Below are 72089 nucleotides of genomic sequence, written 5' to 3'. Positions count from 1 at the left end.
GTTCTAGGAATTAAAACAAAATTATCATTTCAGAAAAATAAATGTTAAATTATAATTTTATTATGATTAAGGAAAGATAAAGATATTATTTCAATATCCCATAACCACATTCAATACATTAGAAATTAATTGGATATAACTGTAAATGGAAAATGAATCACGATTTAAGGAAAATAAATGTTTGCAATACCATAATAATTAAGGAGAGAGTAAGATATTATTTTAATATCCTAATTCGGAACTTCTAATCTACTACTCAATTAAAAATAAAATGCATTTAATAACATTAAAAAGTTATTAGTTTAATATTTTTTCTCATTGTACTAATTCAATTCAATCAAACTTAATTTAAAAGATAAAATAGCTTTATTTTAATTGTTATCAATATATTTCAAAAAATTATCGTGAAAAGGCTTTTCTTGCACCTTATTTTAATTTTCATATACTATTATTAGTTTTTCTGTTTTAATGTTTATTCTTAAAACTCTGATGGTACAAATTAAGGTGGAGTAGAATATAATAAATGATGATTCTTTTACTAAATAAGAAGATATAACGAAATTGAAGGGGTGAAGGTTTTTTTTTTAAATGGATAGGAAATTCTATTAAGGTATCATTACGTCATTATTCAATATATTTTTAATATAAATTTCATTTGTTGATGCATTTGTTTAGTACTCCCTCTGTCCCTAATTACTTGTTCACTTTTCCTTTTATAGTTGTCTCTAATTACTTGTCCATTTTGACAAATCAAGAAAGAATATTTTTTTACCTATTATACCCTCAATTAAATGACTAATTACTTTGAAAATTGGAGAACTTTTCATCTACTTCATAATTAATAGGGGTAAAATGATAAACTCACTATGTCATTAGTTGATTTCTTAATAAATGTGTCAATTTAAAAGTGGACAAGTAATTAGGGACAGAGGGAGTATTACAGTGTTATTTGACATTATGAGATATTTCTTAGACATTTAAGGAGAATGGTAGACCGAAATATATATTATATATTAAAGGATCAACTTCATGCAATGGAAGAATTTGTTATTAGCGAATATATTTTAACTTATTTGATAAAAAATATATTCTTCCTCATTTAATAGATGTAAAATTTGTGAAGCTTTATTTTTTTCACAATCTTCATATTATTAAAACAAATAATAATATTACGATTAAACAACAGAGTAAATATAAAATTAATCAAAAATATTTAATTTAAATGATCGCGCGAAGTGCGGCCAAGTTCTCTAATTTAAAACAAAAAAGTAAAATTTAAATGGGTCTACTATAGAATTCCTAGAAATCCAACTTGAAAAATTATGTTAAAAATGGAAAATAAAAAGTGAAATAAATTTAATTGAGAGTTATCCTTCGTCTGTCCCATTTTATGTGACACTTTTTATTTCTCGAGAATCAAATAGTTTAAGTTTGACCATAAATTTGCGTATGATATCTTCAATTTTTTTAAAAAAATTGGAGAAATTAGATAAATAGTAATCTTAGCTTCTAAGAAATGTCACATCATCATTTACATATCCAACTTTTATATATATAAAAGAGTTAAAAAAGAAAAAATAAGTGATTTAAGAAAATTATATAAATAACATTAATGATGAGATGAAGATTAAGAAAAAACGTCAAATAAATTAGTAGTATTGATGATGATAAAAGTTAAATAAATCATTTTTTCTATTATTTAAATTTTTAACATAAAATTTCCAATCTTTTAAAATTAAAAATAAATGTTAAAAATAAAAATAAAAATCGAGGCAATAATTATTTTAAAGAAAAATATAACCAAAATTGTCAGAAAAACACGTGTACAGAAAGCAGTACACATTCCAATGTGTAGAAAAAGTAGAAGTAGATGAAGTTACTTTAGTTCATCTTTTTGGTGGGCCTCAATGTACAATTTCTATAGCTTTTAGTCCAACTCTTTAGTGCAATGTTGGTCCTCGAAACTCCCATTTCTAAATAAGAGTAATATATATTAAACAAAATGTTAGTTGAGACAAATTATTGTAAATAGGTATTGTTTTCAAAACCGATAAAAGAACAAATAAGTTAACACTTTAATTGAATTCTACTATATTAGAAGCATGGGTAGCAGCATGGTATCAACCTGTTTGCTTATGGTCATTTTTTAATTTACGAAAGGCATTTTCATCATTTCAGTCATACCCTTGCTTCCATCTTTACTCCACGTGGTAATATAGTCATAGCTTCACTGCACGTGGCATTCATGCCTGCTTCCACACAACTCCATCTTAATGCTCTCATCTATCCATTGATGAAGAGGAAGATAGAAGTTTCTGCCCTGCACAACCTTACGCTTCCCATCTCTCAGTGCAACTTCAATTTTCAGGTAATTTGTTGCTTCCCTCTTCAATTTTTGGCTACGATTTCTTAGTTCTTCGGATGCTTTCACCTCCATTGTGTTTTGGTTTGAATTTTTCATCAGATTTTTTTCGATCTAGTTTTATATATATTGTGATGGTTAATATATATTGTGATGATTTTAGTTTTATATATATTGTGATAATTTTCTATGGTTTCATCTAATCTCCCAATTAATAAAGTTTCCATGTTCAAGTTTTATGTGCTAATGATTCTATGGCTATAGAGATTTTTGTGGGCTACTATGCACGGGTACAATATTTTACATTGTTGTGATCAGATCTTCTCAATTATGCTTTTCTGTTTCTCGATATGTATCTCCTTCATTTTCTGATTATGTGTTCTATTTAGTGATTGTTGTGCTTTTGGGTCTGATTATTTGGGTTGGAGTTCTCTTTATGTGTTCACTAATATTTCTGCGTTTAAAGTGAAAAGTATACTTATCGTCCTTAAAATTTGTTGATTTTCTATGTGCAAAAAATGAAATCATGGGATTTCATTTTTACTTATATTTGCTAATTGATTGTTTGGAGTTCTGTGTGATTTAGGGGAAAATAAATTATGAGGTTATTTTTTTAATTCGTAATTTCCGTTATATTCTCTGTTGGTTTAGAGAAAACAAGCATGCTACTTTTGCATATTTCTTATTAAAGTCAACTATTGCTCTCTAGCTGTTTGTAAAAATTCTCCAAAGAAGCAACCTCTTTCGATTTCAATTCTCTAATGTAGGTTCTTAATTTTTTTTACTATCTGGAAAGCAAATAAATTGATGTCTTATCCGGTGTTTCCGATTCCATGAGAAAGATTCGGGAAGAAAGTTTGAAATTCTAAACATGTGCCTTAAACATAGCATAAAAATGAAGTTGTAATCTTGCCTTAAAACGTCATGAATAACAAATTAGCCTCTTGTTTCTGCTGAGAATTGGCATTTATCAGAAGTTAGGACCCTTCTGTGGGTAGAATTTGACATAAATCTATTGCGCCAATATCCTTACAAATGTTCTCTACCGTTATTTTTGTTTTTTGCTTCAATTTCCTCTTAATTTGCGAGTTGTTGTAGTGCATGCTCTGTTTGTTTCCATTGAATTATTGGGACTTATGGAGTGATTGTTTAGTCTCCTGCAATTTGTTGTTTCGTTAGCAGCTTTAGTTTTTATTATCGCCTAGCTTGAATCTCAACTTCAACATTTATTTACTATTTATTCACTCTTATACAATCCAATGCACTGTAATTCTTCCTCGGTTATTGATACGTCCAAACTTACACTCCAAATAAGAAGTGTAAATAGTCGTTGTCAATTTACATAACTCAATTAGAGTTGAGGTCGATCCCACAGATAAAGTTTCACTGTCGTGTTTACTCAATTGTTGTTACTATTTCCTAAACAAATAACACGGAAAGTAAATTGGGTTGATTGAAATGTATTTTACCACCAACACTTGTAGTCAAAACTTAGATACACAATTAACAGGCAATCTTGTTGTTAGTTGATTTAGTTAATTTAAAGAAACCAGGTTTTGTGTTCATTGTGACATCAATTATTATGCTCTCCCGAAATGTGAGTGTCAGATAAGTCAATATTTACAAAATCTTTGCGAGTTGAATTAATCTAACGCTTCTCAGCCTAATAAGATAATATTCACTCTAATTCACTCGAACTTAAAGTGTTATCAATATTGGACTTCCCTTAATTTGATATGGTGTTAAAGATCTCTTCTCTCGAACTCCAACTTTAACTCCAATGCATTAACTTAGTTTAGCTTTTTCCTAACAGGTGCTTTTCTCTCGAACAAACACCAGATACATGCCTGTCTAAAGTGTGTACTCAATAGACTGAAATGATAATGAAAGCTGTAAACTGCAGGTTGTAAACAAAGACTACCTTTAACTCGTTTTACGGAATCGCAACTAGAATATCCTCATAGATCTCACACATCCAGCCGTGATATTTAGCCACTCATGTTTTCAAGTAAAGAATCAGTACTGGTTAATGAAAACATGTTGAGAAATATTTACGAAAATAATTAGTAAATCAACAACCTCTTGATAATCTGATAATTAAAATCCAAACTTCAAACTGATCAGAATAATCTGAATCCAAAATCTAAAGCTAAGAATAATACTGTGTTCTTAGTCGTAAAATGTAAGATAATGAACAATCCTCCAAAAACGACCTAAAGTAGTTCAAAAATAGAATGTTAAAAGTGAGTCCTAATCGAACTAGGACTGAATTGTCAGGAACTTTCACGGTTACTACCACGACCCGTCAAAGGCTTCACAGTCCGTGAAGCCTTCCGTGGTCTTCCCTTGGACTTCTCAAAGTTTGGGTCTTCAATGATACTCACTGGAACAAGGACTACGAACTGCACCACGGTCCGTAGCGAGGGCCACGACCCGTGATGGTGTCCGTGGTCTTCACTTGGATTCCAACATTCTGCCAACTTCCTTTCTTTCACACTGGTTCAACTCCACGGTAGGTACCATGGTCTGTGGTAAGAGCTACGACCCGTGGGACCTTCCGTGGTTGTCACTTGTTATTACTCTCTTCATCTTCTCAAGGCCAGCACTACTTCACTTTCACGAGCTCAACCACAGACCGTAATGGAAGTCACGGTCCGTGAAGTTGACCGTTAACTTTACTTCAACCATCATCATTTTGTAGCTTCTTTTCCATTTTCTATACCAACCAGACTTTTGCCTACACATACAACAAACCTATCAAATCATACAAAATTTCACTTAATTCCAGTGTTTGTTCATAGTTCTTAAGCATCAAATGTGCCATGATTTCGCGACACATCAACACCCTCAACTTAGAACCATTACTTGTCCTCTAGTGATGAGCAAAACAAATACAATCAGTCCTCACATCATTTACATGCTTATGACCCTACGCAACAACTATTTCAAGCACAATTTGTATCCCAAACCTCTGAATCTAACATGTAAGGATCGATACATGAAATCTCATTACTTTCAGTCAATCATGCTTATACATGTGGATTATCAGCTCACACAATCTACTTTCAAATGCAACCACTGTGTCCTTACACCAAAGAAGTCCCTCACTCATAATGGTAGGGACTGAGTACTACGCTCACGCTCTCAATGAATTTCTAACACTAACAACAAACTACCATAGGCTTGCCCTTGCTTTCTATGCTTTACCTTTCAAACACCCGGAATAGGATCACTGTAGGACTTTGTCGGCTTGTAACATAGGCTTGGGGCTAGGGAATGGATATTTGGTTTTGTGAGTGACTAATCCCTTGGTTTTCCAACATGTCGTTTCACCTACTCTTTTCTGAGTGATTCCCTCTTTTTCTTATTTCAGCTCGATCCAACAACTATTATATATATATATATATATATTATTTTTTTATAAGCAATTTTGATATGCACTTAGCTCACTGGTCGAACCTCCTTTTTCCCTTCTTCTTTCTATTTGGGTTGAAATCACCCTCAACTTAGGCTTTTGGCCTGAGTTGTGATATCGTACCTTCGGAGAACCAAGGATATGATATATGTTGGGTAAGAACAAAGACTGATTTAAGGCTCAAATTGGGTTCAAGTGATAAGCTTTTCATTTGGTTCTTTTATTATTTATTTATTTTTTTAATTTTTTTTGGTTTAAAATAAATGGCCTACTGATCCTTTCCTATTCAGTTATTCTCAGATTTCCAACGTCTCTGACCTTGTTCCAAGAAGATCTCATTTCGCCCTCTGCGAGACAAAGATCTCGAACATCGTAGAAAAAATTCCTAACTAACCAGTCAAGTGAAAGGAGCGAGACTACCTAGGCAAGTTCTAGTTTCTGCTCCTAGTGTTAGACTTCAATCAAAACTTACACACACTACACATGATTGCATTTTGTTATTTTCTTGGTTTACCAATTAATTTGTCAAATTAGCCATGTTCAACATATCAATATCTAAGATGTCATCTAAAGATCCTAACAGTCCAACTCAGATGTAGGTTCTCAATTTTTACAGAGTAGCTGCTGCACAACTCAACACATAAAACAACCAAAACAATAATAAGCAGAATCAACCTCCATTTTTCTATCAGCTATGGCAGGTTGCTGACCACCCCCTCCCCAAATAAAAAGGACTTTGCCCTCAAAGTCGATACATAACAATCAAATACACCGGCTATGAGGAGGGGTCATACCTACGGCGCTCTAGGTGCCGATCGTCGAATCAACATTGACACCCTTATCAATGGGTGCACTCCCAGAACTCGGGACATGATCAGTTTGGTCCTCATTAGTCAGAGCAGGTGCGCCACTACCAGAAGCTCCAACTAAGGCTGCATCTCGCTGTTGCTGTTCAAAGGCTTCCTTTTCCCGAGCTCCCCTCTTTGATTTGCCTTCTTGCCTCTCTATCTGGGTCAGTAGGGGTCTCCTCATCAAGTTCTCCAGCTTTGTGTTTTCTCTTGCCGGATTTACTCGTGGGGGGTTCTCCCTAAAGATCATCGAGTGATTGAGTGGAGGGTGTCTGACTTAACATGTGTATCAACGACTCTAGCATGACCGGAGTGGGCACATGTACTGGCTTTTCAGTCAGCTTAGCAATTTGAGTGTGCATCTCGGCCAACTGGGCTCTGAACTCTTCAGTATCTGCTGAACCGGTAGCCGGGAAGCGATCCTGAATAAGGTTCTCCAAACCATCCATTCTGTCCTTTAAGACCGATAGCTCCGTCCTCATCTCATATTTGATCTCCTTTTTCGCAGCTAATAACTTTGTCTCTATCAGCTAGGGCATCCAGAGCACAACTTGGTGTATCAATGTCCTACTCTGGCGCTGATTTGCAACTAATTTCTCAAGAAAAAGCATAGGGATAGTGACAAAGGTACATGGGGTCTGGGAGGCTAAAGCTGGAGGTGGTGGTGGTGCTACTGTGGACGGCTGTGATGACTCTCCCTATTCTGGACCTCTATCTGCATGTGGGATGTCAAGTGGGACATGTGGAACAACAACTAAAGTACCCACAGTGGCAGACTTCGCGCCAAAGAGATGGTTCACGACATCCTTGATTTTAGAAACCTGGGTTAGTCTGAATGCTTCACCCCATCTGTTAACTAGGCTGTTCAGAGGAATGTTTGCTCCTCGACATAATTTCCTTATCAGACAGGGAAAAGAAGTGCAGTTCTCTCATTTAGCGCCCTGTCTCTCATCTGCTATAATTCGTCCCGCATTGACCGGGTAACCTACCATAAGACATGCTACCAACGAGGCCAGAGAAGGTGACAAAGTGTTATCATTAGCTGTTGGTCGCAATTGTGCTCGGACAACAGCCCACCAAACCTTGGCTAGAAAAGACAGCGAAGCTTTAGTGATGAATGTTGGGGTTGTGGTGACCCAAACTACATTTTCCCCATCTATGGCAATCTGCTTTGCAATCCAGCGTAAAACCCTTTCTCGAGAAGTTTGATCTTCCATTGAAGCATCACTAGTGACCTCATGATGTTTTCCCTCGAAAAGGTAAACTGAAGCTGGTGCAGAGTATTCTGGGCCGTACAACATTCTGTTAATCGACGCCTCAAAAATATCTATTAATTTGCCCCTAACTATGATTGAGTTGAGTGGACCCTGGTAATGGCCATGTCTTTCTGTCCACGTTTCGTGGTTTCTGTATCTGCAACAAAATTCATCAATGTAGCTGCTTAAGAGGAATAAAATTCTCTGGTGAGTATTCGCTAGGTGCATTGTCCATCCAGTCAAACTGATGGAGCTGAAATATCTGATAGATGTCCGAGAATGTTATGATATCAGCTACGACCACCTTAGTCTCAGGCATGATTGCTCGATTCTTGAAACCCCATTGCTCGATTCTTGAAACCCCCAGTTTTATTCACAATACCATTTTCGACAAACTCTTTAGACCGGTTGACAATCCACATAGAGCGATAACAAGCAATCAGTTGTGGTCTCAATGCAGGGTTAGGTTCTTAAACGTTCACATAAATCACCATGGTGTCATCATCGGTGATTTCCTCATCATCCTCTCTATTAATTGCTTCCTCTCATACTCTAGTTTCAGTTTCCGTGGTAGCCACAGGTGGAGAGGTACTTGTGTCGCTTTAAGAACTGCTTTCAGATTCAGCACTGCCCCCCGCATCATCCACAGATTGGCTGCCAACATCAACATCAGATTTACTTCCCGAGGTTTCTCCGTTATCAGAACTACTACCTCCCTCTTCAGCTTGAGGATGAGAGTCTTGGAGAATAGCTCTCCTAGCCAATGATCTAGTAGCCCGAGGCGAGTGATCTTCAGGTGTAACATTTATTTGCACCTTAGACCCACTCGCTTCGAAGTCATCATGACCCTCTGATTGCGAAGCAGTGACGGGGGCAGGTTTGTTAGCATTCTTTCTTTTGGGACCCATTGTGCCTGAGAACCAAAACATCAATTCAGTACAATCATTAATAAAACGACAAACTAGCGGGTACTCAGACTTCCCTCGTGTAATATCATCGTGATGCCTTGCCTTAAGAATGTCGTCACTAAAGTAGATTGGACAACAACTTGTACGGGCCGTGGTATGCACCACGGACAGTGAAAGCAATCGTGGGTTTGGGATAGAATCAGTATGCAAGATGAACTGTGGGCCTTTTTACCAAGGGATGTTCACAGACTGTTTCACGGTCCGTGGAGTGCACCACAGTCCGTGATACTTCCCGTGAACTTTAACGGATGGCTAGGTTGAGTTCAAGTGTGGTCTACGACAACTTGCACGACCCATGATGTCTTCCATGGTCCGTACAACCTATCGTAGTCTTACACTTGGGGTAATATGTCAATCACCTTCTTCCCAACCTTGAATTTTACCTCTTAACCACCATTTTTACACAAATTCAAACTCTTCCTATAACTAAAACTTTACTCTGCTTCTTACTCAACTAAATTACTTAACCTAACGTCCACCACCTACTAACATACTCGACCCTCTGTCATACACTAACACACAAGAACAACGAAAACTTCCCAAATTGACTGACCCACTTGTAATTCATCACAAATCACAAGTAACTTGTCACATACTTATACTAAACTCGACTAAATCGAAGTAACTCAACTCATTGTCATACAAGATCAACCTTAAAACAAGTGATGAAAGAACTTACTTGGAGTTCAGAAATAAATTTCGCTCAGAAGGATGAATCAGTGATTGCTATTTGAGGTTCTTGACAACTTAGGGTTGGGGCTTGGAATTGTTGATGATTTTAGGAATTATGGATGATGGGGATGGTTTTAAACCTCTTAAGAACCGTTATGGAAGAGAAGAAATGGAAAAAACCCCGACCTTTTGTGCTTTAGGAATTTTATAAACCATTCTTTTAATTTTGATGCCATCATGGGTCGGGTATTTGTAGGACTGGGTTGTGGACGACGGACCGTGAAAGTGCCCGTGAAGGTCACCACGGTCCGTGTTGTGGTCCGTTGAACTGACTTCAGGAGCAACTTACTTACCTGTGATTCACGAGAGGCTAGACGGTCCGTACAAAACATGACGGACCGTGAAACCTTTCGTGAACCTTTTTCTTGCAACTTCCAGTAGCTCTTTTAGGTTGATGCTAAAATTAACGGATCGTGAGCTTGCCCGTGAAGGGCACCACGATCCGTGAGACCTCCCCGTGAAGGATAGTCTGCACCTAGTTCCTGCACTTGATAACCCATTCTCTCATGTACATATCAACACACAGTGACTCTAAAAAAACAAAGAGAAATAGGAAAATGGAAAGTATCTACTACAATTACATCTTGGGTTGCCTCCCAAGCAGCGCACAATTTAACGTTGCGGCGTGACGCAAGTTACTTGATTACTCAGACTTCATCAAGTTTGCATTCCTCGACAATCTTTACATCATCAGGGACACCCAGATATGCCTTGATTCTCTGGCCATTAGCTTTGAACCTCTTGCCTTTATCATTCTTTAGCTCAGTAGCACCAGATTGAAATACCCGTGTGGCCTTAAAAGGTCCGGACCATTTAGACCTCAGTTTTCCTGGAAATAGACGCAATATGGAGTTGAAGAGTAACACCAAATCACCAGGAGTGAAGCTTCTTTTTTGAATATGCTTGTCATGATATAGCTTTATCCTCTCCTTATACAGTGCAGACCTCTCATAGGCCCTCAGACGGAACTCATCCATCTCATTGATCTGATCCAGTCTCAAATTTTCCGTTTCGTTCCAATTTAGGTTTAGCTTCTTTAACGCCCAGAGTGCTCTATGCTCAAGCTAAATTGGCAAATGACGTTCCTTCCAAACACCAGTTGGTATGGAGACATACCAATAGGTGTCTTGAAAGCTGTCTGATATGCCCATAGAGCATCATCAACTTCCTTGCCCAATCTGTCCTATTGGCATTAACTGTTTTGGCTAAGATTGCTTTAATCTCCCTGTTGGAAACCTCCACTTGTCCACTGGTTTGTGGGTGATAAGGTGTTGCCACCTTGTGTTGTTTTTCCCCATACTTTGTTAGAAGCGTGCTGAACACTTTGTTGCAGAATTGAGAACCACCATCACTGATAATGGCTCTGGGTGTTCCAAACCTTGAGATGATGTTCATTTTTAGAAAACTAGCAACACTCCTTCCATCATTTTAGGTAACGCAAAAGCTTCAACCCATTTAGACACATAGTCAACCGCAACTAGTATGTATTTTTGACCATATGAGCTCACAAAAGGGCCCATGAAATCAATACCCCACACATCAAACAATTCCACCTCTAGAATAGGTGTCATGGGTAACTCACGGTGCCAAGAGATGGCTCCTTGTCATTGGCACACATCATAGCTCCTGACTATGTCAATTGCATCTTGATGACTTGTGGGCCAGTAGTATCCACACTGAAGTATCTTGTGGGCTATTCGAGCACTACAATGATGACCACCAACTGGAGATGAGTGACAAGCCTCCAAAATGTGCAACATTTCAAATTCCGGAACACATCACCTAATTATATTGTCAGCACACACCCTGTACATATATGGTTCATCCCAAAAGTACTTGCCTACATCATGCATGAACCTTTTCCTTTGCTGATATGTTAGCTCCTCAGGCATCAAATCACTAACCAGAAAATTATCATAGTCAGTAAACCAAGGAATAAGGTCAAGAGTCGCAGCTAATACCTGCTCATCCGGGAATGTGTCATCTATCTCACGCTCAATTTCTTCCTTCTTTGCAGGTTCCAACCTAGATAGGTGATCAGCTACTTGGTTCTCACAACTTCTCCTGTCTTTCACTTCGAAGTCAAACTCTTGGAGAAGCAATACCCATCGGATCAGCCTAGGCATGTCCTATTTCTTTGCTATGAGATATCTCAAGGCAACATGGTCTATGTGAACTATCACCTTAGTGCCCAACAGATAAGCTCTGAACTTTTCAAAAGCATACACTTCAGCCAATAGTTCCTACTTAGTGACTGTGTAGTTTCGTTGTGCCCCATTTAATGACTTACTAGCATATTAAATCGGATGGAACATCTTGTTGCGCTTCTGTCCCAACGCAACTCCTAAAGCAGTTCCACTAGCATCACACATCACCTCAAACGGCTCTGCCCAGTCTGGACCAATAATCACTGGTGCTGAAATCAACTTCTCTTTTAGGCACTCAAAAGCTTTAAGGCATGCTCCATCAAAGAAAAATTTCACCTCCTTCTCTAAAAGCTTGCACATGGGGTGTGCAATTTTGGAAAAGTCTTTGATGAAATGCCTATAGAATCCGGCGTGTCCTAGGAAGCTTCAGACACCCTTCACACAGATTGGTGGAGGTAATTTTTCAATTACCTCAATCTTAGCCTTGTCGACCTCAATTCCTTTCTGTGACACCTTGTGTCCAAGGACTATGTCCTCGTTTACCATGAAATGGCACTTCTCCCAATTTAGCACTAAGTTGGCTTCTTCACATCTCTGTAAAGCCCTGCTAAGATTCAACAAACAGTCATCAAATGTATCACCTACTACAGAGAAGTCATCCATAAATACCTCTAGAATGTCCTCAACCATGTCTGAAAAGATGGACATCATACACCTTTGGAATGTGGATGGTGCATTACATAGTCCAAATGGCATGCGTTTAAATGCAAAGGTTCCATAAAGACATGTGAAGGTGGTCTTTTCCTGATATTCAGGTGCAATTGATATCTGGTTGTAGCCAGAGTATCCATCTAAGAAACAGTACCATCCTTTACTTGCCAACCTGTCAAACATCTAGTCCAAGAAAGGCATGGGGAAATGATCTCTCAAAGTCCACTTGTTCAGCTTCATATAGTCCATGCACACTCGCCATCCAGTGACTGGTCTCTGCGGGACTAACTCATTCTTGGCATTTGCCACTACAGTCATACCTCCGTTTTTAGGCACACATTGCACTGGACTGACCCAATGGCTATCAGAGATAAGGTAGACCACCCCAATATCTAACCATTTGATTATTTCTTTCTTAACCACCTCTTGCATATGTGGGTTCAACCTCCGTTAGTGTTCAATACTCGAGTTGCAGTCTTCCTCAAGCTGAATCTTATGCGTGCAAATACCTGGAGGTATCCCAATTATATCAGCAATGGTCCAGCCAATGGCTCTTTTGTATCTTTTTCCTCTTGTACCTGCTCTTCATTCAAATCTGCAGCCAATATCAATGGTAAAGTGTTATTAGTACCCAAGAATACATACCTGAGGTGAGTGGGTAACTGTTTCAGCTTCAGCACCGGTGGCTCTTCAATGGATGGTTTCGCTGGAGGGCTTGGCCTGTTTTTCAAATCCAAGTCCAATTTCTTTGGAGCATACGAATGTGCTCCCATACCCTGCAAGGCATTCACGGTCTCTACATAGTCAGATCGGAAATCAGCATCAAAGTTCATCAGTACTGCTGCTAATGTTTCAACGGCCATTCTCTCTTCTATGGGTACTCTCATGTCTTTATTAGTGACCATCTCTATTGCAGATATCACATTTATATCTCGTGGTTGTTTCATTGACCTGCAAATATTGAACCTTACCTCATATGTGCTGAGTCTGAACTTCAACTCTCCTCTCTCAACATCCACTAAAGCTCTTCTCGTGGCTAAAAAGGGTCTTCCCAAGATGATGGGAACCTCAAAATCCACTTCGCAATCCAGAATCACGAAATTAGCTAGAAAGATGAAAGTGTCCACCTTTACCAGTACATCACACAAGATTCCCACCGGCCTCTTTACTGACCTATCAGCCATCATCAACCTCATTGCTGTAGGTTTTGGTACTCCCAAACCTAACTTTTTATAAATGGCTAAAAGCATCAAATTTATGCTACTCCCAAATCACATAAAGCTTTTGCAAACTTGATTGACCCAATGGTGCATGGTATTGTGAATGCACTTGGATCCTCCTTTTTCTGAACCAGAGATCTGGTAGCAATGGCACTACAATGATGAACATCGTTAAAAAAAACATGACTTACAACTCTTTTCTTGGTAACCAAGTCTTTCATAAACTTGGCATATCCTGGCATCTGCTCCAGAGCTTCTACCAATGGAATGTTTACTGAAAGTTGTTTCAGCATGGTGATGAATTCCGTAAACTTTCCATCTTCAGCTTTCTTTTTGAGCCTTTGAGGGAAAGGAAGAGGTTGCCTGGGAATTTGCTGTAAGGGCAGGTTTTCCTGAATCTCTTTCTCTTTTCCTCTCGCAGGTTATGCTTTAGGTTGAGCCTGTTGAGCCTCCTCCAGATCATCTACATGTATAGTCTCATCCTCTTCTCTGCTAGCTTGCTCCAAGACTTGTTCATACTTGGTACCTGCAGATATAGGATCAGAAAGAACTTTACCACTCCTGGTGGCGATGGCCATGCAGTGTCCATCCTTCTTGGGATTTTGAATGGTATCACTTGGTAGTGATCCATTCATTCTCTGATTCAGTGAGGCTGAGAGTTGCCCCAACTGTTGCTCTATTTGTTTAATGGAGGTGGTGTGAGAGTCCACCAACTTACTCATGTTTGAGAAGTCACCCTTCATTTCTTTCACCCCTGCATCGGTTGACTCAACCTTCTAAAGTACCTTAGCCATCATGTCCTCAAGCTTAGACCCGCTAGAACTACCACTCGCCCGGTCTCTATTACCTGGAGGTATATATACACCACTGGGATCATTCCAATACCCATCTCTGTTTTGCCAATTTCCTTGATCTCTATTTGCTGGCCTTTAATACCGACCATCCCTAGCATAACTCCGACTGCATTTCCAGAATTGTAACCCTGATTTCCAGAGTTATAATTCCGGAAACCTCATTGGTTCATCAAATAGTTAGCTTCCTCATCAATGTCAAGATCTGGATCTTCATACCTATTCAGCTGTCCCACAACATTCACTTTTTCAGACTTGGTGACAATGTGCTTTGTGAGCAGGTCTATTTGAGTCCTCATATGTGCCCTGTCTTGGTCCCTTTCTTCTTCTCTCTTCCTTTGTTCAGCTGAAAGCTCAAATGTATACCCAAGCTCTCCTACCTCTGCATCTCTAGTGTACCATGCTCTGTTGTTCTTTGAGACCTCATCCAATAGCTGCATGCTCTCTGCAAATGACTTCCTCATAGATGATCCTCCACAAACTGCATCAACAATATGTTTAGTAACATAATTCAGAGACCTATAAAATGCCTGTTGAAGATGCCTTTCAGTAAGATCATGGTTGGGGCATTTCTTCAACTTTTGGCTGAACCTCTACCAAGCATCATGCATTGCTTTTCCTGGTAGCTGCTTGTGTGTACTAATCTTGTCCTTCATCTGCAACTCTTTTGATTCTGGGAAGAATCGTTCCAGGAAAGCTTCCTTTAACTTATTCCAAGTTCTGATGGAGTCATCTGGCATTTCATTCAACCAGTTAGTCGCCTCTCCAGTAAAAGACAACGGAAACAACCTCAATCTCATTGTTGTTTGGTTGACCCCAGGAATCTCTTGTGACTTACAGATAGCCACAAAATTCATCAAGTGCTGATTCACATCATCACCAGTTGCACCCCTAAACATACCTTTAAGGTTCAACAATTGAATCATAGTGCTGATGATTGTGAACTTAACACCTGGAGGTAGTGCAGGTAACACTATTGCTCTAGTGGCTCCAGCTCCATCCAAATCTGCATCATTTTCATCATACATCATATGCGCTGGATGCTTAGCTCTACCCCTTAGAGCTATTGGTTGGCACTGGGGAGGGATCAATCCATCCACTCCTCTATTCTCATCTACCACCCTAGGTTGGTTGTTACCACCATTCTGCTGAACACCTCTCGCAGCGACTTCAGCTTCTAGTCTTAACCTTTGTCTTTGTGCCTCCAATTCTTGTGCATTCACCATTTTTCGAAGAGTCTTTTCGAGTTCTGAGTCGTAAGGGATCAATGGAGCTCATTTACTCCTGGTTCTTGGCATACACAGTAATACTCACCTGAAAGAGACACAAACACAAAATAAAATGTAAAATTAGGAAATATAACTACAAATCAAATAAAAGCTAGTAAAATACTTTTGAATTGAAATTCCCCGGCAGCGGCGCCAAAATTTGATACGTCCAAACTTACACTCCAAATAAGAAGTGTAAACGGTCGTTTTTAATTTACAGAACTCAACTACAGTTGAGCTCGATCCCATAGAGAATTTCTTTACAGATAAAGTTTCATTGTCGCGTTTACTCAATTGTCATTATTATTTCCTAAACAAATAACACGGAAAGTAAATTGGGTTGATTGAAATGTATTTTACCACCAACACTTGCAGTCAAAACTTAGATACACAATTCACAAGCAATCTTGTTGTAAGTTGATTCAGTTAATTTAAAGAAACCATGTTTTGTGTTCACTATGACATCAATTATAATGCTCTCCTGAAATGTGAGTGTCAGATAAGTCAATGTTTACAGAATCTTTACGAGTTGAATTAATCTAACGCTTCTCAGCCTAATCAGATAATATTCACTCTAATTCTTCCAAACATAAAGTGTTATCAATATTGGACTTCGCTTAATTTGATATGGTGTTAAAGATCTCTTCTCTCGAACTCCAACTTTAACTCCAATGCATTAACTTAGTTTAGCTTTTTCCTAACTGGTGCTTTTCTCTCAAACAAACACTAGATACATGCATGTCTAAAGCGTGCACTCAATAGACTGAAATGATAATGAAAGCTGTAAACTGCAGGTTGTAAACAAAGACTATCTTTTACTCTTTTTACGGAATCGCAATTGGAATATCGCCATAGATCCCACACACCCAGCCATGGTATTTAGCCACTCATGTTTTCAAGTAAAGAATTAGTACTGGATAATAAAAACATGTTAACAAATACTTACGAAAATAATTAGTAAATCAACAACCACTTGATAATCTGATAATCGAAATCCAAACTTCAAACTGATCAGAATAATCTGAATCCAAAATCTAATGCTAAGAAAAATACTGTGTTCTTAGTCGTAAAACGTAAGATAATGAATAATCCTCCAAAAATGACCTAAAGTAGTTCAAAACTAAAATGTTAAAAGTGAGTCCTTATCGAACTAGGACTGAATTGTCGGGAACTTTCACGGTTACTACCACGACATGTTAAAATTGAGTCCTAATCGAACTAGGACTGAATTGTCGGGAACTTTCACGGTTACTACCACGACCCGTCAAAGGCTTCACGGTCCGTGAAGCCTTCCGTGGTCTTCCTAAAGTTTGGGTCTTCAATGATACTCACTGTAACAAGGACTACAAACTGCACCACGGTTCGTAGCGAGGGCCACTGCCCGTGATGGTGTCCGTGGTCTTCACTTGGATTCCAACATTTTGCCAACTTCCTTTCTTTCACACTGGTTCAACTCCACGGTAGGTACCACAGTCCGTGGTAAGAGCTACGGCCTGTGGGACCTTCCGTGGTTGTCACTTGTTATTACTCCTATTCATCTTCTCAAGGCCAACACTGCTTCACTTTCACGAGCTCAACCACGGACCGTAATGGAAGTCACGGTCCGTGAAGTTGACCGTGAACTTTACTTTAACCATCATCATTTTGCAGCTTCTTTTCCATTTTCTATACCAACCAGACTTTTTCCTACACATTCAACAAACCTATCAAATAGTACAAAATTTCACTTAATTCCAGTGTTAGTTCATAGTTCTTAAGCGTCAAATGTGCCACGATTTCATAGCACATCAGTTATGATTAAAATTAAGGACCTATATGCTATCCTTCCCTTTTCTTTCTATTATTCGGGAAGCCTCAGGTTTGTTGTACTAACTTTTTACGGGTTACAAGATCCAAAACTATTACAATATGTGTTCTTGACTTCTATTTTACAGCTTGTGTATACATAGTTTTCTTCTTCTTTTGGACCTTTTCCTTTTTTGGATGCTCTGCACGATATGATTTGGGCTTATGGAAAATGATATATGATTTTTGTGGACTTTGTTGTTGGTTTTTGAATACATTTTCATGTCACCTGCCAACTATCAACTACAATTGGAAGTGTTCTCTGTCAATTCTCAAACTTGGCTTTGAACAACTTTCACACAGCAGACCTAATAGCTCCAAGCCTCCGACTAATTTTAAATAGGATCTACTCCTAATTGTGCTTGATCATATATTCCTTCAAAATCCATCGAGAAATGATGAAACATTCACTGCCTTTTGAACAAACTTGAACAAGAATATGCACAATGTCGATGCTTTAACAAGACAAGGTACGCCACAGCTAATCATACTTCATTCTTACTACACACTACATCCATAAATTACAACACTTCTCTCAACTACAGGTTTTGTCAACTACATCGTGACAACAAGATGACTGCCACCATCATCTGTTTTGCAATATGTGGAAACCATCTTCCGTTAAAAAAACTGTAATTATGGAAATAATATGCATACATCACATAGGCAGCACAATCGTCTTAAATATAATATATAAGCAGCATATGTGTATATATGAGCAGCCTTTAACTAATTTACCGCCTAATAGTATTTGTGACATTTATCGTCTAATATATATTGGGCCCGTGCGCGCACGGGCAACGCGTCTAGTTATTATAAAGGGTAAATCACATAAATATGCTATGTTATAAAAATATTTACCATCTATGGCAATATAATTTTTCTAACTAAATATAACATTTTTTTGGAATTAAGAAAATTGTACAGTCTTCGCCTCTTTCTCAACCCTTTTTCCTCTTCTTCTTTTTACTCTTCTGCTTCTTCGTCTCTTTCTCTGACACTATTTTTCTTCCTTCTTTTTTTTTTCTTCTTCTTCTTTGAAATTTTCATTTAAATAACTATCCTCAAATCAGTTTTTTCCCATATTTCACTATTTTTATCCAAAAACAAGATGAAAAGAGGAATAGAAAGACCGAAAATTTGTACAAAATCATGTTTTTAAGCAGAAATTTTAAATCTCTAAAATTACAGAAGCAAGAGTTCACCATTGATGGTCATTATAAAGCTTCAAATTTTGAATTCATTATTTGAATTTTACGAATTTGTGATTAGTTTGGATAGGTAGTTCGTACAAATAATTGAAACTGTCATTTGGAGTTTATATCTCAATTTTAAGAGGGTTTGGTTTAGTTTATAATTTATTTTAGGAGAAATATTAGATTGATACTCGAAAAAGGTGAAGTTTATGGAACTGTATCGCAATTGTATTAAAGTTGTATTAGATATGTTTCATAATTGTATTAAAATCATGAACAATACATTTATAATACATATTACAAACTTTGCTCCTTTTTTAGTGATATCAACCAAAATAATTTAAGTAACAAATTTATACATTTATAACATAGGCACAATACATATTACAAATGTTCGAGATACAAACCAAAATAATTTATAAGACACATATAATACATATTTTATTCATGAATAATACAAGTTTAATTCAGTCTATAGATTATTGTCTTGTCTTTCGTTAGTTACATTTTGCATTGCTAATTTTCTTTTCTAATTCAACTTTAATATTATGTAATACACTTTTAACACAAAATTTAATTCATTTTGTAGTTTATTATTTGTTACTATTAGATTACTTGTTTAATTCATTATTGATATAAGTTTAATTCACTCTATAGACCATTGTCTGTGTTTCATTAGTTACATTTTTTATCCATGATTAATTCTCTCTTCTAATTCAACTTTAATATTTGTGTAATGCACTTTTAATACAAGTTAATTCATTTTGCAGTTTATTGGTTGATTTGTTATGATTGAATTACTTGTTTAATTCATTGTTGATACAAGTTTTATTCAATTTACAATAATGCTCTTTCGTTTGCTACATTTTGCATTCATGTTTAATTCACTTCTAATTCAATTTTAATATGTGTGTAATACATTTTTAATTCAAGTTTAATTCATTTGGCAGTTTATTATGCTCTTCATTTGTTACGATTAGATTACTTTTCTAATTAATTATTGATACAAGTTTTATGCAGTCTACGAATCATTGACTCCTCTTTCGTTTGCGATTAGTTTGGATAGGTTGTTCCTACAAATAATTGAAAATCGTGTGTGCAAATTGAGATTTCAAATCTCTAAAATTGCAGCAGCAAGCCATTGATGACCATTAAAAAGCTTCAAGCTTTGAATTCATTATTTGGATTTTACGAAAGTGTGATGCGTTTATATAAGTTGTTCTTCCATATTATTGAAAATAACATTTTGGAGTTTATATCTTAATTTAAGGGGGATTCATTAACTTTAGCATTGATTTTATGAGAAATTTCAAATTAAAACTTGAAGAAGACGAAGAGTTTGGAATTTTCTTGCAACTGTATTAAAGTTGAATTAGATCTATTTCATAATTGTATTAAAATTGAATTAAAATCATGAACAATATATTTATAATACATATTTCAAATATATCATCTTCTTATATAATTCAAAATAATTTATAAGATACATATAATACATGTTTTATTCACGAATAATGATATATGTTCAATTCAGTTTATAGATCATTGTCTTGTCTTTCGTTAGTTACGTTTTCAATTCATTCTTAATTCTCTCTTCTAATTCAACTTTAATACTATGTAATACAGTTTTAATTAAAATTTAATTCATTTTGAAGTTTTTTGATTTATTTGTTATTATTGGATACTTATTTAATTCATTATTGATATAACTTATAAGTTTAATTCAATTTATAGATCATTATCATGTCTTTTGTTAGTTACGTTTTTCATTCATTCTTAATTCTCTCTTTTAATTCAACTTTAATACTATGTAATACAATTTTAATGCAAATTTAATTCATTTCACAGTTTTTTTATTTATTTGGTACTATTGGATACTTCTTTAATTCATTATTGATACAAGTTTAATTAACTCTAGAGATCATTGTCTTGTCTTTCGTAGTTACGTTTTCCATTCATTCTTAATTCTCTCTTCTTATTCAACTTTAATACTGTGTAATACAATTTTAATGCAAATTTAATTCATTTTGCAGTTTTTTGATTTATTTGTTACTATTGGATACTTGTTTAATTCATTATTGATACAAGTTTAATTTACTAAATAGGTCAATGTCTGGTCTTTCATTAGTTACATGTTTTTATTCATGCTTAATTCTCTCTTCTAACTCAACTTTAATATTTGTGTAATACACTTTTAAATACAAGTTTAATTCATTTTGCAATTAATTGGTTGATTTGTTACGATTGGATTACTTGTTTAATTCATTATTGATACAAGTTTTTTTCAATTTATATGCAGATCAAAGAATGATCTTTTGTTTACTACATTTTGCATTCATGTTTGATTCTCTTATAATAATTCAACTTTAATATGTTTGTAATACATTTTAAATTCAAGTTTAATTCATTTTGCAGTTTCTTATGTCTCTTTATTTGTTACGATTAAATTACTTGTCTAAGTAATTATTGATACAAGTTTTATTCAGTCTAAAATCATTGACTACTCTACGGAAAAAAAAAGGAAAAAGAGCAATAGTAAGAAAGGGAGAAAGAGCAACAAAAAAGAAAGGAAGGGAGAATGAATAACAGAAAGAAAAAAAAAAGAAAGAAAGAAAGAAAGAGAGAAAGAGTGAGACAGAGAAAAGAGAGAAATTAAAGAAGTTGTTATAAATGGTAATAATTAAAGAGTATGTTTAAAATAAGTAATTATTTTTTAAAAGGAATTCACTCAAGTAATTAATCCTATTATAAATTTGAAATTAGATTAAATTTATCTATTTATAGATACTAGATAGTATGAAAGACCAAATCTATCACATAAGCACCTTAAACTTAGAAATTAAAATTTACTTAAAATTTTAAAGAATGGATAAGTTAACACTTTAATTTAATCATTATAAATTTAAAATTAGATTAAATCTATCTATTTATATACCGTATGAAATACAAAATCTATCACATAAGCACCTTAAACCAAAAAATTAAAATTTAATTAATCTTTTTTATTTAAAATTAACGTGAGTTGTCAAGAAAATAAACGATTTAATTTTTTTCAAAAGTTTTAACATTAACAAAACTTAAATGACATGTGTGATTCCTTATTTTGTGGAAATTTATCATATTTTTAATTTTAACTATTTTAAACTGTATATATAAAAGTGCCCACGTATAAACAAGTTGTAAAATTTATTATATAAAAAAAATTAATCGGTATTTTAAATTTGAGGTGGAAAAAAAACTTCAAAATCTAAACAAATAAAGCTAAATAAATTATTATTGAAGTATTTACTTTGATGAAAATAGTTAAATTCAAAATCTAACCGTAATATAAGATTAAGCCAAATATTTAGGGATACGTGATAACAATTATCTTAAAAATGGTAAAAGAGTAACTTATTTTTCAATCTCAATTTATTTATAAATACTTTTATTGAACATGTGGAAGGAAGTTCAAAGGATGATAGAGATACGGTGGGCTGATGTGATTAAAGAGAGGAGACAAATGAAAGATTCCCATTAGCATTTACGACAAAGTAACTTTGAAATTATTTTCTCACAAAAATCTAGATAGCTTTGAAGCGGTGAATTATGTTGATCTCTTTTAATTAAAGATGCAGAAAAATATCAATTTTAAAGTTAGGTTACTTCAACACTTAATAGTGAAAGAAAAGAAAATTATTTTACAAAAAGCTATTTTTGATGTTTTATCTTTTCTCTTGGAGCATTTGAAACAAAGTTACCAAATTATCAACTTTAGATTTTTTTATTATTTATTAGTTCGTATGATTTTACCTCCTTCTTCTTTATTATTAACAATCGATATTATATATAGTTATTTATATGACAGGATTTTGATTTATAAAATAGAAAGTTTGTTCATCAAAATTACTGCTTTTTTTCCAATTGTTAAAAATTAGTTGCTCCTTTTATAGCAAAAATATTTATGCATTAACTTTGTACTAGATGATTGCAGATTGTAATTGGTGGGAAAGTTGGCAGATTGTAATTGGTGATAAAGATTGTAAAGGTTAGACTTTTTCCTTTTTATATTTAAGAAATATCTTAATCCCAAATAGTGAAATTTAATTCAACATTTTTTCATTTTTTTTGTATTCTTTTGAGGATAAATGTTATCATTAATTTAAAATAACAGTTCACCAGAAAGAAGAAACTTATGAGAAGTTTGAAAGTATTGTATCCAAATTTTAAAAAATAAATATAAATCATATCAATCAGACCGCGCATATTAAACAAAATGAAAGGAATAATAAATAATATGACAATTTATATACTATATCACCCTTAATATCACAAGCCATCTCATTCATTACGATGAAGAAATACTTAATAAAAAGGAATAAAATCGATGTAAAATGATAAATTATCTCTTATATTTTAATTATATAAGTGAAATAAATATTTATTATTTATAGTAATCAACAAATGTGAATGGAGGAGTATATTTTTGTGAGTGTTCAGTATTTTCCCCTCATGATCATCAAAATCAATAAATTTTGTATAGTCTTTCTTCTATATATACTAGAAATTAATGGCCCGTGCCAGCGCGGGCCCAATATTATTATGTAATATTTCTTTTATTTTTGTTAAATTTGTTTTTACGTGAAATTGGAGAAAAAAATTTGATGAATCTATCGATGTGTTCTGTAAAATGTTAATTTTCTATATTTGATGAGCTAAAATTTTTGCAACATATTTCCTCTAGAAAATAAGTTTTTTTTTTCTTTTGAAATGAGGAAATGATTTCTATAATAAATATCATAACTTGATATCAATTAAAAGTTGGATTACAAGTATGTAGCGTAAGATAACCTTGCATATTAATCGTTTGTTGATATTTTAAGGAACTAAGTTTTACAAGATAGTTATGTACACTTATTTTACATAATAACAAAATGTGATACATTGTATAGACAATTAGTTGAGATGCAGATTGAGTTGTTTTGATCTTTGATCAAAAGATTAAGACTTGATACATATGAGAGAAGAAGAAAAAATATTATTCATAAATTACAAGATTGGAAAAAGAATCAAATCACAGTTGCTTGAAATAGGACGTATGTACATACATGAAAGAAAGTGTACAATTACTTCAATATAATGACTTAAGAACCAAGTGCAAGGCTGATAAGGCAAGGTAGATAGCTATTGTTTCCAAGGTCGATCAAAGCAGAGACAAATTGATAAACACAAATACAAATAAAGTTGTCGATCGAGTTTATTCTTTAAGTTCACAAAGAAAACACAAGCACAAATCTTCTTGTGGTTCATCTAGGAAAATGACCGCAGACTGGCACTACTTTGACTTGAAGTTCCTTCATCATTCAGCTCTTTATTGGTAAACTAAGAAGTGATTGACTGTACAGAGAACTATCTCCAAACTACCTCCAATGCATCAATTAATAAATGAAAAGGACAAACATAGTTGTTTTACACAATTCAAGTAGCTCATTTATCATAATACTCTGAAAAACTATATGAGCTGTAAGGCAGTATATTGATCACAATAATCAAACTACTTTCACTGCTAGTAATATAAGTAAATGCAACAAACTATCAACCACAACTACACAAAGGCCAAGATATATATATATATATATATATATAAATATGGTCCCAGCAAAATCTATAAAATAGAAGATTTTTTGTACTATAATGGAATAGTCTAGTTTTGTGACTTCAATTGTGGCTTAAGATTTATAGTCTTTTTTCATAGTTTTGTGCTTTTTTAACCGAAGACCTTTTGAGGAATAGATTATAATGCCCAAAGTAAAGACACCTTGCACATACCGAGAATCACTTCAAATGATACATTCAAGAGTTCAAAAAAAAAAAACTTGCATTGAACCGCTGTCGAACTATGTCTTGAAAGTGTTAAACACTTTAGCCTGTTTTACCTCCTTTCAAATCTAACTCGAACAACGGAAAAAAATTGTGTGGGACATCACAAGAGCTTAGAATCAATAAGTTTAAAGGAATGATATTGCTACTTATACGCAAGTACACCAATATATGATAGGCTTATTGTATTGATTAGACTAACTAATAGTGTATATGCAATCACTTACGGTGCTCACTTGTTTTTATTAAAAATCAACGGCAACATCGAAGACAAATTTGAGGCGAAACAGAGAAGAAAGAGCATCTCAAATTTCTGAATTCAATAAAGACGCAATTCTTATAGTCCAACCGGTAACCCTACAAATCTAAAACAGAAGAATCGAATTGAGTCTTGATTTTCATTAAAATTTATGAAAGATGGAGAGAAATTTCAAAATCACAACCCAAAAATATAACCAAAAAGCAGAGAAAGATAACAAAAAACTGCACATTTCTTAATAACACAATATAATCATTTACCTATACAACAACAACACATGCAGAAAACCAGACAGAAAAACTTGATTTTTTTTGCTTTGCAAAATAAAGAAGAAAAGAGACAGAGCATCAACTCTCATAGAATGTCCTAAATACACATCAGTTTGGCAGCATTGCTACGTGTCTCTTTCAAAGCAGTATTAAGACACGTATGCAGCCTTTATTGATGAATTTGGTAGTGTAAATGACCAAAAGACCCTTATTCTTTTATAAAGATGGCAAAAATCAGTCATCTTGCTGTCTCTTCTATATAAGTAAGTAAAAGTAAAGTATAATAAAAAGAAATAATTTAAACTAATTTGATGTTTTTCTTAATAAATTATATATTAGGAGTTTATTTAAAAAATAATTTTATTAATTATACTTTAAAAATATAAATATGACTATTAATAATCTTATATAGTTATTTAATGATATATTTAATATTAAAAAATAATGTGTTTTGAATATAAAAGCTAAATAATAAAATTTTATTAAATTATTTAACTATATTAAATTTAAACAATTTAATATGTAGAGAATAAAAATGGAAATATATAGAAACTCAATAAAGTTATCATTGTATAGGTGTCAATTGTAAAATTAAATGGACCCCACTATACTCAATGATAGAAGGCATAATATGTAATTTAGTAGAAAAGTGTAGGGTTTTTTCTAAAGATGTTAAGAAGGTCCAAATAATAAGGCTCGTAGTATAATTTTTTCTATGCAATGCTTATCCCTTTGAGAAGTTGGAATGACAAAAATATCCCCACTTGCCAATTGAATGACCAATAAGCAGCCTTTGAAATTCTCTCTTCTAATATATATATATAAATTGTACGTGCAATAATGACAGACGCCTTTTAACATCAGAAAATTCAAATTTAATTAAATTAAAAGTTATACAAATTTCAGTAAAAATGACTAGATTTTATAATCTCAAAAAATATATTACGTTATTTTATTTACGGAAATAAATACTTTTTTTAATATTTATGTTTCATTCTTGAAACTTAATAAATTCAAAACTTTAACTTAAATGTATATTTTCTTTTGAATTTGGGTTTAACGATAAAAAAATATCTCGAAATGTTTTTAAAAAGTTAATTGACAGATTAAGGTTTAAAATTTAAATTTAATACTAAAGAATTTTTGAGATGGTTACAATGTTTCCACTTTGTCTTGATTGTAGAAATTTTAAAATTTCATTTATTTTACAAGATAAACATAATATTGATAGATAAATATTTAAATTTTTTAATTTAATACTTATAATTTTAAAGATGGTTATAACTTTTCCTGTTTATCGTAATTGAAGAAGTTTTAAACTACAAAAAATATCTTTTTTTTAAAAAAGTTATTCTAATCAAATATAAGTAAAAATAAAATTAACTTTAGGACTTTAACATATTTTAGAAATCAAGCAAGTTATACGGTAAAAATTATTATGAACAAAGAGTCATTTCAAAATACAAAATCCTATGAAGAGTAATAAAGCAAACGTGGTCTTAGGATCTTATTGCACCAAATATGTGCATGTGCCATGTCTGGTATTATGAAAATTATGTTATATAAATATTAATTTAATGTGCTCAAATAAATAAGTTATTGATTAGTATTATTACTTTTAAAATATACATTACTAAATAGGCAATAAATCTTAGTTTTTAAAATTTAAAATATTATTATATTTTAAAATAGTCACGCAACGCGCGGATACGTATACTAGTATACATATAGGTGTGCCAAGCAGGATAATAAAACTGAGGATATAAGACTTAATTGTCCAAGGAAAAATATGTGTCTAAAGTTAGATGATAGGGGAAAATATATTTAAAAAGTATGACAAAGAACAAATATAACCCTTTTTTTCGAGAATACATGGAAAAATATGACCATTTTCCATATTTTTTTATAACACACTAATTTAATGCGCTATATAAGTTTCATCAACATAACAATCCCAAAGCCTAGTTCCTTAATAAATTTTATATAACCCACTATATTAGTACTCCGCTTGTTGTAATTTACGTGACACGTTTTGAAATTTTGAAATTCAAACAAGTTTATTTTTTACTATAAATTTTTCATATATCTTTTAAATTTTTTGAATTGTCAATTATTATTACTTATAATACTTATTGTTAGAGTTTTGCCCTGATTTTCTTACCATATTTGATTTTAAAGCATTACAATAATTGTTTTTAGTTTTCCGAAAAAATAATAATATAATTTTCTTTCATATTTGGTTTTTTTTTCTTAGGGGAAAATTTTGGAGATCTATAAATTGAAGATCTCATTCTCATAGCATAACACAATAGAATCCACAATGTATGTATTCCTTTAGAAATTTTTATTTATGAGAAGATTTTCTCTCTACATGCTTTTAATTAGTTTCTAATTATGTAGGCCAATTGGTCATATCATATAAGAATTTTATGTCTTTTAGTATAATTTTATGGTTCTCTAATTTATGGACATATGATTTACAATTGTAAGCTTTCGCATGACGTCCTAATTACTTTCGAATTCAACATATTTTACCTAATTTACAAATATATAAATTTTATTTTCAAAAATTTAAAAATTTTATGAGCAAATTCTCGACCAAATAGGATACATCATATAAAAAATTAGATGAGTTTTGTAAAAGGAACTCTTATACTCTGTTTGGATCATTGTTACCCATTGTATTGTATTGTATCGTTACTATACCTACAATGTTTGTTTTGATTGTTACTTAAAATGTATTGTATTGTATTGTTAAATTTCGTTGTTACGTAACAATGAAAACCCCTATTTTATGGAACAACCGATTTGGTGTGTTTTCTATTGTTACTTAATTTCTTTTTCCAATTATATCTTTACATAATATTTCAAAATACTATTTTACCCTTTACCTTATATTATTTAATTTTAGTTAAACCTCCTACCCTAGAATAATTAAGGGTATTTTAGTAAATTTATAAATTACAATACAGAACTATATAATCAAACCAAACAATTAATATGTTATTAAACAATAACAAATAATACAGTCTAGCCAAATATTGTATCTACCATACAATACAGTACAATATAATACAATACAATATAATACATTATGAAACAATGAGTAACAATAATCCAAACAGAGTGTTAAAGGAAGTCAAAAAAGGTAAACCAAAAAAATGGTAAAAAGTAATTTGAGTCACATGATTTAGGAGTCCCACGAATTATCCAAAAATCTACTTCAATTCCTTACATCATCACAATACAATCCCATTCAAAAAGACAACTCTCTTATCAACTTTTTATGTAATAAAATATCCTCGAGTCTCTTTCTCTCTTTTAATTATCTGTATATTCCTTGTCAATTCTTCATCAGATTTCACTGTTGCTGTTGAGAAACTACACAAAATTGAATGGCTAGACACGAGGAATTACCAATTCCAATTTTCTCTGATCTTGAACCTGTTTATGGTAGTGGATCACAGCTTGAAGAGGCTCAACTTCGATTCAAGAATTTGAAAGCCAAGTTTATAGACTTATTTGGCCAATCCCCTCATGTCTACGCTCGATCCCCAGGTCAATTACACTTTCAAAATCTCAACTTTCTTTCTTTCTTTCTTGTGGGTTTAATTCAAAATCTGGGTTTTCAAAATCTTGTCGGTTATGTTCAAAATTTGAACTTTAATAGTATGGTATATTCGTATTTCAACTATGAATCTTTGTTGTTGTTCAATTATGGTATGCAGGGAGAGTGAACCTGATTGGAGAACACATAGACTATGAGGGTTACTCTGTTTTGCCTATGGCAATTCGGCAAGACACAATTGTGGCTATACGGAAACACGACTCTAATGAACCTCAGAAGCTTCTTAGAATTGCCAATGTGAATAGTGATAAGTACTCCTTGTGTACTTACCCTGCTGATCATCTGCAGGTATCATAACTTTGACTATGTGCTTTTGGTTTGTGATCTCTGATGTATTTGAATTGACGAGGCTGCTAACATATTTTTTTACTCTGAAATATTTTTTTGGGTGTTATCATTGGTGAGAGAGAATATGGAATTTGCTTGAGATTCTTTCTGTCACTTTTTTCATCATTATTTTGCTTTACACCACATACATATAAAATGTTGTGACATCCTTCGAGCTTTATAGCCTATTTGGCCGATCTTTTAAAATCAACTTATTTTTGAAAAATGTTTTTTTTTCGAAGTACTTTTGGTGAGAAGTAGTTTGTGTTTGGACAATAAATTTTAAAAACACTTTTGAGCAGCCGTTAGTGTTTGCTCAAGATTTTAAAAATGCTTTTAAGTGTATTTTTCTCACAAGTATTTTTCAAAAACATACTTTTATGGAAAAACTAGTTTTTTTTAGCTTCTGAAAAACAACTTCTATTATTCCCCAAAAGCTTTTAAGAGATAACTGAATCATGATTCTTGAGTACTGTCAGTTTTTTTGTTTTTTTTTTTGTCAATAACCTTTTGTCTAACTTTTCAGGAGGTTGATCTGAAGAGTCACAGATGGGGTCATTATTTCATTTGTGGGTAAGACCTTACTTTCTTGATTTCTTCATCCAAGATCCAGAGAATCAGAAAGTATTGAGATGAACCACAAGTTGACAGACATTAAATTTTACTTCATTTATCATGCTTTATGTGAACTCTTGGGAAGTATGTGCTGTGAGAAGAAAGTTAAAATATAAAAGTTTAAACTATTCATATATGCATGTCATAGTAAAACTGCTAATCTGTGTGTGCAGGTACAAGGGTTTCTATGAATATGCCAAGTTGAAAGGGATAGATGTTGGTGAACCTGTTGGACTTGATGTTATTGTTGATGGTACAGTTCCTACAGGTATATATATAGGTCTTCCGATCTTGAATACTGTCCGGTAGTAATTAAGTAGTCCGCTTTTATGGCTTATTTCATGGTTTCCATGTTTGCTGGCTTTAGGGTCTGGACTTTCGAGCTCTGCAGCATTTGTTTGCTCGTCCTTTATTGCTATAATGGCTTCAATTGGTGTTAACATGCCCAAGGTAGTATCCTTACCATATCATGCAAAGAATTTATTTTCTTTTCTAGCTTGATGTTAGTTTGGTAGTTCTTTGCTTTTGTGTATAATTAACCTAATGTTTGGTAATTAAGTTTTGTTTAGCTTATTGTTGAGTTTAATGTGAATTTTTTATGTTATATAAAATTAGTCTTTCTTTTGTGTTTTCATAGGCTAAGTTTCTGCAATACTTCTTTTAAGTGATAAAGCTAGCAATAAATCTAGAGACAACACTTCAAAAGTTATGTTAGGGAAAAGACTAAAAAATTAAATTAGAGAACTTCAAATTTTATTAGAGCAAAAATTTTTCAACTTTTTCTTGATTTTTGTTTAATTCAGTTTGCGCTCCTTTTCTTTTGGTTGGGGGTTTCTTTTGTTATAGGTATTAATATTGTTAGATGACTATAATAATGATTAAGTTGATTTTTGGTTAAAATGAAGTGAGAACAAACCTTTTGAAGTAAACAAGTTATTTGTTGAAAGTTTTAATTCAACTGTTTTGAATAAACGAATAGTTTCAAAATATCAATAAAAGAACAGCAAGCAAAACCTGCTTGTCATGGTTGACCTTAAATACTCGTGCTGCCGCAGTCGGAAAGATTCTGTGTTGAACCTTCTTGACGAAAAATCTAGGTCTGCCACTACTGTGGCATCCATCTATGGCTGTTTGATCGGCTTCCACCCTGAACATTTGTTTTGGATCTGATTTCTTTTCCTCTTTAGAAGTTTCTTTGTAAGGAGTACAACATTAAGATGAATGAATTTGTCATGACTAATTTCTTTCCTAATTTGTTGAAACTATCTTCCTTTTCTTCTATCTTCATTTGCTTGAGTTTGCAAAATTTGAATCTGTTGGTAGTGTTAGCTGTATCTCTGGTTTGGCCTAGAAGTGATAATATTTTCTCTGCAGAAAGAAATTGCTCAACTCACATGTGAGTGTGAAAGGCACATCGGGACTCAGTCTGGTGGAATGGATCAGGTAATGCAATTGAACACTAAATCTTGGTTACTTAGTTACAGCTGGACCAATGCAAAGTGCTGTATATAATTAGTTATCCTAAATATTGATGTTTTCCTTATTCTTCTCGTGAATTTCAATATAATGTGTCTCTTTGCTAGTTCAATATAGCAATGCAGACAGTCTTGACTTAATATTTGATTCTTAAAGGCATCAATCGATTATTTTGTGCAGGCCATCTCTGTTATGGCAAAATCTGGGTTTGCTGAGCTGATTGATTTCAATCCTATACGTGCAACTGATGTACAACTGCCTGCTGGTGGAACTTTTGTGATAGCCCATTCATTAGCTGAATCACAAAAAGCAGTTACTGCTGCAGTTAACTACAATAATCGGGTTGTTGAATGCCGACTAGCTGCTGTAAGATTTAGCACCCTTTGTTTGATAAATTTCTGATGTTAGAGCAAAGAGGATGATTTTCTTATCTCTCTGATCATAATAGTTCTAATTATCTGTTTCTCAATTGGTTTCTTGGGGTTTTTAAATTTCTTATGACATCTTATTTTAGTATCTTGAAACTTGAAGCTAAATACTTAGTCGAGTGGTTCAGACATCACCATTATAAAAAATAAAAATTAAACTACCTAGATTTATGACTTATTCCTTAATTTACACTTTGCTTAGTGGTTCATTAATATCTTTTACAAACTCAATGTCCTTAGGAGACTGTAGTCCTTGGAATTAGTGTTGTCAAAGGCGAGCTTAAGCTCTAAGCGAGGCTCAAAACATGGTGAGCTCTTCGCCTCGCTTTATGTGCACTTCAGTGTCGTCATCAAGGTTCTAAGGCATATTTATCCTTGCCAATAAGCATCTGTTGAAGATGCGACACTAAACAATTGATATTTCACGTTATCATTAAAAAAATTCAATTTCTTTGTTCATATAATTGTCATTCATGTTTATAATTATTAGTTTTGGACTAAACACATATATTTGTTTTTTTTCTCCCTTTGCACCTTTTTTCATTAAGGCCATGCTGTATTTGTGCTTTTCGCTTAAAGCCCCAATGGACCTTAGAGCTTTTTTGCGCTTTTCGCCTTTGATAACACTCCTTGTAATAATGTAGAGTATGTAGTATCCATGGCAATAGTTCTGAGTTCTAAATGGTTTAGATGGAAAGACAAATTTGGCATTGTGCGTGTGGTAGTAGAACTAGCCTTTTGAGATCCATGGGGAGAGCATGGTATATTTTATTTGCTGGAGTTGCAGGAAAACCATGCTGTTGACTATTTATTTGCTTTTTGTGCAAAACTTGCAGAATAACCTACTTGGATATGCTAGTTTTCCCCTTTAGATGCTGATTTGAAATTTTGCAGATTGTACTGGGTATTAAGCTGGGGATGGAACCTAAGGAGGCGATATCTAGTGTAAAAACTCTTTCTGATGTTGAAGGGTTGTGTGTATCATTCGCTGGTACACACAGTTCTTCTGATCCTATCCTTGCTGTCAAGGTATGTACTCTATAATCTTGGTTCATTCCCCTCTTGCCTGACATCTGCCTTTGTGATTCGATTTCATTAATTACTAGTTTGCCTCCCTGCCCATTGGGTGATATCTGTGATTGCATTTTCTTCAAGTTGAATAATCATGCGTAGGTGGATTGGATTTTCACTTTGTTTTTCTTTTTCATTCTCTCAGTATTAGTTTGTGATTGTGGTCCATGTTATGTTCGTATTCAAATAGGGGTTTGTGCTTTTACTCTTGTTGTTTGCTTATATTACATTTATCTGTAACAATTCCCACCACTCCTACAGGAGCTATTGCATGAAGAACCATATACCAGCGAAGACATTGAGAATATCACCAAGGAAAGGCTGGAAACAATCTTTGCCGCCTCACCAACTTCTTTGGAAGTGCTTCGTGCTGCTAAGTGTTACAAGTTGCATCAGGTCAGTATGTGCTTTCATACCTATTCCGTTTTCGTTTTTTCTTTGTGTTTCCGTCTTCATACTGGGCCTTTACCTGTTTCAAATTGATTTGCTTCAAATCCTTTGTCCATTTTATTCCTTAGAAAGATGTTGACAATTAATAAGTTCTCTTGCATAGGCCTTTTATTATTTCCACACATACCTTTGCTTGTACTTCTTTAATAAAGAATTGTAGATGTTTGTTCCTTTAGTCATGTCTGCTTATATTGATATAATCATTAAATTGTCATTTCTTATTGCATAACATCAGTATCTTTTACTCCACTTGAATTTTCACAAATTAGTGATCTTCTTTCACCTTTCAGAGAGCTGCCCATGTATATTCTGAAGCCAAACGTGTGCACGCTTTTAAAGACACCGTATCGTCAGAATTAAGGTCTGTCATGGAGGATGTGCTTTTCACCGGGCTTTTCCCAGCTTTTCTTTTCGTCATACTTAAAATCGTAACAAATTGGTCATTGCAGTGATGAAGACATGTTGAAGAAGTTAGGTGACCTTATGAACGACAGTCACCATAGCTGCAGCGTCCTTTATGAGTGCAGGTAAAACTCCAGCTTTACTGTTGGACCTTATTACATGGAACTCCCATTCTTTTTATAATATTCCCCCCTCTGGATTGAAATATCTCAGTCGATGAGTTTCAATTATTTGTTGGAATCAGTTGTCCAGAATTAGAAGAACTTGTGAAGATTTGTCGAGATAATGGTGCTCTTGGAGCTAGGCTTACAGGAGCCGGATGGGGTGGTTGTGCAGTGGCATTGGTGAAAGAGAGTCTTGTTCCACAATTTATACTCAATTTGAAGGTTAATTTCATTGTCATCTCTATTTAATAAGTCATGAATATTTTATCGTAATCGTTATGCTCTAACCAAACCCATAATATGGTGGTTTATTATGTTTCAGGAGCAATTTTATCAATCAAGGATTGACAAAGGAACCATCAGTAAGAATGATCTTGGCTTGTACATTTTTGCATCCAAGCCTTCAAGTGGTGCTGCTATTTTCAAATTTTAGGTCTTGTTATCCTAGTTAACTTTTATTACCTTCAGCATTTTCAGTCCAAAAATCAAGGTGAATTATGAAGTTTCTATCTTATCAATAATATAAATAAAAATAAAGGTAAATTATGGTACAAATTGTACACTTGATGAAACTCATTAGATATTTTTTAATTTAATAGTTACATGCTTTAGCTCCATCAGTGGTTGCTTTGTCAACATTTGTGAATTAGGAGTTTGTTGATCATGTGATTGAGGACGTGTAGTGTTTGACTATGTGTTGTTTTGATGGTTACTTAAATTGTATTGTTAAATTTATTCTTTATTGTTGGGTAACAAAGAGTCATTTTATGTTATACCTAATTTGATATGGTGGTATCATTATTTAATTTTTATTATATGTTCTTGTTTATTATTTAACTAGGTTATTAGACTTATTCACGCTTCTCACGGTAACTCAGGATCTCATTAAGATTATGAATGATCATTTTTAATATTTGAATTTTAGAAATTTTGTATTATCACGTATATTAATAACTTTAAAGATTGTGAAATTCTTACTTTTTAATGAATTTTATCTTCTTACATATTTTTAATTATAATATTTATTCTTTGATATAATTGACTTTTCATGGATTAGTCAATATCACATTTTCTATTGTTTTGTTCATGTACATGCAAAGTATAAGATAGAAAAAAACTACATGAATGTGTCATAAAAGTCAAAATAATTACATGTTCATATCTCAATCCTAAGTAATTCAAGAATGACTCATTCTCTCAAAATAATTACAGTTCATACCTTCATTCATTAAGGCTGATAAATTTTGCTTAACTGATACTAAATTAGTATCATACAATGTATTGGTATCACTAAGGTTGATAATTTCATCAATTGATACTAAATAAGTGTGTGCTAGTCAATATCACATTTTCTATTGTTTTGTTCATGTGCATGCAAAGAATAAGATATAAAAAAACTACATGAATGTGTCATAAAAGTCAAAATATTTACATGTTCATATCTCAATCCAAAGTAATTCAAGAATGACTCATTCTCTCAAAATAATTACAGCCCATACCCCCATTCATTAAGGCTGATAAATTTCGCTTAACTGATACTAAATCAGTATCATACATTGTAATGGTATCACTAAGATTGATAATTTCATCAATTGATACTAAATAAGTGTGTGCATATATATATATATATATATATATATATATATATGTTTCTTGTTCAGAAATTACTCATTAGTCAATGATACTATGTCACGACCCAGACCATCGTGATTGACACCCACACTAACCCTCCGGTGGGAGAACCATTAATACTAATTAGCTAACCATAAAACTAAGCATTTAAGGATACTGAAGTAGGTTTAAATGCAGAATTAAAGTAGAGTTCCCATAAACTCTAAAAGTCTAACAAACGATTGTGGAAATAACGCCTAGAACTTGAAAATCAATGTACCAAAACTCTAAACAAGGAACAATGGTCTAAAGAAGTGGGTGCAACCCAAACTAAACGAGAGAATTATCTAAAGAACTAGTCTAAGTTCGAAGAAATGGACTAAACAAAAGGAGAACTCAAGGCAGCCCGGAAGAACTGGCTCACCCTTGAATTCGAAACGATCACTGATGTTCTAATCGAGGTCTGTCAATAGCCGCTTGAAAATGCCCTATACTTCACAAAAGAAAGAGCAAGTGCAGTATCAGTACACAACCACAATGTACTGGTAGGATCACACGACTATCCCATTAAGTGCAACATACATTAGTCATTACAATAAAATAATAACATGCATACACCGAACATATACGATATCAACATCTTTTACGAACAACGAACAATTTCACATTTCTCAAGATATACAGTTATGTCAAATCAATGGTCCTCTCATGGGACTTACACCCAAACTGTTAGCATACCGGTACGTGGTACCCGATCCAATTTTTATGCCGGAATGTGGCAACCGATCTCTTTTTATGCCGGAACGTGACAAATGATCCAAGTTAGTGTGTTGGAATGCAACACCCGATCCATTCAAGAAGCCACAATCACAATCACAAGTATATTCTCAAAAATCATACAATCAAGTAATGATTCATGGCATTCATCATTCATCTATCCTCATTTACAATTAGTGTGATCAATAATGCAACATCCGCATACATACATGTATTATAATGAAGCAAGAACAAACATACATCACACAATATGAAATCACAACCATCACCTACAACCAACGATACTCAGAAACTACCCGTTCACGCTAAGATCAGTTTCAGGAGTTCTACTAACCCGAATTTAATTCCGTAAAGTCGTACGGGTTCCTAAACGTCTTAGCTATCTACTCATGTGATCAAATTCAAAATTAGATCACTCAATTTTTACCATATTTCCCTAGACCTTAATGACTCCGATTTCATCAAAATCTGGACTAGGTTGGGAAATTTCAAGTTATTACGAAAAAGTTTTCCGGCCCAAAATTTTTCCCCGCTGGCTTTTCTGTAATGACAGAAACCAATCGTTACAATAGATACCAATTTATCCATCATTCGTCCCTGAGTGACAAACTTAGGAAAAATAGGCTAAAGAAAGAATGTAGTAGTACCTGAATCGACGAACAACTGGGGATATTTGTCTCGCATGTCCTTCTCGATTTCCCAAGTAGCTTCCTCAACAGGAAGATGCTTCCACTGAACCTTCACAAACTTAATCTCCTTGGTCCTAAGCTTAGGCACATCACGATCAAGAATTGCAATCGGTTCCTTCTCATACTGAAGGTCTTTGTCTAATACAAATGAGTCCCATTTTATGATGTAATCCCCGTCACCATGATATCTCTTCAACATGGACACATGAAATACCGGATGAACTCTCGATAGGTTAGGAGGTAAAGCCAATTTATAAGCCACTGGCCCCTACACATTCAAAAACCTCAAAGAGACCAGTGTATCACATACTGAGCTTGCCCTTCTTGCCAAATCTCATCACCCCTTTCATGGGTGATACCTTAAGAAGAACATTCTCACCAGTCTGAAATGCCATGTCTCTTACCTTATGGTCTGCATATTTCTTCTGTCTATTCTGGGCCGCTAAAATCTTAGCTGGGATGCTTCTCACCTTATCTTAAGCATCCTTCACTAAATCAACCCAAATGTTTCACATCTCCAGCCTCGAACCATCCTATGGGTGATCTACATCGCCTCCCATAAAGTGCCTCAAATAGTGCCATATCAATGTTGGAGTGATAACTATTATTATATGAGACCTCACACAATGGTAGGAACTTATCCCAATGCCCTCCAAAATCAATCACAGATGCCCTCAACATGTCTTCTAACACTTGAATAGTCCTCTCTGACTGCCCGTATGTCTGTGGATGGAAAGTTGTACTAAAAGTCACTTGTGTGCCCAATTCATCATGTAACTTCCTCTAAAACTTGGAGGTAAATTGCGTACCACGGTCTAAGATGATAGAAAGGGGTACCCCATGCAACCTCACTATCTCTTTCACATAAACCTTAGCCAATTGTTCAACATTATAATCTATTCTTACCGGAATAAAATGGGCTGACTTAGTCAATCGATCAACTACTACCCAAATAGAATCAAATTTCCCCAAAGTCTTGGGAAGACCAACCATAAAATCCATGGCTATCCTTTCCTACTTTCATTTTGGAATTGACATTCTCTGAAGCAAACCTGCATGCCTTTGATGTTCATACTTTACTTGTTGGCAATTTTGACACTTAGCCATAAACTCCACTATGTCTTTCTTCATGCCCAGCCACCGATAAATTCGTTTCAAATCTCGGTACATCTTGGTCACACCCGGATGAATGGAATATCGCGATCCATGGGATTCTGTCAACAATTTCTGAACCAAGTCATCAACTCATAGAACACAAATCCTTCCTTTAAAACGGAGTACACCTTTCGCATCAAGAGTGGTCTCTCGTGCCTTACCAATAACAATCTTATTCTTAAGCTCGTTCAAATTTTCATCCTCAAATTGTTTGGTCTTGATCTCCTCAATGAACATGGCCCTAACTTCAATGCTAGCTAACACCCCGCCTTTTCTGAGATGCCCAATTGCATGAGCTTAGACTCCAAGGTGTGAATTTCGTTAGCCAAAGGTCACTTAGTTACCCTCAAGCAAGCTAAATTACCCATACTCACCGCTTTTCGACTCAAAGCGTTTGCCACTATATTAGCCTTACCGGATGGTTTTGAATGGTCACATCATAATCCTTAAGTAGCTCCATCCACTTTCTCTGTCTCAAATTCAGATCCTTTTGAGTGAACATATGCTGCAAACTACGATGATCAGTAAACACCTCACACTAACACCATAAATATAATGCCGCCAGATCTTAAGAGCAAATACTACAGCTGCCAACTCCAAATCATGCGTTGGATAATTCCTCTCATGCACCTTCAACTGCCACGATACATAGGATATGACATTCTTATCCTGCATCAATACCGCACCCAAACCAAAATGTGAAGTATCACAATAAACTATAAAATCTTTACCTTCAACCGATAGTGCTAGATAGGCGCGGTGGTCAAAAGAGTCTTGAGCTTTTGAAAACTCTCATCACATTTTTCAGTCTATTCAAATTGTATCTCCTTTTTGGTCAAATTTGTCAAGTGAGTGGCACTAGAATCAAAGTTCTTCACAAATCGAGGATAGTAGCTAGCGAGCCCTACAAAACTCCTAACTTCCGTCACAAAGCTAGGTCGAACCCAATTCTTAACCGCCTCAAACTTTTGGGGATCTACCATTACTCCTTCCTTTGAAACTACATGCCCCAAAAATGCAACCGAAGTCGACCAAAATTCACACTTAGAAAATTTCGCATACAACCTTTGTTTCCCAAGAACACCCAGAACAATACGAAGATGGTCGGCATGCTCTTCCTCACTTTTTGAATAGACCAAAATGTCATCAATAAAGACTATAACAACTGAGTCAAGAAATGGCTTGAACACCCATTCATCAAACTCATGAAAGTTGCATGCGCATTAGTCAAACCAAAAGACATAACTAGAAACTCATAGTGCCTATAATAGGTTCTAAACGCCATCTTGAGCACATCCTCAGGCCTAATCTTTAACTGATGGTAACTAGACCTTAGATCAATCTTAGAAAAAACTGATGCACCTTGCAATTGGTCAAAAAGGTCATCTATTCGAGGCAATGGGTACTTGTTTCGAATGGCGATGTCACGATCCAATTTCTCAAGTCATGATGACATCTACTATAACCCACCAGCAGGTAAGCCAACCCGTAACCCGGAACAACAAGTAATGGGTCTGAGGGTAGAAACTAAACAAGAGTAGGCAAATAACAATATAAACAGGCAGAAGCAAACCAAAACAAATATACAAATAAAGATCCCTCCCAGAACCTGGAAGTCACTAGTACAGAGCTACTACAAAATGAGTACAAGTCCCAAAAGTGGACAACAGATATTGGACTATCTCGAAAGGTAAAAGACAAGTCTATATGTACAGATGGAGACTGAAATAGTACAAAACGCCGTGTGCTCACCCTCGTCTCCGGATCAGTATGATCCAAGCTCGATCAACGTTGGCTACTAGTGCCCGAACCTGCATCACGAAATAGATGCAGAACGTAGCATGAGTACCAAAACAACAAGTACCCAGTAGGTATCATAGGCCGACTGAACTTGAAAAGTAAAGGCAGTATGAAAAGAAGGAATAACACAAACCGAAGTCAAGAACAAAAATCTAACTAACAAAGGAATGCACACGAGTGTACAAAGAACTAACTAAAGTAATCTATAAGCTAACCACACCTAACTGGACCCCATAAGCCCAGAAAGTACACTCGAGCGCAAGTTAAATAAACACCCGAACGGACCCCCATAACCCCGACGAGTACACAAAATAACTATAACTAAAGAGAATTGCATATAAGAACCCAAGAACGAAGAACATCGAACCAGAACCTCAACCCTAATTAGTAGAATCTGACAGTACCGAGGCCGAACCTCGAACCGGATGCTCACCAGAAGTGCCCAAGTAACCAATCACAAGTAACAAGTATAAGAGGTCGAAACTCTAACCGGATGCTCTATATAAGTATCTGGGCAATAGAGGCCGGAACTCTAACCGGATGTTCTATATAAGTATTCGGGCAATAGAGGCCGAAACTTTAACCGGATGCTCTATATAAGTATCTGGGCAATAGAGGCCGGAACTCTAACCGGATGCTCTATATAAGTATCTGGGCAATAGAGGCCGAAACTCTAACCGGATGCTCTATATAAGTGCCAATGTAGCTGCTGAAAATGTCTCAATCGATCTATTCTCACAAATGTCCGTGGATCGCCGTCCACACCTAGCCAATCAACGAAAGTCCTTGGAACCAAATCGAAAATCAAATTCAAATCGCAAAGTAGAACTAGCGTCGCCAACGTAACTCTTGAAGCTGTAACATCGGGGAAATAAGGATAACTATTATCGGAGAAAACCTATCGCCTAGCTAAGGCCCAAACTATCAAGCTCAAGTCTGCTACACCAGTCTACAGGGATCTAAGTCGGCCGAGCGACGTCGGGATAAAACTAAGGCCTATATGATCCGAATGATGTATTTCTAAGGCAAGCACTAGTCAAACCTAAACTAAGGACCAAATGCTTCAACAAATTGTAAATTAAGCATGCAAGCATTCCACATAGCGAGGAGGGTCAATTAATAACACAAAGCACGCTCACAGTTACCCGATAATTTTCGAAATAGGTTGAAAAGATGATTTCCAAACACCTACGCATGATTCAATAACAACCCAACCCAAATCCCAGCTAATCAACATGCATCCATGTTCTCAAGCTCAATCTAGGAGAGGGAAACCGTAGCCTACCTGTAGGCTGATCACACGCGTTCCAAAATCACTTCTCCGGAGCTTTCCCTTTCCGAACGTCATCGAAATGCTGCCCCGCTATAAAAATTAGAGTCACAATGTTATTACGATCATTTAGACACCAAAATCACAACAAACGGAGACTGACCAATTTCGGGGTCAAAACGGGGAAAGTGGAACCCGCGCTGTAAATTCTGGAATTAACCCCAAAAGTGGGTCCTAACTAGTTTCACACAGCTCATTTCCCAAAATGGGACACAATTCGGGGCTCGGGAATAACATAATATCAACATGCAACTAAAACCCAAATTTTCTCCAAAACTAGAAATGGGACAGCAGTTGAATCAGTATATTTACCAGAAACTAGAGGTCTACAGTGAAATGCGACAACACCACGACGTTCTCCTCAAAAAACCACTCAAGATAGCCTCGAAAATCACTGAAATCGGACCTAGAAAGGCTGAGAAAACAAGTCTCAAAATTTTTCAAAATTAATCTCACAAAAAGGGTCGTGGCAGCAGGTATTTTATGAAAATTACCTCAAACAGAGACCCCAAATCACTATCCGAGCTCACCAACGGGTTGTCCTCGAAAAAGCTCACAACTTTTCCTTTTGAATCGCCCAAATCGGTTGAGAGATGAGAGAGTTATGAGGGTTTAAGTTTAGGGAAAATTTGCTGGTTTTTCTGCATCTTATATCAGATTTTCTGCACTTTTCCCAAAAACTAAAAACTCCGACGGGGTGCTCCGATCTCGTTCGAAACCCCGTGCATGCAAACGGATATGCAACCATACCAAATTCGACATATCAAACTGAACGGCGCAGTCAGAATTTCCATCAGAGGTCATCTCGATAAAAAATGGGTCCTACTTCCAAATGCCATTTTAAGTCAAAACCACAAAATAGCTTAGAAAATTATCAAAACCCTCCAGACACAAAAGAAGGGTCAATCTAGACCAAACTTGACATTTCGGAGCTAACCGCACTGACGGAATTTTCATCTGAGCATGTTTTTCAAGAATATTGACTAAAGTCAACCCAAATTTCAAAGGCTAAAATGCCTAATGATCCAAACTCACATCAAATGCCTCGATATTCGTGCCAACTATACTACCAGCCTAATTTGGCCATTTCGAAGCTGATGGAACAGTCAGAATTATATTCTGAGGTCGTCTTCTTGAACTTTTGATAAAAATGGATCGTTCAAGGTTCATAAGCTCCAAAACACTAAAACTTGCAACATAACCAAACGAACGACCAGGTGACTGAACTGTCAGTCCCAGCAAGCCATAAATGACTTGGGGTCGCTACAGGAACTCTCTAAACGACACACAGAATGCAAGAAACAAAAATGACCAGGAGGGTCATTACAATATCCACTACTAAAAAGGACTTTCGTCCGCGAAAGAAAGGATCAAGAAGTACCAGAAGGCTCTAACAAGCCGGGAAACTGCTCTCGCATCTCCTGCTTGGTCTTCCAGGTAGCCTGTTTGACTGGACGATGCCTCCAACGGACCTTAACAACAGGAATGGCTCTCAAGCGCAATCTCTGGCTAGAATGGCAACTGGCTCTTTTACAAATGTCAAACGATCATCCAACTCGACTGCATCATACTGGAGCACATGGGAATCATCAGGAACATACCGCCGCAACATCAAAACATGAAACACGGGGTGGATGGCTGAAAATGCTGGAGGTAGGGCCAACTCTTAAGCAATCTCCCCAACTGTACGGAGTATCTCAAAAGGCCCAATGTACTTGGGGCTAAGCTTGCCCCGCCTCCCAAATCTTATCACGCCCTTCATGGGCGACACACGGAGAAATACCCGATCACCAACAGAGAATCTCAAAGGTCGACGCCTCTGATCTGCATAACTCTGGTGCCTACTCTGAACCGTCCTGAGCCTATACTTAATAACCCTCACATGATCCAGGGCCTCTTGAAGCAAATTTGTACCACGCGGCCTAGGCTCTATAGACTCAAACCAACCAACTGGAGAGCGACAACGCCTACCATATAAGGCCTCGAATGGGGCCATCTGAATACTAGAGTGGTAACTATTGTTGTACGCAAACTCCGTCGAAGGCAAAAATTGGTCCCACTGACCTACAAATGCATACCATAGGCCCGCAACATATCCTCAAGGACCTAAATAGTATGCTTCGACTGGCCATTAGTCTGTGGGTGAAAAGCTGTGCTAAGGTGGACACGGGTGCCCAACTCCTCCTGAAAAGCCCTCCAAAAGCTGGAAGTGAACTGTGAACCCCGGTCTGAAATGATAGAAACAGGCACGCCATGAAGACAGACCACCTGCCTAATGTAGATACGAGCCAACCTCTCGGCACTGAAAGTAGTATGAACAGGAAGGAAGTATGCTGACTTGGTCAATCGATCCACGATGACCCAAATGTTGTCGACACCTCTAGAAGTCCGAGGCAACCCCACAATGAAGTCCATAGTGATACACTCCCACTTTCACTCCGAAATGGGTAATCTCTGGAAGTCGCCACCAGGCCTCAAATGCTCGGCCTTTACCTGCTTGCAACACAAGCAACGGGAAACAAAGTCAGCAATATCTCTCCTCATGCCACTCCACCAGTAATGCTGCCTCAAATCACGATACATCTTCACTGTGCCCAGATGGATAGAGTATCTAGACTCATGGGCCTTAGAAAGTATCAATTGTATCAAATCTCCAATTCTCAGAACACAGATGCGGCCGACAAATTTCAACACTCCATCAGGATCTAAGGTAGCCAAACCACCATCACCCGCTAACACTCGATCTCTAAGGGCCACCAAGGTATCATCCTCAAACTGGCAACCACGGATCCTATCGAGCAAAGAAGATTGAACTGCCATAAAGGCCAAGACGCGTCTAGAATCTGAGATATCCAACCGAACCATTCTATTAGCTAAGGACTGAATGTCCAAAGCTAAGGGTCACTCCTCAACAGATAAGAAGGCTAGACTACCCATACTCACCGCCTTCTGGCTCAAGGTGTCCGCTACCACATTCGCCTTGCCTCGAATTAAGGTCCCTCTAGCTCATGATGTACTGAAGAATCCTATGATCGGTATAGATCTCACATCAAACTCCATACAAGTAGTGCCTCCAAATCTTAAGTGCGAAAACTACCGCCGCCAACTCCAAGTAATGGGTGGGGTAGTTGCGCTCATGAATCTTAAGATGCCTCGATGCATAAGCAATAACCTGGCCCTGCTGCATCAATACACAACACAAACCAACACCGGATGCGTCACAATAAATCGTGAATCCCTCACCCACAACTGGAAGAGTCAATATAAGAGCGGTGGTCAATAACTCATTGAGCTTCAAAAAGCTCGCCTCACACTCCTCAGACCAAACAAAGGGAACATCAACACGAGTCAACTAGGTCAGAGGGGCTACAATAGTAGAAAAACCCTCAACAAAGCGTCTGTAGTAACTTCCTAACCCGACGAAGCTACGAACCTCAGTAACAGAAGTGGGCCTGCGCCAATCACGAATAGCCACAATCTTCGCCGGATCAACCCTAATACCCTACTTGGACACCACGTGCCCCAAGAAGGCTACAGACTCAAGCCAAAACTCGCACTTTGAGAACTTGGCATAAAGCCGCTGATCTTTCAAAGTCTGGAGCACTATCCTCAAATGCTGCTCATGCTCACTCCGGCTCCGCGAGTATACCAGTATGTCATTAATAAAGACGATGAAAAATAAATCAAGGTATGGCCTGAACACACGTGTCATCAAATCCATGAAGGCAACAGGGGCATTAGTCAACCCAAATGACATCACCAAGAACTCATAATGGCCATAACGGGTCCTAAATGCAGCCTTAGGATTGTCCGCTGCCCTAATCCTCTGCTGATGGTACTCGGACCTCAAATCAATCTTAGAAAACATGACAGCACCCTGAAGCTGATCAAACAAATCATCGATAGGAGGCATGGGGTAACGGTACTTCACCGTCACCTTGTTCAGCTGCCTGTAGTCAATGCACATCCTCATAGTCTTATCCTTCTTCTTCACAAACAGAACAAGAGCACCCCAAGGCGACACACTCGGATGGATAAACCCTTTACCTAAGAGATCCTCTAACTGAACACTGAGCTCCCTGAGCTCTGCAAGAGCCATCCGGTTAGGCGGAATAGAAATAGGACGAGAGTCGAGCCCCAAATTTATGGCAAAATCAATGTCCCGATCTGGGGGTAAGCTAGGTAGGTCTGTAGGGAACACATCTGCAAACTCTCTAACCACAGGAACTGAGTTAACTGAAGGGCCCTCTCTACTCATATCTCGCACATAGGCAAAATAAGCTAAACACCCAGAAGCAACCAACCGCCTAGCTCGCATAAAAGAGATGATCCCCGTCGGTGTGTGACTATAAGCACCCTGCCACAACACTGGGGGAATGCCAGGCATCGCTAAGGTAACAGTCTTGGCGTAGCAATCCAAGACTGCATGGTAAGGGGATAACCAGTCCATGCCCAAAATCATATCGAAATCAACCATATCTAGCAAAATAAGATCAACTCTAGTATCTTAACCCTACATAGTCACTAAGCAAGATCGCAATACCTGATCCACTACTAAGAACTCACCCACCGGGGTCGAAACATGAATCGGCTCTACCAAAGACTCAGACCTCATACCCAATCGGGGAGCAAAATAAATAGATACATACGAAAATGTGGACCCGGGATCAAATAATACTGTAGCAGGTTGATGGCATAATAAAAGTGTACTTGTAATGACATCATCAGATGCGTCAGCCACCGCTCACGCCGGGGCTGAATAGAAATGGCCCTGAGCACCTCTGCTCGATGCATCTGATTTCCTACCTAACCTGCCTCCCCGAGCTCCGCCTCTAGTACCCCGTCGGCTGTCCCGACGATCCTGGCCCTAACCACCACCTTTAGCTGGAGGGGGCACTGCTGAAACTGGTCTAGGTGCAAATGGAGCTGGTACAATCGCTCCTCGCCCTCACTAGGGGCACCCTCTGGACCAATTTTCAAGCGCACCGAAATCAAAACACCCCGAAGATGAATGCCCTAAAGTAACCCGACTTCGGTAGGAAGGGAGGGAATCTGATCCCCTCGAACTCTGGCCCGTACTAGGACCACCCTGCTGATGTTGGTCTCCCTCAGAAGCAGGTAATGCAGCCTGAAAAGGCCGACTGGACTGACCCTGTTGGAACCTATGGCGGGGCCTCTCATAGGAGTCTATTCCCCTAGTTTGGGACCCGCTGTAGCTGCCCTGGTAACCTGCCCTCTTATCACTGCCCCCTAGGACCTCGCGATGAATATGCTCCATGGATCGGGCATGATCGACCATGTCACGCCCCGAGCCTACACCCTGGGCGGGACCGACACCCGGAGACCATTTCTGGCCCCAAGCGAACCCTTGGCCTGGCTTTCTTAACTCAGCGGAAACCTAACTCAACAGAATAACTCAAAGAAATGCAATATTTCGAAACAACTTAACTTATAAAATATGGCCACAAAGGCAGCTCGAATCTCAAAATAGAATATTTACATATATATATATAGATGAGAGACTCAAAACTAACTGACTGACTGCCTGTCTATGAAGCCTCTAAAATACTGAGATGGATGTTGGGACAGACCCCGCAACATCCTAATAGAACAAAAACTAAGAACACAAAATGATTGAGTCCTCCAGAAAGCAAGGAGGCTCACCATAGACTCTGGGGTGCTCAGCTGGATCAACGACGTGCAGGATGCTGATCTGGGGTACCTGAATCTGCATCATCAAACGATGCAGGCCAACTGGCATCAGTACATGGAATGTACGAGTATGCGAGCTGGAAAGCTAAGCAACATAGGCTAGAAGGAAATCTGGAAGAAACTGAAATAGCTTACCTGGCTCAACTCAACTCAACCTGACTGACTTCTTTCAATATAAGGCAATTTAAAACAAGTGCGATATAAAGAAAGACTGTTTAAAACATGCTATAAACTCTGTATGTATACAAGATACAATAAGCCTGAAATGCATATAGAAATACAATGAACTGATGTATATAAAAATACAATAACTGCTGTGTATGAAAGATACAATGACTGCTGTGGGAGTTTTTCTAACCGACAACCATCACATAAGAGCTATAGTGATGATACAGCGTCGACCTCACACTGCCAGAGCATTTTATACCCGGCCAAAGGTATAAGACCTGAACTGCCTAATGGATCCACTAGTCTAATCTGAAAAGGATTCATCTAAAAAGTATGATCCTTTTCTACCCATGGTGGCTAACATGGTTCTATGGGGGCTGTGGGTTCTTTGAACGTTCCCCCAATTCGGTGCTCGATACTACTCCCAAAATGTACTGGCTCTTATGTTTTTTTAAAAAACATATTTATTCCTGCTGATATGAGATAATTACTCAAAACTAGCCCGAAGGCCCCTTTGGAAATCTCAGTTTCCAACCTTATTCAAATGTAAGGACATTTCTTTAAAACTCCTTTGGGAATACATAGTTCCCTAATAACTTTGAGAAAAGAACTCAACTTTAAACTTTTTACTTTCCTTGAACTCTTGGCTTGACGTGAAACTCTTAACTTTTGACTTGACTTGAAACTCAATACTTAACTTGGAACTTGAGTCTTAGAATGAAGTTAAAACGTTCAATGAAGACTCTTGGAAAACCTTAAAGACTTGCTTTGACTTACTTACTTCTAAGCTTGACTTCACTTGACTTGGAACTATCTCTCCTTGAATCGAAATTATGAATTCAAGGTGTTCGATCACATGTTATGGAGGGGTTCTTGAATTCTTAGACGTACTTTGGAGGGTCGGAAACAACTATAGATCATAGGTATAATACTTTGGAACAAGCATGAGAAGGTGAGGAAAGAAGTGGGGAAACTTGGCTGAGACCTCAGATTTCTGGTGACACAGATGAGACTTACGGACTCCATCGACGGACCGTAGATGGACTTACGGTCCGTACTGCAGGTCCGTAGATCACTTCAGAAACTTCCCAGAATTCATTTAAGGAAATGACTAAGTGTTGACCTACGGTCCTGACTTACAGTCCGTAGGTCAGGTCACGGACCGTAGATCGTGACCGTAGATCGATGCCTCAAAAACCCAACTTCTGTCCTGATCGACGGTTGACCAGTACGGACCGTCAATCGATCTACGGTCCATAGGTCAGGCCCGTAGATGGGGATCGATAGCCCAGAAATTTCTGCGAATTGATGGTGATTCAACTTTGAAAAGGGCATACCTCTTAGAATCATAATTTCCTCAACATACCATAGGTTCAACTTAATTACACAACCTCAATCATGTCTCACAAAGAACAATAAGTTCAACAACACTACCAACAACATCAACAACAACTAACAACTTCAAACCCCAATCTTTTCTCAAATCATAGAGTAAACTTGGTATGTGTGAGGGAAAGGGTCAACCCACATGAAAAACTCACATACCTCTTAGGGATCACCCCCGACGAAAATCCACGACGATCTTGACTAAGCTCCTCTTTCTCCTCTTCTTCTTCTTCTCCTTCTTCTCTTCTATAATCTCAAGAACCCTAACTCTTTATCTTCCAAAAAGGGACAAAAATGATCCAAAAATCATCCTAACTCAACAATATGAGTTCAATTAAAAAGGTTTGTGAAAGGACCAAAATGCCCTTAAATTTCCGGAAGGATTTCCCTTCCAACTGCCCAACTTCTAAAGGGCATAACTCCCTCATACGAACTCGGAATCGAGCAAACTCGGTGGCGTTGGAAAGATCGCTCCACGAGCTTCGCAACCATAACTGGAACTACTCCTAACTCATCCTGAGCTAGGAGTTACGACTACTCAAAGTTGGCCAAAAACTCATTGATTTCCATACTTAGCCAAATTTCCATTTTTTTCAAGCTCCTTCAAAGCCACTTCAAATTGTCGGATGTTACAGACCACATCAAGAAATGAACGGCCGACTGAAACCAAATGCTCTGTGTCGACCCTCAGACGGTACCGTAACCCATGTACCAAACAACGATCTCTCACCTCCTCTATATCTCGGGCTAGTGCTACGGCCCTGCCTCGACCTCGGGGTCGACGTCTACCCCATGATGGGGATCTATCTGCAGGCCTGATTGCATCAGCCCCGACCGCGCCGCCTCGCATGCGATTCATCCACCGAAAGAGTGAAACAAGTGAGATTTCAAGGAACCAATAAAACACACGTTGTACGAAAGCGAAACAAAAGAGTAAATTTTCCTAAGGACATCCTGTAGCCTCCCGAAGACAAGTCACGGACGTCTTCGCACCGATCTGCGGGACTCTACTAGACGTTAGCTCTGTACAAGTGAGATCGATAAACCTGGGGCTCTGATATCAACTTGTCACGACCCGATTTCTCAAGTCATGATGGCACCTACTATAACCCACCACCAGGTAAGCCAACCTGTAACCCGATATAACAAGTAATGGGTCTGAGGGTAGAAACTAAATAAGAGTAGGCAAATAAGAATATAAACCGACAGAAGCAAACCAAAACATATATACAAATAAAGATCCCTCCCAGAACCTGGAAGTCACTAGTACAAAATGAGTACAAGTCCCAAAAGTGACAACAGAGATTGGACTGTCTCGAAAGGTAAATGACAAGTCTATATGTACAGATAGAGACTGAAATAGTACAAAACGCCGTGTGCTCACCCCCGTCTCCGGATCAGTTTGCTCCAAGCTCGATCAATGCTGGCTACTAGTGCCCGAACCTGCATCACAAAATAGATGCAGAGCGTAGCATGAGTACCAAAACAACAGGTACCCAGTAGGCATCATAGGCCGACTGAACTTGAAAAGTAAAGGCAGTATGAAAAGAAGGAATAACACAAACCAAAGTCAAGAACAAAAATCTAACTAAAAAAGGAATGCACACGAGTGTACAAAGAACTAACTAAAGTAATCTATAAGCTAACTACACCTCACTGGATCCCATAAGCCCAGAAGGTACACTCATGCGCAAGTTACATAAAAACCTGAACGGACCCCCATAAGCCCGACGAGTACACAGAATAACTATAACTAAAGAGAATTGCATATAAGAACACAAGAACGAAGAACATTGAACCAGAACCTCAACCCTAATTAGTAGAATCTGACAGTACGGAGGCCGGACCTCGAACTGGATGCTCACCAGAAGTACCCAAGTAGCCAATCACAAGTAACAATTATAAGAGGCCGAACTCTAACCGGATGCTCTATATAAGTATCTGGGCAATAGAGGCCGAAACTCTAACCGGATGCTCTATATAAGTATCTGAGCAATAAACGCCGGAACTCTAACCGGATGCTCTATATAAGTATTTGGGCAATAGAGGCCGGAACTCTAACTGGATGCTCTATATAAGTATCTGGGCAATAGAGGCCGGAACTCTAACCGGATGCACTATATAAGTTTCTGGGCAATAGAGGCCAGAACTCTAACCGGATGCTCTATATAAGTGCCAATGTAGCTGCTGAAAGAGTCTCAATCGATCTATTCTCATAAATGTCTGTGGATCTCCGTCCACACCTAGCCAATCAACGAAAGTCCTTGGAATTGAATCGAAAATAAAATTCAAATCGCAAAGCAGAACTAGCATCGCCGACATAACTCTTGAAGCTGTAACATCGGGGAATTAAGGATACCTTTCATCGGAGAAAACGTATCGCCTAGCTAATCCCCAAACTATCAAGCTCAAGTCTACTACACTAGTCTACAGGGATCTAAGTCGGTCGAGCGACGTCGAGACATAACTAAGGCCTATCGGATCCGAATCATGTATTTCTAAGGCAAACACTAGTCAAACCTAAACTAAGGACCAAATGCTTCAGCAAATAGTAAATTAAGCATGCAAGCACTCCACATAGCGAGGAGGGTCAATTAATAACACAAAGCATGCTCACAATTACGTGATAATTCTCGAAATAGGACGAAAAGATGATTTCCAAACACCTATGCATGATTCAATAACAACCCAACCCAAATCCCAACTAATCAACATGCATCCACATTCTCAAGCTCAATCTAGGAGAGGGAAACCGTATCCTACCTATAGGCCGATCACACACGTTCCAAAATCACATCTCCGGAGTTTTCTCTTTCCGAACGTCATCGAAACGCTGCCCCGCTATCAAAATTAGAGTCACAATGTTATTACGATCGTTTAGACACCGAAATCACAACAAACGGAGACAGACCAATTTTGGGGTCAAAACAGGAAAAGAGGGACCCGCGCTGGAAATTTCGGAATTAACCCCAAAAGTGGGTCCTAACCAGTTTTCCACAGCTCATGTCCCAAAATGGGATACAATTCGGGGCTCAGGAACAACACAATATCAACATGCAACTAAAACCCAAATTTTCTCCAAAACTAGAAATGGGACAGCAGTTGAATCAATATATTTACCAGAAACTGGAGGTCTATAGTAAAATGCGACAACACCACAACGTTCTCCTCGAAAAATTACTCGAGATAGCCTCAAAAATCACTGAAATTGGACCTAGAAAGGCTGAGAAAGCAAGTCTCAAAATTTTCCAAAATTAAGCTCAAAAAAAGGGTCGTGGCAGCAGGTATTTTACGAAAATGACCTCAAACGGGGACCCCAAATCACTATCCGAGCTCACCAACGCATTGTCCTCGAAAAATATCACAACTTTGCCTTTTGAATCGCCCAAATCGGTTGAGAGATGAGAGAGTTATGAGGGTTTAAGTTTGGGGAAAAGTTGCTGGTTTTTCTACATCTTATAGAAGATTTTCTGCACTTTTCCCAAAAACTAAAAACTCCGACGGGGTGCTCCGATCTCGTTCGGAACCCCGTGCATGCAAACGAGTTATGCAACCATACCAAATTCGACATTTTGGACTCAACGGAGAAATCAAAATTTCCATCAGAGGTCATCTCGATAAAAAGTGGGTCCTACTTCCAAATGCCATTTTTAGTCAAAACCACAAAAGAGCTCAGAAAATTATCAAAACCCTTCAGACACAAAATAAGGGTCAAGCTAGACCAAACTTGACATTCTGGAGTTAACCGCGCTGACGAAATTTTCATCTGAGCGCGTTTTCCAAGAATGTTGACCAAAGTCAACCCAAATTTCAAAGGCTAAAACGCCTAATGATCCAAACTCACATCGAAGGCGTCGATTCTCGTGCCAACTATGCTACTAGCCTAATTTGGCCATTCTGGAGCTGATGGAACCGTCAAAATTCTATTTTGAGGTCGTCTTCTTGAACTTTTGATCGAAAAGGATCGTTCAAGGTTCATAAGCTCCAAAACACTAAAACTTGCACCATAACCAAACGAACGACCAGGTGACTGAACTGTCAGTCCCAGCAAGTCATAAAAATGACTTGGGGTCGCTACAGGAACGCTCTAAACGACACACAGAATGCAAGAAACAAAAATGACCAGGAGGGTTATTACAGGCGACCCTATTCAGTTGCCGTTAATCTATACACATCCTTATACTACCATATTTTTTCTTGACAAACAAAACTGGAGCACCCCACAGGGAAGCACTAGGACGAATAAATCCTTTATCTAGAAGTTCTTGGATTTGAGCCTTAAGCTCTCTTACTTCTTCCTAAGCCATGTGATATGGAGGAATAGAAATGGGGTGGGTACCAGGGTCCAAATCAATGTAAAAATCTATATCTCTATCTGGAGACATACCAAGCAAATCAGTAGGAAACACTTCTCTAAATTCTGACACCACAGGAATAGACTCAATAGAAGGAGACTCAACCTCAACATTCTGAATATGAGCCAAATAAGCCAAACAACCCTGCCCTACCAGTTTCCTAGCCCGAATGGAGGATATGGTCTTAGCTTGCTTAGGCTTGTACACCCCTTCCTACTCTAACTTTTCCCTTCCCGGAATTTCTAGAGTCACAAACTTAGTATTTCAATTAAGCACAACATAATAGGGGGACAACCAAGTCATGCTTAAGATTATATCAAAGTTAGTCATATCCAAAATCATCAAATCAGCCCAAGTCTAAAAACCCATAAATAAAATAGGACAAGCACGATAGACATGAGTGACCATGACAGAGTAGAAACATGGATGGGGCCATCAAGTGTATCATAAATCATAGAAAATGCTGAGGAAAAATGCACGGACACATAAGAATAAGTAGAACCCAGATCAAATAGAACATTAGCCATCTGGTCACAGACAAGAATAGTACCTGTGATCACTGCGTCAAACGCCTCTGCCTCGGTCTTGCCCGGAAGAGCATAACACTGAGCCCTATCATCGTGACAAGAGACTTCCCCGCCTGGCTGCACTGTACCTCTGCCTGCGTTACCATTTCCCCTACCTCTGTGGCCTCAATAGTTTCCTCCCCGCCTACCTTGTAGATGCCCTCGACCAACATTACCATTTCCCGCGGGTACCACTGCTCTAGTGTGCTGTTGCGCGGAATCCATCATGCGCGGGTGGGGACAATCTCTCCTCATATTCCCAAGTTCTCCACAGTTATAGCAAGTATGATCAAAATATAGTTTGCTGCCCGTCGAAGGCGCGACTCCCTGGCTATCTTGAATCAAATTCTGAGGTAGAGTTCCAGAGTAATTACCTGTAGAGGCGGGCATAGCAGACTGAATTGGCCGGGCTGCAAGTGTTGGCCTCCCTGAACCTCTGGAGTAAGATCCCAAGTTGCCTAAATTTTTGGCTTTCTTAGCGAATGCCTTAGCCTGACTGTCTCGCCTCACCCCCTTCACTTTCTTCACAACATCTGTTACCTCATTGAATCTTTTCTTTGCAGAGGTCATATGAACAGATAATACGTGCAACTCAGAATTTAGTCCCTTAATAAATAAACGAATCCTCTCTTCCTCAGTAGTCACCAATTGCGTAGCATATCTAGACAATGCATGGAACTTGGCCTCATAAGCAGCCACCACCTTACTCCAAAGCCATGAGCTCATCCTTCTTACGGTCTCTCAAGGTCCGAGACACATACTTCTAAAAAAATAGAGCATGAAACTGGGTCCAAGTAAGTGGTGGTAAAACTGAAGATCTGCATTCCACATAAGCTCTCCACCACAGCTTAGCCTCACCTTGAAGCTAAAAGGTCACAAACTCAACCCCATATTAATGGACAATTCCCAACTTATGAAGACTCTCATAGCAATCTAGGATGAACTCATATACATCCTCACTCTCGGAACCATGAAACACAAACGGTTTCAACTTCAAGAACTTAGTCAACATCTTATGCTCATTACCAGTCATAACAGGACCCAACAAAGGATGGAAGAAAGCATCATTACCTACATTTCCACCCACCTTGGGGACAGTGATAGCAACAGGGGGATTGTCGAGAGCTTGAGTTTCTTGAACAAAGGCAAGCACTCCAGGACCAACCAATTCTTTTAAGAACGACATGATTTGTTGAGCTAACACTGGGTCTATGGGAGGAATACCTGTAGTCTCAGCCTACACCTCTTTCTCTTGTCCTACATTCTCCTCATTCTCAACCTCGAAATTCACCTCTATCTCTTCATGATGCGCAAGAGGGGCCTCATTTCTAGGAGCATTCTCAACTGGTGCTCCATCCTTAGTAGGTGCCACCCTTTCTCGGCCTCTACCCCTAGCTCTCCCTCTACCCCTGCCTCGACCGTGACCTCTCGCTGCAGATTCCTCAACTGGTGCGTTGACGGGAGCTACGGGCCTGACGCAGTTGAACCTAGTGTTAACCATCTCCGTACTGAAGAGTGAAGGAGGTTAGATACCAATTTGAATCGCCAAATACCAATTGGAATCAAGTTATAGCACGAAATGAGACAAAAGAAAGTAGAGAGATTTCCTAAAGTCCTATAAGCTCTCGAAGAAAAGTTTAGACGTCTCCGTACCATTCCGCAAGTCTCTACTAGACTCATTTTGGTACATCGAGATCAATAAACCTAGGCTCTGATACCAACTTTGTCACGACCCAAACCATCGTGATTGACACCCACACTAACCCTCCGGTGGGAGAGCCATTAATACTAATTAGCTAACCATAAACCTAAGCATTTAATGATACGAAAGTAGGTTTAAATGCAGAATTAAAGTAGAGTTCTCATAAACTCTAAAAGTCTAACAAACGATTGCGGAAATAACGCCTAGAACCTGAAACTCAATGTATTAAAACTCTAAAAAAGAACCATGGTCTAAAGAAGTGGGTACAACCCAAACTAAACAAGAGAATTATCTAAAGAACTAGTCTAAGTTCGAAGAAATGGACTAAACAAAAGGAGAACTCAAGGCAGCCCGGAAAAACTGGCTCACCCTTGAATTCGAAACAATCACTGATGTTCTAATCGAGGTCTGTTAATAGCCGCTTGAAGATCCCCTGTACTCAACAAAGAAAGAGCAAGTTGAGTATCAGTACACAACCACAGTGTACTGGTACGATCACACGGCTATCCCATTAAGTGCAACTTACATAAGTCATTACAACAAAATAATAACATGCATACACCGAACATATACGATATCAACATCTTTTACGAACAACGAACAATTTCACACTTCTCAAGATATACAGTTATGTCAAATCAATGGTCCTCTCATGGGACTCAAACCCAAACTGTTAGCGTACCAGTACATGGTACCCGATCCAATGTTTATGCCGGGACGTGACAACCGATCCCATATTTATGCCGAAACGTGGCAACCGATTCAAGTTAGTGTGTTGGAACACAACACCCGATCCATTCAACAAGCCATAATAACAATCACAAGTGTATCCTCAAAAATCATACAATCAAGTCATGATTCATAGCATTCATCATTCATCTATCCTCATCTATAATTAGTGTGATCAATACTGTCACATCCGCATACATACATGTATTATAGTGAAGCAAGAACAAACAGACATCATACAACATGGAATCAAAACCATCACCTACAACCAACGACACTCAGAAACTACCCGTGCACGCTAAGATCAGTTTCGGGAGTTCTATTAACCCGAATTCAATTCCATAAGGTTGTATGAGTTTTTTAACGTCTTAGCTATCTACTCATGTGATCAAATTTAAAATTAGATCACCCAATTGTTACTATATTTCCCTAGACCTTACTGACTTTGATTTCATCCAAATCTGGATTAGGTTGGAAAATTTCAAGTTACTACGAAAAAGTTTTTCGGTCCGAAATTTTTCCCCGTTGGCTTTTCTATAATGTCGGGAACCGGTCGTTACATACTATAAGAGTATTTGTATATTATTATGGTATCATTAAGGTTTTTTTTCTTCATAAATTACTCATTAGTCAATGATACTATATATATATATATATATGGTATCACTAAAGTTTCTTGTTCAGAAATTATTCAATTCATTAGTCAATGTAACTAGGGAAAATTGTATGAAATAGCAAACTATTAATTCAAATTAAATGTTATAGCCATAGTTTATTTTAATTGTAATTCGCAGCAAACATCCCCTTTTCTCCATCTGATTCGGTATACAATTAGCCATTTTATACATTTCGGTATAAAATGTATAAAATGCGTTTGGGTTTGTATAAAGCGAGAGAAAAGTGTATATACAAATACAAATACATATAGAGTAAATTTTAGGAATAACAAACATAAAAATCATATTAGCGCTTTATAGCTATAGTTTTGTTATTTGCGTTCCATAGCCAAAATGTGTTTTCTATGAAGCATCTGATTTGTATAAATTGCGGCGATTTGTATGAAAATAGTGTTTGTATATGTATATGTTCTCTGTGTTAGGCTAGAGTGACGAGTGAGATTGGGAGAGAGAGAGGAGAGAGAGAGGAGAGAGGCAAGTGAGAGAGGACAGAAAATGGAGAGGGATAAATTGTGTATGTATATCGGTTATATAATTGTATATAAATTACTATGTATATGCATCAATGATTGCGTTTGTATATCTACATAAAATTTGAATTCGTATACAACTATATATCAAATCTCTCTCGTTTTATATAAACACAAATTGTGAATTGTATTTTGTATAATTGGTGTTTGTATAAAGCGAGGGAGAGAGAAAAGCAAAAGAGAACTGGGCAGAGAAAGATTTGTATTTGTATAATTATAAGTGTATAAGATGAAAATATATGTATTTGAATATACAATCTCTCTCGCTTTATACAAACACAAACACAAATACATTTGTGTTTGTATAAAGTGAGAGAGGTGAGTGAGAGAGGGCTGAAAAAGAGGAGAATGACGAGTGAGATTCCAGAGAGAGGCGAATGACAAAAAGTTTGCTGAGAATTTGAATTAACTTAAACTGTAGCTATAACATTTATTTTAAATTAATAGTTCATTGTATTGCACAATTTTTCCTACATTATATGATATTAATTTAGTATCAGTTAAGCGGAATTAGTTTTGGGGGGGGGGGGATATATAGTGTAATTATTTTGTGGGGTATAAATCTAAACGGGTATATGTTTGTAATTATTTTGCTTTTATGGGGTATTTTCCTACTTTTCCCTATAATATACTCAATTTGATAACCTATTATTCATCTTTAGCAGTAGCAACTAGTTTTCTTTGTCCTCCCATGTCATTGTTATAACCACCCTTAAATATGCCATAATAAATTTATCACGTGAATGATATTATCCTCTCGTATTCTCAAATGTGTGCTCCTTGATTATTCTAGAACTAGTAAATCATAAAAAATATTCATTAAGTTTTTAAAACTTTTTATATCATATTTAAAAAACTGAAAAATATTTTGAAATACATTATTTTTGACAAAAAAAGAACAACTAAAAAATTAAGTCACATGTTTGTTATTCTAGAGGCTACCAGCTGGGAAAAATACAGGAAATAGAAAAAAATACTAGTAATTAGGAGAATCAAGAAAAATTATAAGTAGAATTAGTTATAATAGTTAAGACTCTCCAACTTTTTTCTGTATTAACTATTAACAAAGAATAGAAAAGTAGTAATTGAAACATTAAACTTTTTTCTGAATAAAGAATGTGAAAGGTTATGAAGCAATATGTTAAAAATATGTGATAACATCTATCTAGTTTTTCGGCACGTGCGTTTCACATGAATATCGAGTTATGTAATACGTAATTTTAAAAAGAGTATTAGTATTACTAAAAAATTTATTAAGAAATATAAATAAAGGGTAAAATATAATTTTTATTAAAGATTATTGTTGATTGTCTTATAATGTCTTGTTTTTTGAGGTTAAGATAATTCGATATCGTTTATATCTACGAATCTGAATAATAAAAAATTAATTAGATTCATGTAAAAAAAAATATTTATTTTTTGTGAGATATAAATGTATAATGAAGCACACCTTATTGAACACTTCCTTATATATATGACATTAGTATGCTTGTCCGCGCTTCGCGCATGTATAAGAAAATATTAAATATATTTTTAAATATTTCAATATCTGATAAATAGTCTAATAAATGATATAATAAAAGATAAATATAAATTAAGTTATGATTCTAATATTATCTATTCAGAAAAATTTCTAGAAAAAAATCTCATGCTGCATTTTCAATATAAAATTGTTCATAAAATAAGATGAAAACATAAAAGTTGATATGAAAAGATTCAGTTAAGTAACAATCTAGTTTCATACTAATCAATGATTCTTATAAAAATATTATTGGTTCAACCAACAATATTAAATCTAGTCAATCATAAATTACGTGACTTTCTTTTTGTATAAATGACTCTACAATAAAAATAAACAAATCAAAATATATTTGTGCTAAATCATGGTGAAAAAAAATACTTGAATTATATTCGTAAATATTTATGCACGAAATTCAAAAATTAGAGCGATTTTTAAAATTTTTTTTTTCGATACTAAATTCTTGTACTGGCATTCATTTAATGCATATTTGTGTCGCATAAGATCAATTAATATTGGAAACTAGTGAAATTATCCCAGCTTTGTCCGGCTATATGAATTAATTATAAGATAATAATATGTAATATTTATTTTTAGGTTAGTATCGAATATATAAGATAACATTGATATTTCTCTTCATCTACGTTATCATACGTTTTTTCATTTTTTTAAACATATAAAATAGATTTTTTTTGTATTTTTTAAGTGCAAACTATTCATATGTATATAGTAGAACAAAATATTCACCGTGGTGAAGTAAATGAAATTAGAGGTAATATGTTGAAATAACAATATGTTGTATTACGTTGAAAATATTTTATATGTTTTAATTTCCTCAATCTTTTATAAGAGTACTAATTTTCTTACAAACTCTTCGTAAAAAATAATAATTTGTTATGTTTTTATTATTATATTTGTTTATTATAATTTTTTAAACATAAATATTTATAAGAACTATGAAAAATGAAGCATACAAAAGTTATAAATAATATTTAATATTAGAAGTTACAAGTAAGAAGAAGACACATGAGTTATAAATAATTCAAATGTATAATTTTATTAGACATTAAGGGGTCGTTTGGTAGAGTGTATTAGCAAAATTAATGCATGCATTAGCTCTGTGTATTGATAGTACATTGCTTGGTACACTTTTTCATGCTATGTATAACTAATATACACTCCATTGTGTATTACTAATACCATAGATTTCTAGGTATTAGTAATACAAAGGATTTTAACACTTGTATTGGATTAACTAGGACAAAACTTGTCATGACCCAACCCATCGAGCCGTGCGGGCACCCACTCTAATACCTAAGTAGGAGAACCCTCATATCCCAATAGTTAAACATGCGGAAAGTTGAAAGAAAACAGAGATAAATATAATAATGTGATTTTTAAAACAATAACTTTAGGCACTCTTTTTTATTAAAACTTGTAAAGTAATTAAAAACTCCCAATGATCTAGTCTAAACAGGTACAAAAGCTACTAAGAGGTCATCTGGACAAGATAAACAAAAGACACAACTTCCACCATGCGGAAGGAAGATAGAAGCTGCTGGAGAATTTCTTCGTCTTCACCTAATGAAACATCACCAACCTGCATACAGACTATGTCAAAAGATATACCAAGAGTAGTATCAGTACAAAACACAGGTACTGGTAGGGATCATCGGTCAACCCGACCCCCATCACATAACATAAGGGACTAACTAGTAAGATCATGACATAAACCACTCGCTTCTCCACCTCTACCCTTTTCTTGAAGTACCTCCAAATTACACTAGTACTCTGACTACTAACTACCTTCTCAATCAACTTACTTACTGGTTACTTGATCATGACCTAACCATTCTAACACATTAAGAGTTCCCCCCAAAACCACCATGTTGTATTTTAACTAACCGGTCACGTCATATCCTTACTTCCTCGTCACATTACCCAACCATGGTCACATAGTGCATTATATCAAGCTTTCTTACCACTAAACCGAATCTCTTTCCCCAAGGTGAAATCCATTGACCGAGGATCCCCTTGCCGCATGAGATGACTGGGTGCGGGAGTTCTATACTATCCTGCCCAACATCCGCTGGGACGACCCTAGCCCCATCATCCGTATTCGGGGGGGGGGGGGGTTGACATCTTTCTGAACGCCACAACCTTAAATGAGGTACTAGTTGCCAGAGGTCTCGAACGTTGAGTACGAGGCCAAGCTGAGGGAGATGGATTTGGAATGGTTGAGGAACACTCTGGTGGAGCCGGCCAAACGGGACCAGGTTTACTGGGTTACCGCAGAGGGCATTACTAGCACAGATTGGTCACCTGATACTAAGAGATGGCTACACTTGGTGACTAGGAGGATCCACCCATCGGGCAACCGCACGGACGTGACGTTCCCTCGAGCCTTGGTGGTGGCATGCGCGGTGCAAGGCATTGAGCTGAATGTAAGGTGCAAATTATTTTAGAATGGAAGATGTTCTACCGGGGTAACAAGAAAGTGTTCTTCCTGCCTGGACTTATCACCACACTTTGCAAGTGGGCGGGAGTGCCGCTCTTCGACACTGATGAGGTACTTCCCATGAATCCCCCTTTCTACCCTCTTTTGGTTAGACAAGGTTCCACGTCCAGGAGTAAGATGAGGAGGACCGACATGGCAAGCAGCAGTCTGGCGGCCGCAGGGTCGGACGATGAGGGAGGCGACGACACTCATCCCCCACTTTCAGCGTCACAGGTAAGGGAGGACTTGACAACTGTGCGGAGGAATATGGGGTTCCCTATCACTCCCACCATTTCGGTTCCCCCTAGCACTGCCCTAGAGACTGAGATGCTCCGACGCGAGCTGTGTCAGGAGAGGCGGTAGAACCTTGCGAGGGACTGTCTGTTGGTTCAGCTCTGGAAGATAGTGAAGATCATGTTTACCTGCATCTCTCTCGGGGAGAAGGTTCCCATAGCGGAGAAAGGGGATTTCGTTCAGTTTTCAAGTCTGGAGGAGGCCATGACTGGCCTGGTGCCCCCGGAGTAGTTAGATTCTGACACCGACACCTCTCGGTCGCAGGGTTCTTGAGTTGGTTTTTGTTTCGCCCCCTTTGGCTTGTAAATTTCGAGACAACTTGTTTTTATCTTTTCAACTCTCTTATGTTTTTGTCGCACACGGATGGTAGTTTTTTTTTTTGCTGTCTGATGCAACCTTATATTTAATCTTAAGGTGTTATGATCTATTTACTTCTATTGCTGAACACTGTTTGGGGTCGTCGGGTTTGTTCGGATATCGTCTTGGGTCTTACCAAATTTAGAAAAATAGGGGAGGCAGACTGAGGTTCTGCCTCGCCTCATCCCGCCAAATCCCGCTCTGGCGGTCCTGCCCTGGCGGGAATAATCCCGCCCCAGCGGTCACAATGGAAACAGAACCTGGCCAAGATTTTTCTGGGGTTTTTCGCTTTTCCAATTTTTTTCCAAAGGTCCCCAACTTTACCCCAATTTTAAAAGACTCCTCATACTAGGAAGATCATTGTCTACCCTCAGTCAATCCTAGGATACACGAACCAACCCGTTCTTATTAATTTAGCACCATACCCATACATCCTTAAGATACACCCAGACATTTACAACTTGCATAATTTAAACCAATTGGCTAACACATTGCACATAATAAGGTTCAGACACACATTTATAGTACACGTAATCGCATCATCACATTCAACAAGTTCAACTTTACATTCACAGTTAATTCAATCAACAAGAAGCACACAACACAGATTCCAAGACACAACGCACAGAAAAATTCAATTTATTAGTTAGTTCGTTCCATAGATGACCATTACTGGTCATCCATGCCTTTTCAGCCCCTAAGGCTAGATACCAATTGGAACCTTCCCAGTTCCAATTAACTTGTTGGTGTATCTTCAGTCTTATCAACGACGTCTAGTTCACTTCATTGACATACCAGACTCAACTTATACCACAAGCGGCACTAGCACGAAAGGAGAGAATAAGTGGAACAACTTTCTAGAATGCTTCATAGCTTCCTAAGGATTAGATGTATACGTCAACAAACCAATCCACAAGAGTCTAGTCNGGTGTATCTTCAGTCGTATCAACGACGTCTAGTTCACTTCATTGACATACCAATTGGACTCAACTTATACCACAAGCGGCACTAGCACGAAAGGAGAGAATAAGTGGAACAACTTTCTAGAATGCTTCATAGCTTCCTAAGGATTAGATGTATACGTCAACAAACCAATCCACAAGAGTCTAGTCCACATTTTACTCTTGTACTGGGAGACCGATAACCTAGGCTCTGATATAAATTTGTCACGCCCCAATCGACCGGGCCGTGTGGGTACCCACTTTAACACCTAAGTAGGATAACCCTTATATCCCAATAGTTAAACATGCGGAAGGTTGAAAGAAAATAGAGGTAAATATAATAATATGATTTTTAAAACAATAAATTTAGGCACTCTTTTTTATTAAAACTTGTAAAGTAATTAACAACTCCCAAGGATCTAGTCTAAACAGGTACAAAAGCTACTAAGAGTACATCTGGACAAGATAAACAAAAGACACAGCTCCCACTATGCGGAAGGAAGATAGAAGCTGTTGGAGAATTTCTTCGTCTTTACCTAATGAAACATCACCAACCTGCATCCAGACTTTGTCAAAAGACATAGCAAGAGTAGTATCAGCACAAAACACACGTATTGGTAGGCATCATCGGTCAACCCAACGCCCACCACATAACATAAGGGACCAACTAGTAAGATCATGACATAGACCACTCGCTTCTCCACCTCTACCCTTTTCTTGTAGTACCTCCAAATCACAGTAGTACTCTGACTATTAACTACCTTCTCAACCAATTTACTGACCGGTTACTTGATCATGACCTAACCATTCTAACACATTAACCGTTCCCCCAAAAACCACCATGTTGTATTTTAACTAACCGGTCACGTCATACCCTTACTTCCTCGTCACATTACCCAACCATGGTCACATAGTGCATTATATCAAGCTTTCTTACCACTAAACCCAATCATATTTCATCACATACTCTGCCTCTACTTCTCGCCATTACAACACATGAACAACCCTTGCTATCCATTACTCGCCCCTTGGACAGTTTGTCCATCCACTATACCCAAACAACTCGCTCAACACAATAACAATCAAATCTAAATCGTCGTAACATGTACCTACTAAGTGCAACATATATAGGTCAATACAACAACATACTCACATGCACATATCAAATATATGCAATATCAATAACACTTACAAACAACTTCACATTTCTCAAGATACACAATTTTGGCATATCATTGGTCCTCTCATGGAACCCAAACCTAAACCCAAACAGTTAGCATACCGGAACGTGATACCTGATCCCATAATTATGCCGGAATGTGGCAACCGATCCTATAGTTATGCCAAAATGTGGCAACCGATCCCAGTTAGTTATGCCAGAACATGGCAATCAATCCCAGTTAGTTATGCCGGAACGTGGCAACCGATGCCAGTTAGTTATGTTGGAACGTGACAACCGATCCATTCAACATACCACAATCACAACCACAAGTATATCCTCATAATCATATAAAACAATTCATGACTCATGATGTTCGTTATTCATATATCCTTATTTACAATAAGTGTGATCAATAATGCAACATTCGTATACCTACATGTTTCACAATGAAACAAGAACAACATACATCACTAAATCATGGAATCACCACCCTCACAACAAATTATTCATCAACACACCTTATGTAACCCTAATTCGACTATGCTCAACCCTAATTCATCGTCTAAGGCTTCTTTCTACATTCGGTGCACGAAGATCTACGCATAAATCCTACTATCGATTCACATATATCCTACCATCGATTCACATATATTATGCAGTAAGCACTTAAACTACTCAATTCATAAAACCTAGCCTACCTGGGAGCCAAACAATTGCACGAAGTTATTGACTTCGATTCCTTTTTTCGGGCTTCGTGATGGTGATTTTGGCCAAGAATCTGCAAGATATCACCATCCTCACGCTAGAAATCTCTCTCTCCCTTCTTTCCAATCTTACTGTAGCTTTTTAGGGGGTTTCTTAGGTGTTTTATGACTTATTTAGGTATTTTAGGAAGAAATAGAAAATAGGATTTCACGTAATTTACGTTCTGCCTCGCTTATCCCTCCCTGGCCCCAGCTTACCCCGCCCTGGCCGCCGCCCTAGTGGCATCTTGTCCGCTATGGTGGAACAATGGCCCAGATTTTCTCAGATTTTTGTTTCTCCTAAATAACGACGGTTTGGGTCGTTACAAAACTACCCTCAACGCCCTTTTAAAATATTTTACTCGTTTTCTCTCTCAGTTGTTAGCACTCACCTTTGTATTGCTTTCAATTTTAATATTACGTCCTTATCATTAGGCATCATTAATCATACATTCTTCTTCTCGAATACAATATGTTTTTTCTTATGACCCTGGAGCTAAACACGAAAATACTCTAAGTTCTTATTAATATCTCATCCCTTATTTGATAGGCAAATACATTTAGAATTCAAAATGCTAAAAAATATTTAATTTTATTTTCGGAAAAAAAGAAGAAAGGTTAGTGACATTTTAGTAAAAAACTTTATTGCGATGTTTAAGCAAAAGAACCTTGTTGCATAGAAAGTATGCAAAACTAAAAAGTGTGGAGGGCATTTTTCTAAACAAACATTTTTTAAATAAAAATTATGAAAGGCCTGTTATTTTTAATATATCAAACAAAACAATGTATAAGAAATAATGTAAGCACAACTAATACAAGCATTAGTAGTGCAAGCACTGCTAATGCATGCATCACTAATACAATGTATTCAACATTATTCTTATACACTCTACCAAACTACCCCTAAATGTATTAACAATTATGCATTTGTTTTATTTGTAAAATAAATAAATGAAAATAAGGGGTAGAATACATAAAAAATGAACAAAAAAATGATAATAATTGGTGACTGCATAAAAATTATAAATTGTCACGACCCAACCCACCGGGCCGTGCGGCCACCTACTCTAACACCTAAGTAGGAGAACCCTCGATTTCCAACAGTTATAAACATGCGGAAGATTTTAGAAAACTTAGGATAAAAGAAAATGTATGCGACTTTTACATAAATAAGCGTTTTAAAGGATCCACAATTTAACTTGTAAAATAATAAACACCCCAAAAATCTAGTCTAAATAGGTACAAGAGCTTCTAAGATTACAAAGTATGAAATACAGTAAATAAGGACACAACTCCCACCATAGGAAAGGAAGAGTAGAAGATGTTGGAGATTTTCTTTGTCTTCACCTATGAAACATCACTGACCCTGCAAACAGACGATACCAAAAAGGCATAGCAAGAGTAGTATCAGTACAAGCCACACGTACTGGTAGGCATCATCGGTCACCCAATACCCACCGCATAATATAAAGTAATCAACCAACATAAAACACACAATAAGAAAGTACACCCCTCAACCTTTACACTCCTACCTTTACCATCTCCGAAAACCTTTAAACGTACTAGCATGCTTGACTCTGGCCCTCGTCTCTATAACCCCACTCGCTCGGTTCTTGATCATTATTTTATCATTCTATCTCCTAAAAGAGTTCCCGAATGCCACCACTACTAGTCCGACTAGCCACTCACAACGTACCCTTGCTTCTTTTAACTTCACAATTCAACCCTTGACCACATAGTATATTCTACCAAGGCTCGCTAACTGTTTTCTGACACAAATTCCCAACCCAAGGTAGGACCTAACTACCTTTGCATCATGAACACTATCCCATTTCTCACTAGTAAGGACACAACTCGCCTCCTTAAAGTAACCAATAATAATGCTTGGACCCTCAGTCTCCACTTACTAGACTTTATTTCGAAAATGAGAAGTACACGAGTGCTTACTGCACAGTAAAACACCTAAGTCAGATGCATAGTTCAATATTCTCTTTGGAGCAACATACCATTTCCCAATATCAATAACTAGCATATACGTATATGATAATCACAATGGTTATCTCATGGAACCCACACTAAAACTGTTATTGTGTCAGAACGTGACACCCGATCCAATATATATGTTGGAACATAACACTCGATCCAATATATGTGTCGGAACGTGACACATGATCCAATGTATGTGTCGAAACATGACACCCGATCCAATGTATGTGTCAAAACGTGACATCCGGTCCAATCAACACAACCATAATCGTAATCACACCTATAATGAATAGTTCACATAGTCACACCTGTAAGTAATAGGCTCATGACATGTAATTATACATACTTGGTCGTTTCATTGAGTTCGGTTCATAATTCTCTATCCACATTCCCGTATACATACAATAGGGCCATAACTAGCATATACAACACAAAACTAGAAGTCGAACCATCATCTAACCCTAGTTCATAGGACAAGGTTTTTTTCTACAGTACACATCGTATATAGAAACTAAAGTACACACATAATCATCCCTTCTTCCGTGACCGAAGGCCTAGCATGGATTCTACCGTTAATTAACATTATATCACGCAGTGAGTATGAACTTATGACTATTCAATTGAGAAAACCAAACTTACCTGGTCGCCAAGCCGTTGTAGAGGATTATAGCTCCAATCTTGGCTTTCGAACAATGAGATGGTGGATTTTAGCCGAGAATCCATGAGTTGTTGTCAACCTTGCACTAGAGATCTCTTTCTCTTTCCTTCCCAAGCCTAGAGCAGCCATTCGAGGGTTTCTGGGGTGATCCTCGCCTCTTTTTGGCACTTAGGGGAAAATAAAAAAATAAGACTTCGCGTCATTTAAGTTCTTCCCCCGACCATCCCGCTCTGGCGTTCCCTATCCCGCTGGAGCGTCGCCGCCCTAGCGGCATCCCTCCCGCCCTGGCGGGATGGTAGGGTCCAGATACTCTCGACGTTTTGTCCTTCATAAATAACAATGGTTCGGGTCATTACATAAACACATTTCAAACAAAAAGAATGGTGATGGAAACAAATTATTACATGCGCAAAAAAATGGCATCATAAAACTAATATTTTATTTTTCACTTATTTTTTTGCAAGTATAATAAAAATTTAACTCCTAATAATCATAATTTTGTTTTCTATTATTGAAATGGGATAATTATATTAATTTTGCTTCAAAACAAAGAAAAAGTAGAATAGTAAAGGATCAAATGATTAGCATTGACAATACATTTAGCTAAATTATTTATAAAAACCAAAATTTAAAAAATTCTAGCAAAAGTAACTTAGTTACTAATACAAGTCAAAGTAAAAAAAAATATCTAATTATGCTTCATTTTTTCCCTTCTATCATCTTCCTTTGCAAGTAGATCCGCCACCATATTTTGCTTCATATGTCAAACTCTTCTATAAAAAATGAATAAATAAAATATGAAATACTAATTAAAATTAATTGTAAAAAGAAAGAAAGAAAGAAATTTAAACTATATGTAATATATTTGTATAATATTTTTTCAGTAGTACCAACTATACAAAATAATAATTATCTAATAAATATTATTATTAAACTATATTATATTCGGAAAATTGACTATTAGAAATAACAATTGCATATGGACGACACAATGTTAAGAATTACAAAGACATTTTTTTTAATCATACTTGCTTGATGAATGATAATACAAACATAAATAAAATATTAAGAACGCATGTCTAAGAACATAAAAATAAAAAGAAAGACTTGAGAATGAAATATATCTTGCCTTCATGTACTTCTTTTTTTGTTACATGTTAGTTAATTCATAAACAAATACGATGAAGAAGAGAAATGATAATTTTGTATGCGAATCTTCGTGAAAGTAAATATGAATTTATATAGACAAAATAGAGGAAATGAAAAACTAAGGACTTGAGAACGAAATATTTATTAACTATATGTACTTTTTTTTTTAGTTACATGTTACTTACATTCACAAACCAAATATTAATTTATATAGACAAAATAGAGGAAGTGAAAAAATAAAGACTTGAGAATGAAATATTTCTTACCTTCATGTACTTATTTTTTGTTACAAACCAAACCAATATGATGAAGAAGAGAAAGGATAATTTTGAATGTGAATGTTCATGAAACTAATAGAATTTATAGGCAAAATAGAGGAATACCATAAGACGTCATAAACTTACAAATTTTAGTTTTGGAGGTTATGGAGATAAAAATTATGAAAGTTATGAATATTATTAAAAGTAAAAATTAAAGAGGGGTAAGTCATGGGTAATAACTCGTGAATAAATTAAAAAATAAAGAGAAAAATACTTAAAAAATATATTAAAAATTATTATCATTTCATGATTAGAAGTTAGACAAAAAAATAAAAAAAAGAACGTGGAGAGTTTTTGTTGTAAATTTCCTCCATTAATAAAATATTTATTCGTAATAAATTAAGTAATTTACTTTTACAATACAATAATTAATTTGAATTAAAAAAAAGACAAAAAAGGAAAGAAAGATAAATTATGTTTCTCCTTTATTATAAGTGAGACAAACAAATAAAAAAAAATGTGAAGAGATTTTTTTGTAATGTTCCTCCATTAATAAAATATTTATTTGTAATAAATTTAGTAATTTATTTTTACAATACAATAATTGTTTTTTTTAAAAAAAAGCCAAAAAAAAAAAGAGAAAAAAAAAATAAATGCACATGGAGGCCATAGAGAGGTGTCACATCACATTGTCTATGATTTTCCTTTATTATTTATGTAGATTTATATTTAAACTTTCATTCTTATAGTATACATTGCGAGAATTAGGACACTAGATGTAGGTGCTTCTCACTATGTTCAAGCCTTTGGGCCAAGCTCATGAGCCAAGATTGACTTACTACACCCATTTATTCATAACAAGGTCATGAGTCATCAACATAGGACTTACAACCCCCAAGCATTTCTTTATCACAAGAAACCATAGAAAAAACACAAGAAAATAAAGATAACTATTCACAATTTAAATAGAAACAAGTAAACTAGAAATCCTAAATCAATTCAATACGTCTAATTGGTCCCCGACAGCGACGCCATTTTTATATAGCTCAAACTACTTTTCAAAAGTAATTAAAAGAGTAAGCGGTTGTCGTCAATAAAAATACCCAACTAAGAGTCGGGGTCGAATCCCACAAAGAATAATTTGTCGACAATTGAAAAGAAAAAGAACTAGTAGCTACAAGTTTGAAACTAAATTTAATAACACACAATCGTCAAATTAAGAAAATGGTTTGGTAACACCATTAAAGGCTTTAGGAAAATAACAAATCAAGCAAGTGATAATTGGAAGTTGGGAAATTCGGACTTCAATACTCACTCAACGATCCACTGAAATCTTAACACATGCTCATTCACTCATAGGTAGGTTATGTCATCATAAATCATCTCTAATTAATATCCTTTCAATCTCAAAGGGTTATATCATGATATCTCCTTTCGATCTCAATCATGTAATTCAACAACACAACCTAATACCTTAACTTATACATCTATTTCAAGCAAACCTTGCATTCAACAATGAAAACCTAAATTCTTCCCTTTCGGTCTCAAATTTAAGATTCAAAGCTAATATGCGATTATCAACCTAATTCTCCACTTCACAAATTCTCTTTCAAGCAACGGATCAGATGCTAGAATTGAGCGAGCACTCCCAACTCATGAATTCAAACATGAAAATTAGACTAAATCCATTTCATAAATGTTAAACATGGAATCATACAAAAGAAATAGAATGAGGAATCAAAGACCCAAATGATTTGTCTATTTGTAGCACAAAATCCCAATAACAATTAGCAATTACACCCATAATTAATGCAATACAAAGCAAGGAAAAAAAGATAGAATAAGAGATACTACTATTGAAAACACAATCTTCAAATCAAAGGATGAAATATGAGGCAACTTGCCTTCAAAGTCTCAACCCAAAATTAAGAACAACAAGAAATCTACTCTAAGTTAAAAAAAAAAGAGTTTCTCTCAAAGATCTGATCTATATCTCTTGATCTTTTTCTGATGATGAATAATGTTTCTCCCAATCCCGTTTGTCGGAATTTGGATCCAATGCCAGAGAAATGTCATTTTTGCCCCTGACATACCAACAAACCTCACAAAAGCAAACAGGAGTTCGCTTAAGCGAACATTGCAAAACCGAAACTACCATCGCTTAGGTGAACTCCACAAATTTTGTCCGGTTCGCAAAAGCAACTCCAACGTGGTCGCTTAAGCGACCTTTGACTATGAGTTGACCCTTCGCCAAAGCGAAGCCTCTTCTGCATGTGAGACATCTGGGGCTTAATTTCTGCCAGTTTTTGCTTTCTTCAACATTTGTACGTCATCTTTCTTTCTAGCAATAAACCCTGAAATTAACACAATTCAAAGGATAATTAACGTCTTTCTCTACTTGAGTGCCACAATATCACACCTCAAATGAATATTGCTCATAAAAATTTGTGTAGTTAACTTACCTTTAATTTATAACTATTATCTATCTCCACTTACTTCATCTACTTCTAGTAAATGAAATGATGTTTACTATTTCTAACATACAAATATCTAAAAAGCATGTGACTAGAATTAATGATAAATACAAATTAATTGTTCTTGTAGCTTAGTTCTTTCTAGAAACAAAAGTAATAAAATGTAACACCTCGTAATTTAGTGAGTTGAACTAGTGAGTTCTAGAGCCTTTTTTAAGAGTTTGAAGTGTCGTATGAGGGTTAAAAATTGTAAAAATGATCCCCGTACTTAGAATAAGGGTTTAGGGGTTAAACGTCCAGGTACGACCCCACAAGGACCACCCAAGGGGTCCTTGACGGGGACCCCAAAATAGTCCCTAAATCTGATAAAAATGTATGGACTACGGTTGCAATCTACTGGGCGTAGAGCCGTAGATTGAACCACGCCCCGTAGGTCTTGGGAGTGGGTCAAGGCCTATTAAGGAATGCAACTTCTAGCCTCAATCCCTAACCACAAGACCATTCCATGCCCCGTCAACCCATCCACGGTCCGTGGATGGGGATCCGTAGGTGCTACCAAAATTTCGAGTTTTAGTTTTAGTTAGGGGGTTTGGGAATTAATTAAGTTATTAAAGAGGGGTTAAGGAAGGTCAGATAGTTAGTTAATTAGCCACCTATATAAGTATAATACACCCCTAAACTAATAAATTTAACTCATTCATTTAAAAACCCCAAATCACTCTCCAAATATTCTCTCCCTAGAAGGAAAGAATTAAGAAGAAGAAGAGGGGAAACAAGTAGGTCGAATTCACCATTGATTCAAGATTTGTTTAGGGCTTTGATTGAAGGTATGTGAAGATTAATAATCCATGGGTTCTTCCACCCAAGGAGCCCCCATAGTTTCCCCCTATTGTTAAGTCAAAAACCCAATTCTAGCTAGGGTTGTGCTTACATTGTGGGTATGGTTTGGGTGTAATTCCAATCTAGTGGATATCACCCAATTATGATTGATTTAGCTTTGTTTAATGATATTATGATGATTTCGTATGATTTATATGGTAAACCCTAATATAAATTGATGAATGTGGTCTTTCTGGGTGCCATTAGAGATAAAAT

General features: G+C 36.5%; 1 protein-coding gene across 1 annotated transcript; it reads left to right on the top strand.

Annotated features, from left to right (window-relative positions):
- The first annotated feature begins 28528 nt into the window (after window positions 1-28528).
- Window positions 28529-34361, top strand: LOC125860846 (galactokinase). The gene is made up of 13 exons (XM_049540879.1): window positions 28529-28764; window positions 28935-29122; window positions 29688-29734; window positions 29950-30044; window positions 30144-30226; window positions 31151-31219; window positions 31433-31618; window positions 32575-32709; window positions 33013-33147; window positions 33492-33562; window positions 33651-33728; window positions 33848-33989; window positions 34090-34361. Exons 1-13 carry the CDS (start codon window positions 28602-28604, stop codon window positions 34198-34200), a joined length of 1503 nt encoding a protein of 500 aa, XP_049396836.1. The 5' UTR covers window positions 28529-28601; the 3' UTR covers window positions 34201-34361.
- Window positions 34362-72089: the final 37728 nt, after the last annotated feature.

The sequence above is a fragment of the Solanum stenotomum genome, chromosome 1, assembly GCF_019186545.1.
Source record: "Solanum stenotomum isolate F172 chromosome 1, ASM1918654v1, whole genome shotgun sequence".
Classification (NCBI taxonomy): domain Eukaryota; kingdom Viridiplantae; phylum Streptophyta; class Magnoliopsida; order Solanales; family Solanaceae; genus Solanum; species Solanum stenotomum.
Note: the sequence above shows the minus strand (reverse complement) of the source record. Positions and strands in the feature narration are given on the sequence as shown.

What these genes read in the sequence shown, in the direction of transcription:
- LOC125860846 (XM_049540879.1), top strand. Translation starts at nt 28,602, where the DNA reads ATGGCTAGACACGAGGAATTACCAATTCCAATTTTCTCTGATCTTGAA. An exon ending in AGTGTTACAAGTTGCATCAG is followed by an intron (nt 33,148 to 33,491) that starts GTCAGTATGTGC and finishes TTCACCTTTCAG; the next exon opens with AGAGCTGCCCATGTATATTC. An exon ending in AATTTATACTCAATTTGAAG is followed by an intron (nt 33,990 to 34,089) that starts GTTAATTTCATT and finishes ATTATGTTTCAG; the next exon opens with GAGCAATTTTATCAATCAAG.